The sequence below is a fragment of the Staurois parvus genome, unplaced genomic scaffold, assembly GCF_062004578.1.
Source record: "Staurois parvus isolate SC_StPar_1 unplaced genomic scaffold, SC_StPar_1.0 ptg000696l, whole genome shotgun sequence".
In the NCBI taxonomy this organism is placed as follows: domain Eukaryota; kingdom Metazoa; phylum Chordata; class Amphibia; order Anura; family Ranidae; genus Staurois; species Staurois parvus.
In genome coordinates, this window is record NW_028318492.1 from 1,010,308 (window position 1) to 1,082,396 (window position 72,089).

The 72,089-nt window shown below is 41.9% G+C and overlaps 3 protein-coding genes across 7 annotated transcripts in view; 1 reads left to right on the forward strand and 2 right to left on the reverse strand.

Annotated features, from left to right (window-relative positions):
* Window positions 1–2,035: 2,035 nt before the first annotated feature.
* RPP21 (ribonuclease P subunit p21) lies at window positions 2,036–12,259 on the reverse strand. 4 transcript variants are annotated; one of them, XM_089652911.1, is made up of 6 exons: window positions 11,823–12,259; window positions 8,823–8,882; window positions 7,123–7,223; window positions 4,614–4,696; window positions 2,373–2,504; window positions 2,036–2,293 (listed from the first exon to the last, which is right to left on the reverse strand). In XM_089652911.1, the coding sequence occupies exons 2-6, from the start codon at window positions 8,877–8,879 to the stop codon at window positions 2,208–2,210; spliced, it is 459 nt and encodes a 152-aa protein (XP_089509037.1). In that variant the 5' UTR covers window positions 8,880–8,882; window positions 11,823–12,259; the 3' UTR covers window positions 2,036–2,207. The 4 variants fall into 4 exon arrangements, with proteins under 4 accessions (XP_089509037.1, XP_089509036.1, XP_089509038.1 ...); XM_089652910.1 differs by lacking the exon at window positions 11,823–12,259 and adding an exon at window positions 11,661–11,805; XM_089652912.1 differs by lacking the exon at window positions 11,823–12,259 and adding an exon at window positions 11,684–11,707.
* ZBTB11 (zinc finger and BTB domain containing 11) lies at window positions 11,978–59,992 on the forward strand. Its single transcript, XM_089652908.1, has 11 exons — window positions 11,978–12,454; window positions 18,371–18,594; window positions 18,876–19,107; window positions 24,010–25,091; window positions 28,781–28,951; window positions 38,622–38,843; window positions 44,190–44,334; window positions 47,269–47,386; window positions 54,150–54,308; window positions 56,480–56,655; window positions 59,211–59,992. The coding sequence occupies exons 1-11, from the start codon at window positions 12,145–12,147 to the stop codon at window positions 59,726–59,728; spliced, it is 3,357 nt and encodes a 1,118-aa protein (XP_089509034.1). The 5' UTR covers window positions 11,978–12,144; the 3' UTR covers window positions 59,729–59,992.
* A 9,402-nt stretch (window positions 59,993–69,394) lies between these two features.
* The window catches only part of PCNP (PEST proteolytic signal containing nuclear protein), a 19,582-nt gene continuing 16,887 nt past the window's right edge, over window positions 69,395–72,089 (reverse strand). Inside the window, exons 5-6 of one of the 2 annotated variants that reach the window (XM_089652913.1) lie at window positions 69,794–69,889; window positions 69,395–69,691 (exon numbers count right to left, since the gene is read on the reverse strand). In XM_089652913.1, coding sequence (XP_089509039.1) covers window positions 69,637–69,691; window positions 69,794–69,889 — 151 coding nt within the window. In that variant the 3' untranslated portion in view covers window positions 69,395–69,636. Of the gene's footprint in view, window positions 69,890–72,089 lie in introns of both variants that reach the window. The other variant, XM_089652914.1, reaches the window with a different exon arrangement.

The following is a 72,089-nucleotide window of genomic DNA, read 5'->3' on the forward strand; positions in this document are numbered from 1 at the left end:
GTGACTGTGGGTGTTGGTGGGGACCTCGGCAGCAGGCTCAGGGGCCCGGATGGCAGCGGTAGGGGCGCCGAAGCTGACCATCCAGTGGCTGCTCCGGGCGGTCTGGTACCCGGTGGTCGGGGATGGACCCAGAGTCGGTGAGGGGGGCCCTGGGGAGGCTGGCTGATCGGCGGGGACCGAGGAAAGGAGCGACAGTAGTCCGGGCTGATGTCCGGCGATCCTGGTCGGCCGCGCCAAAAATTGAGGCCGCGGCTTCAGGTGCCGGGTAGCCCGCAAGTCCCGGAGCTCCGGGAGAAAGGTCCAGTGGCCTTCCCTGGCTGGCGAACAGGGACCGGAGGGTCGTGGGGCCCCCGTCAGGGTCCGCTGCCGCCCAGATGGCAGCGGATTGGGGCCGGGGGAGCAGGAGCTCGCCGAGACACGTCCGTCGCGCCGGACGTCCTGAGATGAAAAAAAAAAAAAAAAAAAATCTTCAATCTCTCCCTCTCTAGTTGCGCCTTCCCCACCCCTCTAAAGCATGCAGACATCACTCCCATACTTAAAAAGCCCTCACTGGACCCCACCAACCTGAACAACTTAAAACCCATCTCCCTGCTCCCATGACCAGAGACTGCAGACACAGTACAGGAGATGGACCAGAGACTGCGGACACAGTACAGGAGATGGACCAGAGACTGCGGACACAGTACAGGAGATGACCAGAGACTGCGGACACAGTACAGGAGATGACCAGAGACTGCGGACAGTACAGGGGATGACCAGAGACTGCGGAGGTAGTACAGGAGATGACCAGAGACTGCGGAGGTAGTACAGGAGATGACCAGAGACTGCAGACAGTACAGATGACCAGAGACTGCAGACAGTACAGATGACCAGAGACTGCAGACAGTACAGATGACCAGAGACTGCAGACAGTACAGATGACCAGAGACTGCAGACAGTACAGATGACCAGAGACTGCAGACAGTACAGATGACCAGAGACTGCAGACAGTACAGATGACCAGAGACTGCAGACAGTACAGATGACCAGAGACTGCAGACAGTACAGATGACCAGAGACTGCAGACAGTACAGATGACCAGAGACTGCAGACAGTACAGATGACCAGAGACTGCAGACAGTACAGATGACCAGAGACTGCAGACAGTACAGATGACCAGAGACTGCAGACAGTACAGATGACCAGACACTGCAGACAGTACAGATGACCAGACACTGCAGACAGTACAGGGGATGACCAGAGACTGCAGACAGTACAGGGGATGACCAGAGACTGCAGACAGTACAGGGGATGACCAGAGACTGCAGACAGTACAGGGGATGACCAGAGACTGCAGACAGTACAGGGGATGACCAGAGACTGCAGACAGTACAGGGGATGACCAGAGACTGCAGACAGTACAGGGGATGACCAGACACTGTGGACCTTTAGGGAGGGAGGGGGAGCGGGTTTAATGTTTGTGGTGGTCTGGGGGTCCAAAGTAATACAGATGTATAGTTTCTGATGAAACATACAAAGCAATAACTTGATAGAACGAGGTCAGCCTCATCCTGATTTTTTTTTTTTTTTAATAGGTCTGGTCTTCAGGGCTAATAGGAAGTTGAATTCTGATCTGGATATTTCACACAGACTAGGTAGTTTGTGTCAGTGATCTAGGACAGTGATCTTCAAACTGCGGCATGCGGCCCTTTGGACACCATTTCTTCCACGGATACCAACAATGAGCCATTATTCCCCCCACTGACACCAATGAAGGGGCACAATTTCTCCCAAAATGCCAACAATGGGCCATTATTCCCCTCCACTGACACCAATGATGGGGCACAATTCCTTCCAATTACAAAAAAACGGTAGGGCACTGTTCTTTCCACTGACATCAAAGAAAGGGCATTTTTTTCCCAATGACATTGGGAACTTATTGACTGCCAATGGCCACAGTCCAGCCCCTCTAAAGTCTGAAGGACAGTTAACTGGCCCTTTGTTTAGAAAGTTTGGAGACCCCTGATCTAGGAGATACACAAGTCAAACAAGGATATCTAATAAACACATCAGGTAACATTTTTATTTAAACTTTAAACTGGGAGATGCTTGTAACATCACAGCATATTTACTGGGAAAAAAAAAAATTAGGAGTAACACATGTAACATCTTAAATACAGAAAATGCAGTGTACATCTGCAGCAATTCCACACTTAACAGCTGGGACGTTAAGCAGTCTTTTTCTTTCCACAATCTGGTTGGGTAGGTGGTCTTCTCTCTTTTGTTGGGTCTTGCTGAGAACCAGGATTTAGGTCTGGATAACAAAAATAAAAATCAATTTATAGAATAAAAATAAAAAATAAATAAATATGGCACCTGACGAGGTATCCTACCTGGTTTTGGCTGATTTTCTAACTGTGCCTCTGGCTGCTCACACCACAGTTTGTAGTTTGGGTTACTGAGGAAACGTTTGGTAAGACCACAACTCAGGCATCTAATGATGGTTAGTCGTTGCCCTCGGCGTTCTGTGTGAAGAATAATATTTTTAAAAGTTAGTATTTCTTTTATAACAAGCCGACACCACGCTGTGGAGATATATGATCCTCAAAGTGCACTCAATTAAAAATTTCTAAAGTAGTAAAGGTGAATTAACCAGTGAAGGAAAAAAACAAAACAAAATAAAAATACAAAATATCTCTTCACTGCTGCTACCTTCCAAATCATAAGTACACATCTTACATTGAACGTGAGGCAGTGCTGTGATATATCAACATACAATATATATATATAAAAAAAAAATATATTGCAAATAGTGTTGTGCTGGCTTTAGTAAAACACCAGCTGTGTTGGGCAGTGGTGTGCACTACACAGCTGGTGTTATATTAAATCCAACAAGCTATTTGCATTATATACACTGTAGACTGTCACTTTTTTTCACTAGTCAAGTCAAGTCTAGTCAAAGGATATGTAATCACATGACAGTGCCTAGAGTTGTGTAATCTTTTTGCCAAGTTTGAGATTTATGGAGTCAGTTTACACAACACAGATTTAATCAATGGATTGTATTTTTAATACTTCTTTATATTGAGAAAAAAATTGATACCAAGCATAAGGTCGCTGTGGCTGTTGCAAAAAGCCATTCACGTTTGGGGCTACCTACCATGTTAATACCAATACCAAATTGGTGTTTCAGGAGCTAAAAACCACAAGGCATTATGCACATGGGCAGAAAAAATGCCACTGTTAAGAATCATTTGGCTTTATTTTTCTGCCTCTAAAATACCGGAAAAAAAGGGATGCACCAAAGCTGCATTCAAGAGCTTATGAGTATAATTTACACCCATGTGCACATATACGAGTAAATGTATGCCAATGGCCAGAATAAATTAATATTCCAGCCAGTAGAGTGCATTTAGGATCAATGCCATACATGTGTACATACGCAACAAAAGAGGCATTTCTACCAAGTTCTGGCAGGAAAAATCCAGCATATTCAGACCATAAATTCATACATCCCTAAACAGGAGACCGAACCCCCCCCCCCCCCCCCAAAAAAAACAAAAAACCTCACATTCAAACATCGTCCACTCCTGATGCATAGTTGGCTTTTCTACACCACCAGTACATGGGAGGCAGTGCAAAAAAGGCACCGGTATGGGTTATGTGCTGTTGTATAGTATTCTTAACAACTGTAACAGCTTCAAAGGATTTTAATGGTCTGAGCAGGGGAATTATTCTTTAGCAATCTCTCAGGATCTCATAGTCTGATTAGCACCATCAAATTCCTACATCCTCCCAGGTTTACTTTTTCACCCTTAGATCTATGTCACACTAGCAACTTTGTAGCAGCTACAAATCTCTCTGCCTAAATTCTCTGATGGTTTGCAGTAGCTACAGAGCTACAATAGTCATCTATGTAGCTACAAATTGCTAGTGTGCTATGATCATCAACAGCTGCATTGGATGCACTGGTAGGTACTGAAGATGGTGATTCTGTTGCTAGTTCGAAATGTTGCAAAAAATCTTAGTTACAAATTTCTTAGAATTTCAGCAACATTGACTGCTTTGATTATTTTTCTAGAAACAAAAGCAAGAACAGTGATTCTTTAGATGCAACAAATCTCAGCTACAAAATCACCCGATTGGCATTAGTTGTATGCACTAGGAAAAGAAAAAAAAAAAGAAATATTTTAAGAGAGAACTGGTAACAAATCTAGGCAAATCATGATAAACATATGATGAAAATGGCTGGCCAGATTATATATCCAGACCAATAAGCAGCTGAGAGTTTATGGAAATCTTACCTATTCCTATTAAAAAAATCTAGTATACCAGTGCATTCTTTCACCACCCTATCGATCCTTTGCTGCTGAGTTAGCTCAACCACCATATTAGAATGTCTGTCTATGAATATCATCATCACAGGTTTAGTTTGAATTGCCCTGGTTTGTGATAGAATTACCCAAAAACAGGTCAAAACTTGCATTCAAATAATACATTAGTCAGCAAAAATCTACTTAATCAGAAATGCATAAGCTTTCAGAGTTAGCAGAGCCTCATTCAAACCACTGTGATAAGAATATGGTTACCCATCAAAACCTGGCATTGCGTTGACTTGAGTAGTTTTAGCTTACTTCTTTGACGCACGGTACACGTGATTCCAGAAAGAAGGAGGGAGCTGCATCGCTTACAAATTGTTCTTTTGACAGATGGATCCCTAAAAAAAGCAATTTCAAAAGGGAGTTTTTACAAATGGTGCTGTTACTTAAAACATATAATGTGTGGAAGAGATTATAGAGCAATTACTTATAGTCACACTATATAGTGGCTAAAGTGTAATCTTTGGAAAGCACCGACTGTCAAAATATTTTCTAAATATTCTTGAGTATCATGGTCAAAGGTCTGTGCATTTGGATTCTGCTTATGAATAAACATGTGTTCTGTTTTTTAGATATTAAAGGTATAAACTATGACACACACACACACACACACACACACACACACACACCTTGAAATTTTCCACATTTTTGCATGTTACAACCAAAAACGTAAATGTATTTTATTGGGATTTTATGTGATAGAACACCACAAAGTAGCACATCATTGTAAAGTGGAAGGAAAATGACAAATGGTATTCAAATATTTTTTTTTAAATAAATATCTGAAAAGTGTGGCGTGCATTTGTATTCGGCCCCCTTTATTCTGATAACCCTAAAGTCTAGTGGAACCAATTGCCTTCAGAAGTCACCTAATTAGCAAATAGAGCTCCCCTGTGTCTCATTTAATCTCAGTAGTAAATACAGCTTTTCTGTGAAGCCCTCAGGGGTTCGTTAGAGAACATTAATGAACAAACCGCATCATGAAGGCCAAGGAACACACCAGACAGGTCAGGGATAAAGTTGTGGATAAATTTAAGCAGGGTTAGGTTATAAAAAAAAATATCCCAAGCTTTAAACATCTCCCAGAGCACTGTTCAATCCATCATTCAAACATGGAAAGAGTATGGTACAACTGAAAACCTACCAAGACATGGCTGTCCACCTAAACTGACATGCCGGGCAAGGAGAGCATTATCAGATTAAGCAGCCAAGAGGCCCATGGTAACTCTGGAAGAGCTGCAAAGGTCCACAGCTCAGGTGGAAGGATCCGTCCACAGGACAACTCTTAGTCATGCACTCTACAAATCTGGCCTTTATGGAAGAGTGGCAAGAAGAAAGCGGTTCTTGAAAGAAAGCCATAAGTCCTGTTTGCAAGAAGCCATGTGGGGGACACAGCAAACATGTGGAAGAAGGTGCTCTGGTCAGATGAGACTAAACTTCAACTTTTAACCCTGAACACACCATCTCCACTGTGAAACATGGTGGTGGCAGCATCATGTTGTGGGGATGCTTTTCTTCAGCAGGGACAGGGAAGCTGGCCAAAGTTCATGGAAAGATGGATGAAGCCAAATACAGAACAATCTTAGATGAAAACCTGTTAGAATATGCAAAAGACTTGAGACTGGGGCGGAGGTTCACCTTCCAGCAGGACAACGACCCTAAACATACAGCCAGAGCTACAATGGAGTGGTTTAGATCAAAACACATTCACGTGTTAGAATGGCCCAATCAAAGTCCAGACCTAAATCCAATGGAGAATCTGAGCAAGACTTTAAAATTGCAGTTCACAGATGCTCTCCATCCAATCTGACAGAGCTTGAGCAAAGAAGAATGGGCAAAACTTTCACTCTCTAGATGTGAAAAGCTGGTAGAGACATACCCAAAAAGACTTGCAGCTGTAATTGCAGCAAGAGGTGGTTCTATCTTGACTTGGGGGGGCTGAATACAAATGCACGCCACACCTTTCAGATATTTATTTGTAAAAAAATTTTGAAAACCATCTAAAAAATGTATAATTCTGTTTTTCAATGTTAAATAGGTTACTGCTTTAGTAATAGTCACTTGTAAGAAACTAGTTTGCTTTATTTTACAGCTTCATTATAATCAGATACAATATATAAATGAAAGGTGAGCATTGACCAAATGGGTCGCAGCCCTGCAATTTTCCGGTTGTACTGTTCTATCAACTTAAAGGCATACATTGTTCTCATCTTTTTCATGCAACAGCATATACTGCTTTCATCCACATTACCAAAACAGCATAAAGCCTCGTGCAGACAGGACGTTTTTACAGCTGCGTTCAGGCGTTTTTTTTTCCCCTGCATCCAATTGCCCTTTCATATTAGCCAATGCGCCCATGTGCACATAGAATTTTAGCAGTCTTTAGTGATAAGAGAGTTTAGAGGCAGAAAAAAAAAAAAAAAAAACCCACTGCCGCTGCGTCTAAGAGCAGCAGCGTTTTGGCAGAAAAAACGCTTGTAAACTCATCTAAATGCGAACGCTAGGCGTGCTTAGTGCTTGACCATTAATTTCAATGGCCAGAATAAATTATTATTCTGCTTAATGACATGAACGCCCAAGCTGTGATGCCTGTAAACATGCCTAATTGCTTCTAAAAGCGTTAGACACTTTTACAAGTGTCAGTCTTTTTTTGCAAAACCACTGCTGCCAGGGGGAAAAGCTTCTAGGAGAGTTTTCAAAACGTCCAGTGTGCATGAGGCCTAAACGTACCGACAACATAAAACCGCTGTTCATTAAAACTTACTGTCTCAGGACTAATCGCTTGCTAATTGTTCTTTGTGTATGGCAATAAAACCGGGCTAGTTCTACGTTCTCGGGGTTTTGAGCCAAAACGCAATGTGCAGCCTAGGGAAAAAAAAAACAAAAAAACACACAAAAAAAAAAAAAAAGGAAGAAGATTGTAATAAAAAAAAAAATGTTGCTGAAAAGAAAAATAAAGTTGCCAATAACGTGAACACTTTGAAACTACATGGATCTCTACAAGAGAGAACGCCAAAATGAGCTACAATGTTTATCTAAGCCATAAAGAATAACAACATTGTAAAAACACAGGCCTTTTATAATGTCATAGTTTTATGCAACAAGACAACAGCATCAAACTTCATATATGGAATATAGAAATGCATTCTGCAAGAGCCAATTCAGAGTTCTGAATTTAACTGATATGCCTTGGCATAGCAAGTATTCGTGCAAGGTATCTTAGAATTGTTAACAATTTGTAATAAGCAATGGTTTAAAAATCTTCCTAAGCATCTGCAGGTTTGTTTAGCGACTATGGGAAATATCTGTTGGAGGTTATTTCTGAAGGGGTCCAACAGTTTAACACCAGAGTTCACTTTTTTTCCCCAGACATAAAGCTGGACTCCCAGGACAAAAAACATTTACCCTTACAGTGTGTCCCCCTGTTCAGAGCAAGGGTTAACCTCTTGTTTTTTTTGTAGGAGATAATAAATAGGGTGATATACTTAATTTCCCACTCCTGCAGGCTTCCTCTGCTTTGCGTGGCTAGTCACCCAAAGCCTCTTCTCTTTACTGTCCAAACCATCACAAGTCCTTGACATCAGTATGTACCACGCAGGAACAGCATCACGCATTGTATGCAGGGACACAATCCAGAGCGTCAGACAGCAGATGAGAGTGGCAGTAGTCAGTATCAGTATGTCACCTTATTCATCATCCCCTACACAAAATGAACCCTTAAATCTTGCAGTAGAAAGAGGGACCCACTGCAAGGGTAAATGTTTTTTTGTCCCTGAAGTTCAGCTTTAACTATGAATGTTTAAATAGTTGATAAACAAAGAGTAGAAGTGTTTGATTTTGCCAGTTTAAACAGATTGTGTTTATCCATTATAACATCTGTTAAACCGATCCAATCTTCTGGCTTCATTTTAGGAACTAATTATAGATAACATTTTAGAAAAGAATAATTGCAATATCATCTATACGGAGCATCCCATACAATACATTCATATTTATTTATATTCAGGTAGTTACAAGTGGGTTTTGCTTGGTTGTTTACAAATGATGTGGTGATGTAACACACTCATATGCTGTGCATCTAAATACTGTCACTTTTTTCAGCTAGAAATGCTCTCCTTTCTTCTGTAGTCACAAAAATAAATTTGATGTGATGAATGCCTTAGTAATATAATACACAAACAAATAGGATAACATGACTGGATGCACTATGGAGAAAGGGGCTGCACTCTGGTGACATAAAAAAAAGTTATAATTTTTCTGACGTCATCGGAATGCAGCCTTTATCTTCACAGTGCCGTATATTGCATGGTGTGTGGGCATGCTCCTTGGGATTTAGTACCTAGCTGGCTACATCATGGGAGGACAACCGGGGCAGCTTCATGCAATGAGGATTCTAAATTCTAACAGCATGACTAGAGTAGTTGAAACTTTAGCAAGATAAAAAAAAAAAAAAAAAAAATGTACCTGGTAAAGGAAGTTAAGCCGCTGAAAAGCCTCTTTGTCCTTAATTTGGCCGGCCATGTTCTGGAAGGATACAACAGATAAACATACATAAAATGTGTTTGGAATTTTTACAGTTATATAAACTATAACGACATACTAGATGATGCAAAAACTGACATAACTCTCAAACAAAGTTGCAAATCAGTTTGTAAAATATTTTTGGGTTCACTGCTGCATGTGTTGGCAGCTCACATGTAACAAATGGGCTTCCCTACTAACACAACATGACACAACAGGCCATTAAAGCCTGAACTGATAAAAGTGCATTAGTAAGTTTCTAAACAAAGCGCATGAGCAGGCAATCTACTGTCATGTTTTCCAACATCTTTGCAATATATAGAACTTGCATAGATCAAGTATGGAAACAGGCAGGTTAGAATGCCAACCAGGCACCTAGTATTTTCATAAAGCAAGATCAGCACTGGCATTCTCTATTATAATAGGGCAAGGCTACTTTCACACTGATCCGCGGCATGTGCGGTGCGTTTTTAACATGACTTGGGATTCAAAAACTGCACCAAAAACACACCAGACCCACAACAGATCAGTGTGAAGAGTTCCATAGGAATACATGGTCACACGTTTTTCTTCAGATTTTTTTAAACTCAAAAAGGGAGAAAAACGGCTCCTCTTTTCTTCCGCTTTTGAGTTAAACAAAAGCAGAAGAAAACCATTTGACCATGTATTCCTATGGAACTCTTCACACTGATCTGTTGCGGGTCTGGTGTGTTTATCAAAGTCCTGCTTGCTGTACCCACTTTGATTTCATATTGGGAGCAGCGAATGTGTCCCTGCAGCTGCTGCGTCCCAATACACTGCTATCATGGGGATACACGCAACAACTGTATAAAAGAATCTTGCATGGGGCCCGGTTCAAATCACCACCCCACTCCCTTGTGAATAGGGTCTAAATCTTCTTCAGCCAAACTCTTAAACTTTTTTCAATCCATTGACCTGTGGGCTGTGTCATTCCCCAACTCTTTGTTTACAAGAGCTATGGAGCTGGTATGACCAAGTCTCAATGGATTAAAAAAAAAAAAAAAAGACTGCATGTGCAGAATTTGGAGCACACCAGAGCTTCAAGTATTACTAAACCCAGGACCCTGAATTCACTATATCCAGTCTCCCACAGTACACAAAACATGGAAATGCAGTTATTTTAGTAAATATAAACTGCTAAATACCTTTTCTCATCAGCCATATAAAGCAGTCTTGTGACTTCTATCAGTATCTGGCTGAGCACTGGTTAAAGCTTGTAGGAGGAGTTTTCATTCTCCTCTAACGGTACTATGAGGCTGCATGACCCTTGACCCTCTGTAAGGACATTGCCGATTGGCCCTGTTCTGATCACATGCACCCTCCCCCCCCAACATTTTTTTTAAAAATCCTCTTTTGCAATACACACCAAACTAAGCATGTGCAGAGTGCTTCCTTGGGCTCTGTACTATCAGCAGATTGATTGGGGACTGTAAAGGAAGGGGAGGCTCAGAGAAGACGTGATCAAACCACCTTTTTACACAGTGTGAAGGAGTAACCCCTGAGGTCCCACAGTGAGTATAACAAGCATGCTGTACTGCATATACAGACTGATTTTACAGTTGTGGGTTTAGTAACACTTTCATGTGCGTTGACTAGAAGAGCTCAGCCTGCCTCACCACGCATGCTCAGTCTGCTCTCCTGCTCTTAATCACAAAGTAAAGTGAGAAAAGGCAGACTGTGCACATATGGTTAAACAAGCTGATTTTTTGTAGCCCAGCACTTGTTGGTGAGGTGTTGAAATTACATGTCCAACAGTTGGATGCCCTTCCATCTAGACAGGATGCAGAAGAAGCATTCAAGGATCATTTAAAAAAAAACAGAGCGCACTATTTTAATACAAAACTGTACTGCATAGGGACTTATTTCATGTAATTACAGCAGAGCTCCACCTTTTGTAGTACCCTGCTCCCCATTAAAGCGGAGATCCCACCAAAAGGGGAAGTTCCGCTGTAAGGACTGCTCCCCATTAAGGATTGGCACCTTTGGAGAGCGGGTACCCGAATTTGACAGGTACCCGCTCCCACTCCCGGTCTGATCGCCTAGGCGATTGGAAGGTGTCCTCCCTCCCTGTAGTGTTTTGGGACACGTGACAGGTCCCAAAAGACTACAGGACCATTCATGAAGCGCAGCGCTACTCGCGCATGCACAGTGGGTACCAGGCTGTGAAGCCACAAGCCATCACAGCCGGGTGCCCACACTGAAGATGCCAGCCTCCTGGAATACAGGACGGCCGGTGAAGCGAGCTGCAAGGGACACAGCACGGGACCGAGGGACAGGTGAGTGGCTGTTTTTTAAAAATCAGCAGCTACAGTTTTTGTAGCTGCTGACTTTTATTTTTTAATAGGTTGAGTGGAACTCCACTTTAAGGATTGGCACCCTTGGGGAGCAGGTATCCAATTTTGACTGGTACCCGCTCCCACTTCCGTTTTGACACCTACCTGATTGAAAGCAGAAGATCTCCTCCCTCTGCCCACCCCCGCAGTCTTCTGGGACACGTGACAGGTTCCAGAAGACTGCAGGACCATTCACAATGTGCAGCGCTCGCAGATGCGCAGTGATCAGCTGACCGTGAAGCCGCAAGTTGTCATAGCCAGATGCCCACACTGAAGATGCCTGGAACAGAGGAAGACCTGTGAATGTGCCTGGGGTGAGGACATTGCTGGATCCTAGGACAGGTAAGGGGCTGTTTTTAAAAAGTCAGCAGCTACAGTTTTTGTGGCTGCCGATTTTTTTGAATTAGTAAAAAAATGTGCTCTATACCTCACTGCAATGTGGACAATCACCTAGGACCTCTCAGACCGCCAAGCAACCCCTAACTTCTTCCTTGTAGAATGTTTTATCATAGATGTCTACACTAGAGCACAGAGAGAATGCCAGGCTGGGACCTAAGAGAGCACATATATTAATGCCGCATGCATTGACCTAAAGGGAGCTTGGTCTCCTTCAAAATGGCGGCTCCCATTCACTCATGTTCTGGTATCTGGAGACAGTTTAATGCAGCTGAGTTCTAGTAGGAAGCCTTGACCATGGAAGTCCTGCCTCTAGGATGTGAAGTCACTTCCTGTGGTGCAGCAGCCATTTTGACTTTCCGTGCGAAGTGACTTGGCCAGACGTTCCGATATTTGCAGTTCCTTGTGGTGCTGTCAGTGGTGGTGGCGCACAGAAGAGCTGGAAGTCGGGCTGTGCTGAACAGAGCCATTGCCTGGAAGGTCAGGAGCGGCTGCGGTGCCGCCATTCTGCGAGGATGTCCAATGAGGAGAGCTACCTGGCCATTCTGCGCTACCTGACCAACGAGCGGGAGCCCTATGCCCCGGGCACCGAGGGGAATGTCAAGCGCAAGATCCGGAAGGCGGCCGCCTGCTATGTAGTGAGAGATGGCACCCTATACTACCAGCGCCGGCACCGGGACAAGGAGCGCTTCACTGAGCTGGAGGTGGTACTGCAGGCCGACCGCAGGAAGGGGCTCATAGAGGAGGCGCACATCGGGGAGGGGGGGCTGCACCTCACCCGGCTCCAGACATGGCACCTCCTGTCCAAGCGCTACTGGTGGAGAGGTGAGCCAATGTCAACTTCATATTTCCTCCCCACACTCTCTGAGAACACACACCTGGTCCACCGACTTCTCCTTCCCTCACTCTCTGATCACACACACACCTGGTCCACCGACTTCTCCTTCCCTCACTCTCTGATCACACACACACCTGGTCCACCGACTTCTCCTTCCCTCACTCTCTGATCACACACACACCTGGTCCACCGACTTCTCCTTCCCTCACTCTCTGATCACACACACACACCTGGTCCACCGACTTCTCCTTCCCTCACTCTCTGATCACACACACACACACACACCTGGTCCACCGACTTCTCCTTCCCTCACTCTCTGATCACACACACACCTGGTCCACCGACTTCTCCTTCTCTCACTCTCTGATCACACACACACTTGGTCCACCGACTTCTCCTTCCCTCACTCTCTGATCACACACACACCTGGTCCACCGACTTCTCCTTCCCTCACTCTCTGATCACACACACACACACACACCTGGTCCACCGACATCTCCTTCCCTCACTCTCTGATCACACACAGACACCTGGTCCACCGACATCTCCTTCCCTCACTCTCTGATCACACACACACACCTGGTCCACCGACATCTCCTTCCCTCACTCTCTGATCACACACACACCTGGTCCACCGACATCTCCTTCCCTCACTCTCTGATCACACACACACACCTGGTCCACCGACTTCTCCTTCCCTCACTCTCTGATCACACACACACTTGGTCCACCGACATCTCCTTCCCTCACTCTCTGATCACATACACACCTGGTCCATCCACATCTCCTTCGCTCACTCTCTGATCACACACACCTGGTCCACCGACATCTCCTTCCTTCACTCTCTGATCACACACACACTTGGTCCACCGACATCTCCTTCCCTCACTCTCTGATCACACACACCTGGTCCACCGACTTCTCCTTCTCTCACTCTCTGATCACACACACACTTGGTCCACCGACTTCTCCTTCCCTCACTCTCTGATCACACGCACACACCTGGTCCACCGACTTCTCCTTCCCTCACTCTCTGATCACACACACACACACACACACACACACACACACACACACACCTGGTCCACCGACATCTCCTTCCCTCACTCTCTGATCACACACACACGCCTGGTCCACCGACATCTCCTTCCCTCACTCTCTGATCACACACACACACCTGGTCCACCGACATCTCCTTCCCTCACTCTCTGATCACACACACACCTGGTCCACCGACATCTCCTTCCCTCACTCTCTGATCACACACACACACCTGGTCCACCGACTTCTCCTTCCCTCACTCTCTGATCACACACACACTTGGTCCACCGACATCTCCTTCCCTCACTCTCTGATCACATACACACCTGGTCCATCCACATCTCCTTCCCTCACTCTCTGATCACATACACACCTGGTCCATCCACATCTCCTTCGCTCACTCTCTGATCACACACACCTGGTCCACCGACATCTCCTTCCTTCACTCTCTGATCACACACACACTTGGTCCACCGACATCTCCTTCCCTCACTCTCTGATCACACACATCTGGTCCATCCACATCTCCTTCCCTCACTCTCTGATCACACACCTGGTCCACCGACTTCTCCTTCCCTCACTCTCTGATCACACACACACCTGGTCCATCCACATCTCCTTCCCTCACTCTCTGATCACACACACACCTGGTCCACCGACTTCTCCTTCCCTCACTCTCTGATCACACACACACCTGGTCCACCGACTTCTCCTTCCCTCACTCTCTGATCACACACACACCTGGTCTACCGACATCTCCTTCCCTCACTCTCTGATCACACACACACCTGGTCCACCGACTTCTCCTTCCCTCACTCTCTGATCTCACACACACACTTGGTCCATCCACATCTCCTTCGCTCACTCTCTGATCATACACACCTGGTCCATCCACATCTCCTTCGCTCACTCTCTGATCACACACACCTGGTCCACCGACATCTCCTTCCCTCACTCTCTGATCACAAACACCTGGTCCACCGACATCTCCTTCCCTCACTCTCTGATCACACACACACCTGGTCCACCGACTTCTCCTTCCCTCACTCTCTGATCACATACACACCTGGTCCATCCACATCTCCTTCGCTCACTCTCTGATCATACACACCTGGTCCATCCACATCTCCTTCGCTCACTCTCTGATCACACACACCTGGTCCACCGACATCTCCTTCCCTCACTCTCTGATCACAAACACCTGGTCCACCGACATCTCCTTCCCTCACTCTCGGATCACACACACACACACACACACACACACACACCTGGTCCACCGACATCTCCTTCCCTCACTCTCTGATCACACACACACCTGGTCCACCGACTTCTCCTTCCCTCACTCTCTGATCACACACACACCTGGTCCACCGACTTCTCCTTCCCTCACTCTCTGATCACACACACACCTGGTCCACCGACTTCTCCTTCCCTCACTCTCTGATCACACACACACCTGGTCTACCGACTTCTCCTTCCCTCACTCTCTGATCACACACACACCTGGTCCACCGACATCTCCTTCCCTCACTCTCTGATCACACACACACCTGGTCCACCGACTTCTCCTTCCCTCACTCTCTGATCACACACACACCTGGTCCACCGACTTCTCCTTCCCTCACTCTCTGATCACACACACACCTGGTCCACCGACTTCTCCTTCCCTCACTCTCTGATCACACACACACCTGGTCCACCGACATCTCCTTCCCTCACTCTCTGATCACACACACACCTGGTCCACCGACATCTCCTTCCCTCACTCTCTGATCACACACACACCTGGTCCACCGACTTCTCCTTCCCTCACTCTCTGATCACACACGCCCCCGGTCCACGGACGTCTCCTTCCCGCGCTCTCTGATCACACGCCCCCGGTCCACGGACGTCTCCTTCCCGCGCTCTCTGAGCACATGCACCCGGTCCACGGACGTCTCCTTCCCGCGCTCTCTGATCACACGCACCCGGTCCACGGACGTCTCCTTCCCGCGCTCTCTGATCACACGCACCCGGTCCACGGACGTTTCCTTCCCGCGCTCTCTGATCACACGCACCCGGTCCACGGACGTCTCCTTCCCTCACTCTCTGATCACACACACACACACACACCTGGTCCACCGACATCTCCTTCCCTCACTCTCTGATCACACACACACCTGGTCCACCGACTTCTCCTTCCCTCACTCTCTGATCACACACACACCTGGTCCACCGACTTCTCCTTCCCTCACTCTCTGATCACACACACACCTGGTCCACCAACATCTCCTTCCCTCACTCTCTGATCACACACACACCTGGTCCACCGACTTCTCCTTCCCTCACTCTCTGATCACACACACACCTGGTCCACCGACTTCTCCTTCCCTCACTCTCTGATCACACACACACCTGGTCCACCGACATCTCCTTCCCTCACTCTCTGATCACACACACACCTGGTCCACCGACTTCTCCTTCCCTCACTCTCTGATCACACACACACCTGGTCCACCGACTTCTCCTTCCCTCACTCTCTGATCACACACACACCTGGTCCACCGACTTCTCCTTCCCTCACTCTCTGATCACACACACACCTGGTCCACCGACATCTCCTTCCCTCACTCTCTGATCACACACACACCTGGTCCACCGACTTCTCCTTCCCTCACTCTCTGATCACACACACCCGGTCCACGGACGTCCCCTTCCCGCGCTCTCTGATCACACGCACCCGGTCCACGGACGTCCCCTTCCCGCGCTCTCTGATCACACGCACCCGGTCCACGGACGTCCCCTTCCCGCGCTCTCTGATCACACGCACCCGGTCCACGGACGTCCCCTTCCCGCGCTCTCTGATCACACGCACCCGGTCCACGGACGTCCCCTTCCCGCGCTCTCTGATCACACGCACCCGGTCCACGGACGTCCCCTTCCCGCGCTCTCTGATCACACGCACCCGGTCCACGGACGTCTCCTTCCAGCACTCTCTGACCTTACACCTGGTTGCAATGATTGAGAAATGCCATTGCTGCCCACTGTTTACGTTTTTAGTGGAAGATAATTCTGACCATTTCCTTTAGTCAAAAATAGTTGGCACCCCAAAATAGTTTGAGTGTATAATGCAGCAGATGTGAGTGTGAATTCCCACATGTGCATTATAGACTGAAGCTCAGGTTTCTCAGATAATTGACACAGTAGTTGTTCAGGTCAGGTTTACATCAGGTTCAGGTCAGGAGTATCCTGTTCACAACTGATGACGTGCGGTTTAGGAATGGTTCCCATAGAAGTCAATAGCCTGCGATCTGATCCTGAACCGGACTGCACTGCTCAGAACTCGGACATGACTCTTTTTTTTTTTTTTTCCATCCACACTGCCAGTGCACCGGACATATGTGAACAGGCATCATTGAAAGCAATGTTATTTCACATGTCATGCAGATTGGGTGTGGTTCAAACTGCATCCAATCCGCATATATGTGAACCGGCACTAAACTGATGTCAGAAATCATAAGCCTTTTTTAGGATTTTGGAGCCTGCAACGTTAAAGGAACCCTTTCAAGTAAATTAAATTGCCCACAAAGCTGTTCTACAAAAGAAAAGAGTACGTATCTCTCCCACTGCCCAACACTGCTTAGGTTAAGAGAGATTTTCGTCTGACATCTACTGAGAAAGAAACACTTTTTTCTCATCCAGATGAACAGGATGATATTACATGTGTTTGCAGTCTTGATCACACTGCTCAGATACTGCTCAGATACCAACCAGGGGTGGACTGACAACTCATGGGGCCCCCTGGGCAATAGGGGATCATGGGGCCCCTGTGTCCTTGCCCTCACTCAAAAAAGCCTATAAAAAAGGTGCCAGGGGCCTTTCATGGGGCCCTCTACTGACCTCGGGTCCTCGGGCAGTGCCTGAGTGCTCGAATGGTCAGTCCGCCCCTGATACCAACTGATACAGAGGAATTCAGCGTGCAGGCTTTGTGGCTAGCGTTCTCATCCAGATGAAACTGGCTGTATGGAAGTTGTGTGCTCAACATAGGAAACAACAGCTGTGATTGACACCCCCTTTAGTGTAATGGTATATTTTTGACAGACATTGAGTCTTTTGGGAGCTCAGTTGCTGTCCTAGACCTATGCAGTGGGTACTCTCATGTGTACTTACTGCATATGTTTATGATAACCTTTGAATTTTGTATCTCATCTCACAATTGTCTGCAATTAAAATAAGGGAATGGAGAATTTAATAGCAGCACAGTTTTCCAGCAAACATCAGATGCAGAAGCTGATGGGTTATAGAAAGTTGTAACTGAATTTCTGCTTTAAAGTGTTTGTAAACCCTTATCTATATCCAGTGACGTGACTGGCCTCAGGCGATACAAAGAAATGAAACAAATCCTCCTACATATGTTGCACCTGTTTATCTACAGCTGTTTTTCCCTTACTCCCGTTCAAAGTGTAGAATTTACATAGTATCTCTAAGCTCTGAAAAGCAGGTGGGTGAGAGCTGCAGTTACTCGCTGTTGAAGAGCTCTGATAGCTGATTGGAGGAAAGGGACACCCCCCACACACAGAACTTAGGAACATATTTCAGGCTGTCTCTCACAGGCTGTGTGCTGGAGGCCCCTTCTCTGTTACTTTTTTTCACTTGGTGTCAGTAAAAGTTGTCAAAATTGACTCATACAGATAGCAGAGGAACAAGACAGCAGACAGAAATGACTCTCAGTACTCTGGATTCAAACAAGTGCACACTATAGTGGGATATGCTTTGTTCATATTTGATGCCTGAGGTTTACAACCACTTTAACTTTTCACACAGTATTCTAATGAAAAGTACAAAAATCTACTTTTTATCCTTTTTTGATTTTGTTCAATCAGGAATTTTGAAAGAAATGAAAGATTACATCAAAAAATGCAACAAATGCCAGGAGAAAATGGACCGATCTCGCTTGACATATGACCCCTCGGAAATGCTGGAGGAGTTTGGGCTTGAAATGCAATTGGATGAAACGGATGATGAAGGCAGCACCCCAGTGTCCAGTACCTGCACGGATCCAAAACCTGCAAAGAAGAAACCTGTGGCTAAGCATGAACTGGTCTTTGTAAGTGTTTTGTTCAACTGAACATAGCCATAATCCCTTGCTAATAAATGTCGAATTATTGACAGAGGTGAAAATACTGTAGATAATTCAAACTCTTTTAGTATAATTATGTTTGTAAGTTTCTATTTTCTCACTTATTTCAGGATGCTCTGGCAGTGGGTTAAGGTGATGGAAGTACAGCATACTTTACTGTACTGCTATAAAGTGAATCTGTAATCTTTCCTTATGCAAAGTAAACGCTCATTTGTAATGCATTTTTTCATTTGTGTTTTTTATTGTAGGTTGATAGTAAAGGCATAGTTAAACAGACATCTTCTAAACATAGCCAGGCTGTGCTTGAACAGTTAAACCAGCAGAGAATTGCTAATCAGTTCTGTGACGTGACACTGCTCATTGAAGGAGAGGAATACAAGGCTCACAAATCCGTCCTAGCAGCCAGCAGTGAGTACTTCAGAGAGCTGTTTATTGAAAAAGGAGCCGTCTCCAGCCATGAAGCCTTTATTGATTTATCAGGTAAACGCATTTTTGGTATTGATTTAAAGTTGAATTTAAGTCTTGAAATAAGTTACATCATCTGTGATTGAAGTGGGTTAGAAGATGGTGACAGCAGGGGAAAGCAAGACGATAGTAAACCTGGATTTGTAGGGCAATCTAGGAGGTAAGTGTTCTTTAATGTGCAAATATGCTGTTCATCAGCTACATACAGTATACAGCGCTGTGTTCCAGCAGCAGGGTGGGTACTTCCCATCCTGCTTTCCGAACAAAATAGAGGTGGGCTGGACGCTGCTTAGTCATTCACAGGAAGCTTTGTTTTTTTCTGAATGAATACCAGGCTTCCTTTGGCTGATGCGCCTCAGAAAATACAAAGCTTCCTGTGAAGCGCTCAGCCCGACTCGCTTTTGTTCCAGAACTGGAAGTTTCTTGTCCTGCTGCTGGAACAATGTGCTGCATACAGTTCATACAGCGCTGGTAGTTGTCGTATGTGTTAGTGAAGGAAATAGTTTGTTTGGACCAGCTTGGTTGAAAACTTTTTAAAGTTCACCAAAACATGGAATCAGGCCTAAAGTGCAACTTTTGCCAGAAATATAAGTATTGACAGTTTGTTTCCTGCTGACCCCTTTGTATCTATGGCTATCAGGGGCGGACTGACAACTCATGGGGCCCCCGGGCAATAGGGGATCATGGGGCCCCTGTGTCCTTGCCCAAACTCAACAAAGCCTCTGAAAAAGGTACCAGGGGCATCTCATGTGGCCTCCTACTGACCCCGGGCCCTCAGGCGGTGCCTGAGTGTCCAAATGGTCAGTCTGCCCCTGATGGGTATAAAGCATTTTGAAAAGGGATCTATGCTGTTTTAAATGCAGTAAGTCACTCTCTCATCCTGTTCTGCGCAGCCTCAGTTGTCTTCAATTCTGGGTACTTAGCCAAGAATCCTAGAAATGAGGCAGTCACTAGAGGCGATCTGCTGACAACATAACATATGCTGCTGTTGAAGGAGGGATGGAACCACAGGAACAAGACAGTTTATGTGGAGAAAGGACTGATTAGGGAGAGAGAATAGGAAAGCAGGAGAGCTGACCGGACAAACTGCTGCTGGGGAGACAAAAAAACAAAGCGTTAAATTTACAAAGAGTGTCTTATCTTCCTGATTTTCTTCTTGGGCAGCACTGTGAGTCTGAGCACTCAACAGCTCCAGCACCTCCCCCTCTCGCTGAGCCAAGCCAGGCAGTACTACACACAGAATTAACTGCACACAGAGTTGCAAAGTGTTGCAAATAATTTTTGAGACTTAAAGAAGAACTCTGGATTAGGCAAAAAATCACCCATTAGTACACCCTCTACACAAAACACTAAACGGGTAATAAAATAGTGAAACTCCTTACCATTTATAAGAAGAGTTTTATTTAATTTTCATGACCTCATTTCTGTAATTCAAAAGATAACAGCATCTGCTTTGCCAAGGAGGAGGTGTACCAGCAGGGATTACTTCACAATCTCTCCTCTTTCTCTGCAGTAAAAGGAAACTACAGGGAACACACAGAAATTGTAGTGAATGTGGGCAAGAACACTAGGCCTGTACATGTTGAATGTGTCTGAGAGTCCCGGTCCGCCCACCACTGCAAGTAGGGCTGAATTACATCACTGCTTCCTGGAGAACGAACTGCAGAAGGGATGTGCCAAGAAGACCAGTGGCTGGGGGAATAGGAGGCATAGCAGCCACCGGTCTTACAAACCAGAAACCAAAGAGAATTAACCGTTTGATTTGAAAATGAATAGGCTATTTCAGAGCAACTACTGATTCAACCAGAAGGTAGGAAATCGGCAACAAGGACATGTAAAGAAGTTTTTGCCTGGAGTTTAGCTTTAAGGTAGCTGATACATTTTATTCTTTTCTTTTTTTTTTTCCTTGCAATCAGTGGGTTGAATGGAAAAAAAAAAAATAAATTCATTTCCTTAGAACCACACATTTTGATGTAAATAGAGGAATCCTCGAGCTGTGCTATTGCATTCTGCTGAGCCTTCACTTCCTTCAGAATACAATGATCACTGATCGTTCTGGAAAACCGAACAGGCTGGTTGTCTATTTGGAAACAAGTTAATCTATCAACTAGCCCGTACATGGATTGCAATTCCACTGATCCCTGCTGAACCAGCTGAATTTCAATGTATGTATGGCTGGTTAAAGGAGAGGGGAGAGTTCTCAACAAAAAAGTGACTGCTCTTGGCTCCAGCAAAATGGCAGTCTCAGGCAAAAAGAAACAGAAGCTATGATGGAGGCACATTATAGCACACCCTAATTTTGCTGGAATAATTATTAATGTAGAATGCACGTTCCTTGCTAAAGAACATTTAATTTTTTTCAAGGTGTTATGCATAAACCTTCACCTTAAGTTCTGCTCTAAAGGACAGGTTCACCTTTTATGAAAAATCAACAATAAATGCACATTTTTTTTTTTTTTTTTTTTTTACAAAACAAATGTCCATTTAATTTATTTTACACTGGAGCCTCTAAAGCATTCCACTCACAATCAGCAGAATGCAGGTACAATATCAGCATAGTTGTCTGCCAGTATCTTGTACAGGCAGGCAGTTAACTGAGAGAAGAAGAATTAATGGACTACTGGAGCTCTCACTGTGACGATCGCGACGTCAGACCCCAGACCTTCTCACCAAACTCGTGACCGAAGGACTTGCCACTCTAAAACCGCGATGTCACGTGCATAACAATGTCACGCCCAGCTGCACCCTGCACAAACGATTTTCCAGCTCACTGGACCACAAATCGACGTACCGGCAGCCTGAGCGCGATTGTTACTGGGTCAGGTTAATTACGCAATTAACCCTTCACACTGCCACCACCTCCTTTTTGTACAGAGAAAGAAGAAACTCGGCAATATCAGCAATAACACTATGATGGTTAGATAATCGTCTGTATACCACTGTCACCGCAGACAGGTTATACAGGGGGTTAAACACACACAGTAGCGTTCTTCAGCGGCATGAATTTGTAAGTTGCATTAAAGAGCTATAGAAACAGTTCAACACTTTCAGCAAGAAAGATTTATTACTAAAAGGTCAAAAGGGTGCAATTAAAATATTTACAGAAAAAGATGTAACCGATATAAATATACAGAGAACAATAACACAGCAAAGAGGTAACAGAAGTTTAGAGAGGTAGAGTACTTGCCAAAAGTCCTGGGTTAAGCAGATCAAGTTTCATAGCAAAAAGGTACCATCTCCCAAGTTTGGTTCTGATGTTAAAAGGGAGAATTCTTCAACTTCCGCTTTTAGGCCTGACAGCCTATTTTGTAGTCCCCCAGCAGGGGGTGTCTCTGAAGCCAAGGACCAATGCCTCATTTGGGGAGGGAGTGTCTAGGCGGAGACCCAAGCTAGAACCAAAATCTCTCATAGCTTTTATTTTGGCTCATAACTTTTCTAGGCACAAGTAACATTCCACCCGTGGGTAGATTAATATGCAGACACATCTGCGGAACGGTTAGATATGAAATGCATACTTGAATGGTTCAAGAGATGTAATTTTCTGCTTTCCTATATATTCCAGCTAAGGAGTGTGACATATCAAACAGTTTGTCTTCTAGTGACCAATCTGAAGATATGCCTGGTTTTTATGTAAGTCTCTCATATTCCAAGATATGAGACATGGGGGGAAAATGGATTTTAAAAGTGGTATCTAGTTTATGACTCCTCTGGAATGTCTTTGAACTCAGGGGAAGGCTTGGGTTATACTTTTACGAGGTGCCAGATTGCACAGTTTCTTAGAAAGCCCGGCACCCAGCTCAGAGAGGTTTTATAGCTCGGAGCTGCCTGCTGTGCTCTGGCCTGCCTGTGACACTTCCAACACACACCGACCACATGTCACTGTGGATCTCAGAGAGGGAGGGGGATGAGGAAAGATATATTTGTACAAGATGGATGATCCTTTGCAAAGATGGAGGTTGGAGCAAAATGGTCGAACCGCGTCCATCTCTGTGGGAACGATTGCTACACTCATCACCACCCTTGTAATTCATTGAGGAACTACATACCATCAGTCTCGTCGGTACTTCTTTCATTCATGGAATTAATGACACACTGTTTAAATTTTGGCAGCCTGTACCCACTGTCACAGGGTGGGCAGGATTGGGGGGAGGCAGGAGCTGGAACATGTTGCATGTACCACCTTAAATAAGGGTGGAACATTTAACCTGTTTCAAAGGAGAACTTAACCTTTAACTGTTATTTTAAAGTGGTTCTAAAAGCTGAAGTTTTTTTTATCAATGCATGAAGGTAAAAAACCTTCAGCATGCAGCGCCCCCACCCCCTTCAATTACTAGCTGCGCCCGATCATGATCGAGCAGCGTTTTTCCTGGGTCTCCCCCCCTCGTCATTGGCTGAGACACAGCAGCGGGAGCTATTGGCTCTTCTGTCAATCACAGCCAGTGAGGTAGGAACAGGGGGATGAGGCCAAGCCATGCATGTAGACATACAGAGGCGGCTCTGGAGCAAGCACATACGAGTGTACCCAGAGCAAGCAGCTTGCTCTGGGGGCACTCGGGGAGAGTGGCAGGGGACTCGAGAAGAGGAGCATTGGGGCTGCTCTGTTCAAAACCATTACACAGAGCAGGTAAGTATGACGTGTGTTATTTCTTTAAAAAAAACTGAACCTTTAGTATCACTTTAAGTGTCTCTTTATTTAGTTATCTGAAAAAATGAAGGTGACTCATGCGTAATCCATTTTTCTGAGGGTTCAACTTGTATGCAAGTGTTATTATGAACATCCACATTTCAATCTTTATGTTCTAAAACCTGTTAACTATTGTGATGTGTTTTTTGTTAAAAAAAAATCGTAACAAATCTTTAAAAATCTGTATTTTCTGCACTGATATTTATACATTTTTTTAATTGCTTGATTTGTAGGTTTTTGTAAGTCCAGCTTCCTGCCGTTGCTAGAATTTGCATACACCTCAGAACTAATCTTTGACTTCTGCAGTATGGCTGACCTAGCCATGCTTGCCCGCCACCTCTACATGCAGGAAGTGTTGGAAATCTGTGAATCTATTCATAAACAGATGGAGGAAAAGCAGCTTACTTTGTATCAACAGGGAGATGTCCAGACTGTAGCTTCAGAAAAGAATATTCTTAATGTCAATATACAAGGACCTACACATAAGACAACCTCCCCAGTGATGATAGAAGTGACAGATGGTCAACAAATATTAAATGAAAATAACATGGAATGTCAGACTACAGCACAAACACATTCAGGGAATGATATAATTGCCATTGCTTCACAAGAGCAAACTGCTATTTCAACACAAATGTCTGTTCCGCTCTCTGATGACAATGTTGCAGCCACCTCTGTTGATGGTGCTACAGCATTATATATTTCCAGTATTTCAAATGCCTCATCAGAGCTGCAGTCTACAGTTTTTGTTCCTGCTGTCATTGAGGTTTCTGCTGTTCAGCCAGAATCTCATCAGATAGTAGTTGAATGTCTCAATGCTCAGCCTTCATCTCTTATTAAAGAACAAGCTTCTGAGGTGACAGAAAATGCAGCTAAAGACTCTGAAGTTGTTTTAAAAGAAAATGCACTGCAGTCAGACATGGCAAGCTCAGGTTCACCATGTGTGGAGGATATAGAAGTTAATATGGACATTGTTGTAGAAGAGGACACAATAAAAAATAAAGAGAGTTTGAACAGAAAACAAAGTACTTCTCCTGCAGATGAAATGATGTCTGCAGCTGGAATTCCAGATAGCGGAGCAAGCACATCTTTTGAAGGAGCAGCTGATGCTGGAGAAGACACATCAGCTCAAAACACTGCCTTGACAGAATCAAGTGATTCTATTCAGGATGATCCCTCTTCTTCAGATGGGGGCCCATATAAAGGCAAGCTGAGAGAGCGCTCTATTGAAGAAGGTGGATACATTCAGATGCACAGAGGAAAAGAAAGAAAGCATGCAAGTAGAAAGATGAACCATAAATCTGCAGTTCAACAGGTACCTGACTTTTTTTTTTTTCTCTTTTGTAAAAGCAGTTTTAGCCAATTTTTTCTTTAGGTGTTGGGCTGTAAATATACTTGCCAATTTTTGGCTTTTCTGGCCTTCCTGAAATGCTGTAATCACAGCTAAAAGAATAATGGCATACAATATTTTAGCTTTGTACAAATACACAATTACTTAACATGCACACAATTACTTAACATGTGCACACATTAGGGAAATTTGTATTCTGTATGTTCACTGAGGGCTGTAGGATTTAGAATTTAAGAACATTTGGGTTATACTACTACTTGTTACCAGATGTTTGAGTTGGAAATCTAAATTTCCTCTGTGAACTCTCATCGAATTTATGGTGATTACAGAAATCCTGTTTTTCTCCACCCCTTCTGCTGTAATCGTTAGGTCAGTAGTTACTCCTTAAAGTTACTCTTCAGTACAGGCACTGCCATTGCTGGTCTCCTGAAGAAAACGCTAGTATTTTTTGATGTGTCCTTCTACAGCACATCTAATGCAGGCCATACATGGTTCGAATTCCTAACGATTTTTGTACGAAAATCGGACCTAAGAATAATCGGCCAATTTTCGCTCTGTTAGTGGGGCATAGGCATCGGCCGATTTTCATGGTTCCTCCCCATTTCGTTTATCGGACATGCTGGAAAATTCGTGAAAAACGATCGAGTTTCGAAATCGGTGGAACCAGCGGATTACAGAATGAACGACGTTTTGATTTTCAGATGAAAAATCGTTCGGAATTCGAACCATGTATGGCTTGCATTAGACAGACTGGAGGGAGATGTATTCCCAATACCATGGATCATGTCACAACACATCGGAATGCCTAGTACACACGATGAGAAAATCAGACTGGGAAAGCAGATCATGACAGTTCATGCAATATTATCCGAAGGGACAAGCACGATTATGTTTTTTATAAGATAAGAGAACAAATGATTTTTCCATTTAATCAGTACGGTACATGTCCATACAAAATTGAGTAACCAAGACTGCACATGCTCTGAAACAAAAGAATATACTATAATACAATACGTTACATGATCGCAGAAGGTTGTATTCTCTTACAATAATTTTTCATAACTCTAGTAACTTCATTTTCAATATGAAACTAACAAAAAAAAAAAAGACCATTCATTTAATATTCTCATTGTGTGTACCAGGCTTTAGTCCCTAGAAATTTCTAAATGGTTTTTAGAGCCACCTCATGTCTTACTTTAATACCCAAGATTTTATCAATCATATTCTGTCTGCTGCCCCTAAAACCTGTTGCACTTGGTAGTAAAACATGCTGAGTTTTTTATTGATCTGAAATGAGGAGCATTGTTGTCTATGGGACATTGCACCCAGCTGAGTAAAGATTAGTAATAAAGTGTTGAGTACAGAGCAGTAAAACAAAAGTAGAACATTTTCAGTTGAGTACAGTAATTTACTCGCGTGTTTACTTGTTTAGGCCCTGTTTAGGTAAAATTATTAGTTCTTTTAAGGCATACAGTATAGCAAAGAAATGAAATACAGCATTCTTAGGTCCTTTGCACACAAGCATCATAAGTTGCTTTTTACTCAGGAACTTGTGATGCCAATGTGCAAGGGTCCACAAATATGGCAATGAAGATGAATTTTACTCCTCTATACGCTTACACACCTCTTACTGGCCTATAAAATTACTCTGGTCTTTACACAGTTTTTGGCCACTTACACATAGGCGTAACAAGTTCCTGAGTAAACCTCAGTAAATTATGATGCTCACGTGCAAGGAGGCGTATGAATGCTGTATTACATTTCTTTGCTATACTGCATGCCTTAGACTAAGTGTAATAATTGTCCCAACACAATTCATAAAATCCTTAAAATAAAACAATAGTCTAGTCTCTCTTGGCCAATATATTTTCCTCAAAAGGACCCTCTTGTGAGAACATCATGGAGGCTTCTGCTGCTGAGTTCCTCTTTTGAGAATGTTGGTTCCCTGGCTGTCATGGTGATGATTTGGCTACAATTCTGTCTAAGTCCTAATTAACCTAGAGCAGGAATAGAAATAATGAAATTTACTATCACTTAATTCCTACTTGTTCTGTGATTTTAAAATTACTGAAAGCAGAACTTCATATAAAAGGGAAGTTCCGCTTTTCCACTTACTCTACCCAAACCCAATCACTGTTGGAGTTTTGTTTTTTGCATGTAGCAGTTATCTAGTTTTGACAGGTACCTGCTCTCACTTCTACTAATGATGCCGGAGACCTGAAGACTGGCAAGAAAACAACTCGGTTGAATATAGTGCTAAACTCCTGGGCCGCTAAGTGCATGTTTTTAAAAGTCAGCAGCTAAATAATTGTAGTTGTTGACTTCTAATTACCCCCTTCCCACCGACATACACATATATATGGCCCCACTGGACTGGCCATTTTTCCATGGGGCCACATATATGCATATCTGTGTTAACTGCCGTTCCCAGCACAGAGACCGGAGTCTCACTGGGAGCCCCGGGTCTTGTACTAACGATCGGGACCCGGAACTCCTGTTCCGGGTCACCTGAACGCTGTGATAGCCTCTGATTTGCTATCACCGTGATCTGTCACTGTGAAGCCTGCCCCTGTGTTTTTTTTGTCTATAGAGAATAGAATAGAGAGAAGAGATGTGGTGTCGCTGTGATTGTCAGGAGCAGGAGAATTTTATTTTGGGTTGTTCTTTGGTGGTCGGTTACTATTTAGGGACAGGTTTTGCTTTTGCTAATAAAAAAAAAAAAAAATAATCAGGAGATATCCATTACCATTTACCACCAAGCGAAAGCCCAATTTGTCCGGAAATCACAAGGCATATTCCACTTGGATGCACAAAGTAATTGTGATTACATGTTCAGTTTTACTAATGCATGTCAAAGTTGCAAAAATGTGATCAGCTGTGTCCGTAGGACACAGCGATCACGGACAGCGCAGGGTGTGCACCGCTGGGGGCGCAGCGGGAGGGTGCATTCTGGGAGGCTGTCTTTCGGCTATAGTGCGGTTGTGAGGTGGTTTAAAGAGTTTCTAAACCTACAACAGTAAAATCAGTCTGTATATGGAGTAAAGCATGCTTGTTATACTCACACTGTGGAACCTAAGGGGTTAATCCTCCACATTGTATAAATAGGCTGTTTGATCCTGTTTTCTCTGATTCTCCACTGATTCTACTGTCCCAATCCATCTGCTAACAGTACAGAACTCTAGGAGTCACTCTGCACATGCTCAGTTTAATGTATGGCTAGAGAGGTTTTTTTTCTTTTTTTGTTTGCTTTAGCTCTGTGCTGATCACATGCACTGTCCAGACTTGGGGTCAGGGGTTTTGCAGCCTTATCAGACAGTCCAAGCAGAATTAAAACTCCTTCTATAAGCTTTAACTAGTGTTAAGCTGGACACTGATAGAAGTCACAAGACTGCTATGTACTACCAATGCGAAAAGGTATTTAGCAGTTTATATTTGCTAAAATAATTGTATTTCCATCTTCCGCGTACTGTGGGAGACCAGATAAAGTGAATGCAGGGTCCTGGGTTTAGTAACACTTTAACATTTGTTTTACCCTTACGCGGGAAGAGATATAAAATATAATATTTTTTTTTTCCTAGAGTGAAGTTCCTCACTTTGACCAAGATTTTTTTTTTTCTTTGATCCAAATGAAATTGTTTTCTCTTGACTACTAGGCTGCCAGAAAACTGGTGGAGAGGGGCAAGAAAAGGATGTTGCCACCCAAAAATGAGGTTGTAAAAGATGAAGAGGAACACTCGTGTAAGGATTGTGGAATGGTGTTTGGACGCAAATATGCCTTAATTATGCATGGCATAAAGCACAATCACAAAGAATTCAAATGTCCGGTGAGCCTGAATTTTTCTGAAATATGCCTAATAAATGTTAAATATTGATTTATCAATTTACTTAAATACCTTTTTATGTAAAAATATATTCTTTAATATGAATAATTAGGAACATTAGTTAGAAATGTATAGTGTAAGGAAAATTGACCCACAGTTAAAAGATGTTACAGACCTTTATATGGTTTTGCTATAAAATGTGGCCATTGCAGAACTGTGAAAACAGCCCATTAAAGCTCCAGCCAGGAGGAAAAAAAATATCATTAAAGTGTCATTAGATTATTTTTGCATTATAGGCTCCCTATGTAAGTGGTCTTTTTATGTGTGCTGTTTTGTTTTATATAAAAGTGCTCCAGCACAAAGAAAATACCCTGTGATCATGCCAGTTAGTCTCATTTCCTTATGCAGCGCTGCTACCTAAGTGTCCATGCTCCTGTTCTCTTTCCCAAATATTACAGTGTGCTCTGTACCTTGTAACTACGAGCTGCCTGCATCACAAAAAGGAATGCCTCCAGTTTGATGATGGACTGTGGGTATTTCCCAGAAACTGGCTGTTATCATTGGGCAAAACAAACCAGCAGCACACTCCATGGGCCATGTGATGCATTTTGGATTAGTCCCATCCACAGATCGGGCCATACCTTCCGGAGAAGATTTGATCAAGTGACATTGATGAAATGGATTTAAGAAGTGAATTTCTGCTGCATAGATTCCTACAATGTATGGGTGGATTATTTACCATTTGTGTTCTCAACGTTTATGCTGACATGGATATAGGAAGGTTTACTTACACTGTAACGGTGCTTCCTTGCCAAAGCACTGTCAATTTGTTCTTAAAATGCATTCGATCATTCTTCTTTTTTTTTTTCCAAATAGAAACCCTAACTAGAAAAAGCTAATGGGGTTTTAAAGGTACCATACCATACAATGAAAAAATCAAACAATTGTATAACAATTGCCACTTTATTAATAAAGAGGAGCCACCAGAACTGTGGAACATAACATATAGACCTATTCCTTTTAAAAAGTATACCATGCTTGAGATCGACTTAGCAGACAATGCTACAAAAATTTGCCTACTGGCACATACAGCAAATAGCCTTATATAGATTAATACTTTGTTGGTTACTCCGATGCATTTCACGGGACGCAGCCCGCTTCTTCAGGAAGACAAAGTATGTATTTCTGAAGTTAAACAAAAGTAGGCCTAAGACATACCATAAGTGCATAACACATTATAATAATATTACATAGATATGATATAAACACTATTATCATTTTACTGGTTGGTGATATTAGTGGCTTCACATAAGGCCAATGAAACAACATGAGCATCTGATTTAGACATAGATGGAGTAGACCCCTCAACCAAAGATATCCGTATCCTTCAGTCCTCTCCAGTATAGTCACCACATACATCTACATTCTCAGACCTTAAGCAGCGGTACTGACCGCCAATTAGCGGCGTTTTCACCCTATTGCGCATGTGCGATAACGTCACTGACATACGTCGATGAAGTCTGACATCGATATGTCACATGTCGTGACGTCAGGAGATCACAAGATCGCAGCCATCTTTAAGAAGTCCACAAACTAGGACAAAAAGCACCAGATATATATTAATCATCACCAAATGGAGAGAACTGGAAACACACAGGGGAAAGGCACTCCGAACAGAACCACTATCCAGATCCAATAACTAGCTATCCATTTAGAGCCGCACACATTAGAGAAGCACACAAAAGAAAGGTTCTCAGACCAAGCCCGCTGTCCAAGTCCAATGTCTATACATCCATTTAAAGCCACAAATAGAGAAACATACTCCGTATTCGAAAGCCCTATAGAGTCAATTTCATCACCAACAGGTATTACATTGTGCTATTTGGATGATCTCATACATATAGATCACCATAATCAACTATATCTCCAAATTACTCAATATATCAAAGAGAAAAATAACCAAATACATAACTGATGTAGAACATATGAAGGTATACATAGATATCAATTAAATCGACTCAAAATATATACAGAAATACTGATCTTAACAGCAGGGTTATATGATGGCTGCGAAAAAGAAATAAAAATAATAGATCAAAAGAAATAATAACAATAATAACTACATTTACTCAAAATTCAGGGCAAAAAAGGTTTGAAGCTCAATGAGTCATTCAAACCCGGAGGCTGTGTCACCGCCAAATTATGTATCCATCTCCCTTCTTTATGAAGAATACGGCAGTCCCAATCACCACCTCTAGGGTCTAAATTAACTCTTTCAAGAGCAAAGAACTTCACATGTTGTGCATTCTTCGAATAATACCAGGTACCATGTCCACCTATGGGGGATGAAATATCTCCTGTTAGGCTGAAACGTGATCATAAATCCTTTTCCAGAATCTACGCTTGGGTTTGCCAATATAGAAGCTACCACAATTGTATATCATCATATAAACCACGCCTACTGTTTGACAGTTCACATAATGTCGAGCTTTGTGTATTTCCTCATTAGGCAGAACATGATTGCTGCTTGGGAGATATATTGGCAATATGCACAGCCCCCACAGACAAAAGTACCCCTATGATGACAAGGGTCTGTCCTTCCTAAATTCGTAAAGTGGCTATGTATTAACTCATCTCTAATTTACCTATTTCTATGATAGGTAATTTCAGGTTTCTCATTCACAAATGTAGCTACGCCTGGTTCAGCCCTTAACAGATACCAGTATTTGCTCACAATATGACGGATTTGTTGTTGTTTATTGTACCGCATAATCAATTTCGTAGTGGTTACCATCCCCGAACCATGGTCTGGTGCCCGAAAAATTAGATCTGTGCGTGATTGTTGGTTTAATTGAAAATTTGCTTTTTTTCAGCTTTTTTTTTTTTTTTTCTTTTTTATAGAGTAGCCACATGCTAGAAGTCTTGTTTTTAATGTGTCAGCCTCTCACTTATAATCTTCTTGGTTGGAACAATTACCTTTTAAGACATAAGTATTGGCTATATGGTATAGACCTAATCAAGCTGCGTGGATGGCCACTATTGGCTCTTAAAATGGTATTACCAGCCGTGGCCTTGGTTCCAGCAAATACTCTACTAGTGGCCTTGGATGTGGAAGCTTTATACAGCAGTATACCACACAGCAAGGGATTGGAGATTGTTAGTATGTTCCTACAGGAAAGAAGTAGGGACCAATTTGAATATAATTCTTTTGTTCTGCAGATTCTCCCCTATATTTTGAACAACTATTTTTCTTTTGATGGTTCCCATTTCCTCCAGGTACAGGGCGTGGCTGTAGGGACTTGCTTTGCCCCATCCTACGCCAATCTGTACCTGGGGGGATGGGAACGTCAGCTCTTTGGTAATGAGTCACTCTCAATGTACCTGTGCCACATTCTTTCTTGGCATAGGTACATTGATGACATTCTCATCTTCTGGGATGGGACTAAGGAACTACTGGACACTTTTATCACACAATTGGGCAATAATGACTTCAACCTGTCTTTTACAATGACTTGTAACTGCAAACGTATCTCCTTTTTGGATGTGAAGATCTTCATATGAGATGACCATACTCTTGGGTCTTCTCTATATCGCAAGGCCACAGCTGGTAATACCATTTTAAGAGCCAATAGTGGCCATCCACGCAGCTTGATTTAGGTCTGCAACATATAGCCAATACTTACATCTTAAACGTACTTGTTCCAACCAAGAAGATTATAAGTGAGAGGCTGACGTATTAACAACAAGACTTCTAGCACGTGGCCACTCTTTTTAAAAAAAAAAAAAAAAAAACCTGAAAAAAGCATATTTTCGAGTAAACCAATAATCACACACACATCTAATTTTTCAGGCACCAGACCATGGTTCGGGGACGGTAACCACTACGAAACTGATTATGCGGTAGAATAAACAACAACAAATCTCTCATATGTGAACAAATACTGGTATCTGTTAAAGGCTGAACCAGGCGTAGCTACATTTGTGAATGAGAAACCTGACATTACGTAACGTAGAAATAGGTAAATTAGAGATGAGTTAGTACGAAGCCACTTTACGAGGTCAGAAAGGACAGACCCTTGTAGTCATAGGGGTACTTCTGTCTGTGGGGGCTGTGCATATTGCCAATATATCTCCCAAGCAGCAATCATGTTCTGCCTAATGAGGAAATACATAAAGCACGACATTATGTCAACTGTCAAACGGTAGGCGTGGTTTATATGATGATATACAATTGTGGTAGCTTCCATATTGGCAAAACCAAGCATAGATTCTGGAAAAGGATTTATGATCACGTTTCAGCCAAACAGGAGATATTTCATCCCCCATAGGTAGACATGGTACCTGGCATCATTCGAAGAATGCACAATGTGTTAAGTTCTTTGCTCTTGAAAGAGTTCATTTAGACCCTAGCGGTGGTGATTGGGACCACTGTATTCTTGAGAAAGAAGCGAGATGGATACATAATTTGGCGGCGACACAGCCTCCGGGTTTGAATGACTCATTGAGCTTCAAACCTTTTTTGCCCTGAATTTTGAGTAAATGTAGTTATTTTTTTTTTTTTTATATGTATTTCTTTTGATCTATTATTTTTATTTCTTTTTTTGCAGCCATCATATAGCCCTGCTGTTAAGATCAGTATTTCTGTATATATTTTGAGTCGATTTAATTGATGTCTGTGTATAACTTTTGAATGTTCTACATCAGTTATGTATTTGGTTATTTTTCTCTTTGATATATTGAGTAAGTTGGAGATATAGTTGATTATGGTGATCTATATGTATGGCATCATCCAAATAGCAAACCTGTTGGTGGTGAAATTGACTCTAGGGCTTTCGAATCCTGAGTATCTGTTTTTCTATTTGTGGCTTTAAATGGATGTATAGACATTGGACTTGGACAGCGGGCTTGGTCTGAGAACCTTTCTTTTGTGTGCCTCTCTAATTCCAGCTTTAAATGGATGTAAAGTTTTTTATTGGATCTGGATAGTGGTTCTGTTCTGAGTGCCTTTCCCCTGTGTGTATCTAGTTCTCTCCATTTGGTGATGATTAATATATATCTGGCGCTTTTTGTCCTGGTTTGTGGACTTCTTAAAGATGGCTGCAATCATGTGATCTCCTGACGTCACCGGCGTACATCAGTGACGTCGTCGCAAATGCGCAATAGGGTGAAAACTCCACTAATTGGCGGTCAGTACCGCTGCTTAAGGACTGAGAATGTAGATGTATGTGATGACTATATTGGAGAGGACTGACTGGACTTGTAGATTGAGTGCTTTCTCCCCTCCTGTGATTTGAGGTTCTCAGACACATATATAACCATTCATCTGGAGGTCACAGACTGTCCATTGGGACACATAAATATCCTGTCCGCTGTGGTATGTATCTAAATGGATTCAGTTTGCCACAACCAATTCTAATGTCTAATGTGATTTTTTTGCCATAATTAATTGATCTGGTACCATAAGGCTGCTGTTTTTGTAGGGGACATGGTGTTATACCTGTTCCCCCATTTGTTATTGTTGCCCCCCCTTCTTTAGGGCTTGGATGTATAACTAGTTTGGGGAGTAGGGGTAGTTTGGAATGCCCTGGGACGCCTTAAATTCTTTGATTCTTTGATGATGTTTCAGCTTCTCATTATGGATCGATGATTTTACCTGGCTGGCGGATACTGATATCTTTGGTTGAGGGGTCTCCTCCATCTATGTCTGAATCAGATGCTCGTGTTGTTTCATTGGCCTTATATGAAGTCACTAATATCTCCAACCGGTAAATGCTGATAGTGTTTATGTCATATCTATGTAATATTATTATAATGTGTTATGCACTTATGGTATGTCTTAGGCCTATTTTTATTTAATTTCAGAAATACATACTTTTGTCTCCCTGAAGAAGTGGGCTGCGTCCCGTGAAATCCCCAGTAGCCAACAAAGTATTAATCCTGTATAAGGCTATGTCAATTTGCTGTATGTGCCAGTAGGCCATTTTTGTAGCATTGTCTGTTAATTCGGTCTCAAGCATGGTATACTTTTTAAGAGAATATGTCTGTGTTATGTTCCACCATTCTGGTGGCTCCTTTTTATTGATAAAGTGGCATTGTATGGTATGGTACCTTTTTAAAACCCCATTAGTGCTTTCCAGTTAGGGTTTCTGTTTGCAGTGTCTTATCAATAAGGGGTGTGATACCAGTAAATCCTTCTAGCATGGGTCTGGAGACCTCTTAAGTTTCCCCCTCCCACCTTATCCCCATTAATTTATTCTTTTTTTTTTTTTTCTTTAAGCATATCCTGCTTTTTTTTTAAAGTAATTTTGTGCGCCTGGGCAGCACTGTTTTCTCCCTGTGGAGAAATGGCTTCCGGACTTCCTAGTAGCTTACAGAAAGCCAGCGATGTAGTTCCTTCTGTAGATGGGTGTGATCTCAACAGCAATCGGTCTTGTTCCTTTCGCAATTTATAATCAGCGCTGAGTGCCATTCGCATTCCCGTTTGACATGAATTTTCATTGCATCGTGGGAAATGGGTTTCTAATTCCCCCTTGCATTGCAGAGTGGATGTGATGGGTGCCGCCTAATTAGGTCATCTCCATGACACCTGGGCATAGCAGACTTAAGGGAAGAAGCTGATGATGTCTCACACAATAAAATCATTGATTACTCAAAAAATAAAGCATTTATTAAAAACATTCAAAAGTTTTTTTGTTTTTTTTTGTTTTTTTTTATTGTGGATGGGGGAAGGGAGCTAAGGGTGAAATTTCTCAAAGATCCTGGAGTTCAGCTTTAAATTTATTTGCACATGTGGTTGCAGATGCATAAATATAAAATGCCCATAAAAAGATATTTATTGGTAGATTGCAATTAATATGTGCTATTTATTATTACAGGTACTTATACAGCACCGTCAATTTACACAGCGTGTTACATATATAGCACAAAAAATTAAAACCGCAGAGGTGATCAAATACCACCAAAATAAAGCTCTATTTGTGTGGAAAAAAAGAACATAACTTTCGTTTGGGTACAGCATTGCACAACCGCGCAGTTACCAGCTGAAATAGCGTAGTGCCGAACAGCAAAAAAAATGGCCTGGTCAGGAAAGGGGGTAAATCCTCAGGAGGGCAAGTGGTTAAAATTGCACACACTCGTGGAATGGTGTCAAACTGTGGTACTTAAAATCTCCATGGATAATGCTTTTAAAAATTTATACAGGTTACCATTTTAAAGTTAGAGAAAGTCTAGTGCTAGAATTATTGCTCCTGCTCTGACGTTCGTGGCGATCCCTCACGTGTTGTTTGAACACTGTTTACATATGTGGGTGTGACCTATGTATGTGTTCACTACTACGTGCAAGCACGAGGGCACTTTAAACTTTTTTTTTTTTTTTACACTGTCACTTTAAATAAATAATAATTTTATTTTTTATCACTTTTATTCTGATCACAAAGAATGCATGCATCTTTGCATAAGCAGTGACCGGTCCTCTTTATGGAGAGATATGGAGTCAATAAGAGCCCACATCTCTCCTCTACAATGTAAAGCATTAGATCAAAAAAAAATTGATCTAGTGCTTAAAAAATGGCCGCAACGGGAAGTGACATAGTGACGTCACTTCAAGGGGATAGAGATTAGTGGAGGCCATCTTTCCAGCACTTATCTCTATGCCCAGCACTGGGATCGTGCAATGATTTCTCAGGTAAGGCTGAGAACCATCGAGTGGCATCAGGTGGGGTAATTTTCGGCACCTGTATCTGTGCTTATTTTCGTATCGGCCAAAACATTTCGGCAACCGAAATTTCAGTGCATCCCTAATACATACACATACTAGGGTCAGTTTAGATAGGGGCCAGTTAACCTACCAATATGTCTTTGGCATGTGGGAAGAAACCGAAGTACCTGGAGGAAACCCACGCTGCCACAGGGAGACCATGCAAACTCCAGGCAGGAGGTGCCGTGGCTGGGATTCAAACCATCGACCCTAGTACTACCTATTTAAAAGAAGTGGAACTTGGTGAAAGGGGAATGTCTAATGTGAGGAGATCATCAAGCCCTCTTATGTATGGTATAGTCACAGGGGTTTATTTACTAAAACTAGGAAGTGCAAAATCTGGTGCAACTGTGCATAGTCGGCTTCCAGGTTTTATTGCCAAATCACACTTTTTGACTTTTTTGGCAGGTAAATTTATGTGTTTTTTGTTTTTTGTTTTTTTTTTTTTTGGAAGGCATTACATGAGCGATTAGCAAATTGCTGGTGCCGTGCAGGGCTCCTGTCGACTGTGAGAGTTAGCTGTCTGCCTATACATCGTATGGGCAGGCAGTTTCACACTGACAGGAAGAATCTATGAACTACTAGAGCGCTCAACAGCAGCGCCATGGTAGTTCATTGAGAACTACAACCTGACAGCTGCGAAGGATGTTGGTACTTGTAGTTTATTAATTCACAGAACTCTGTGAATGAGTAAAGCGGCCTTGTGGCTGGAGCCCCTCAGCACGCTCTTTTCAAAAAGAGACATTTGGTACGGGGACTTCTCCCTGTACTGCTCTCACACAGAGGCAACGGATCGCCGAGCCGCTGCAGGAGCAGAAACATATTACATGTTCCATCCTAAAAAAAAATGGTAGAACATGTAACATGTTTCCAAAAGTGAACTTATCCTTTAACCACTTGCATACTAGCACTTATACCCCCTTCCTGCCCAGGCCAATTTTCAGCTTTCAGCGCTGTCGCACTTTGAATGACAATTGTGTGGGCATGCAACATTGTACTCATATGCAATTTTTATCATTTTTTTCTCACAAATAGAGCTTTCTTTTGGTGGAATTTACTCACCGCTGGGTCTTTTTATTTTGTGCACTATAAACAAAAAAAGAACAAAAAATTTGGAAAAAAAATGTTTCTTTGTTTCTATTATAAAATTTTGCAAACAGGTAATTTTTCTCCTTCTGCTGGGCACTGATCATCAGTGCCGATCCCTGCTCTGACAACTGCCGGTTCTCGCCAGTACTTTCCTCACGCTCTGACAGTGTGTAGAAAGTGCAGCCGAGAACCGGCAATTGCATTTCCCAGTGATCAGCGTGTCATTGGACACTGCTGGTCACGTGGTAAAAGGCCGCTATGATTGGCCTTTTACCACATCATGTGACCAACTGTGTCCGTAGGATACAACGATCACGGAGATCTGATCCTGGGGGCACGCAGGAGAGCGCATTCTGGGAGGACGTCATATGACGGCCTCCCAGAACTGGCCGACCGCAGTGCAGCCATCATTTGGCTACTTGCGGTCGGCAACTAGTTAATTGAACAAGCTGAAGTTAGAAGCTGATTGACTGCGATGCACAGCTGCACCAGATTGTGAGTGCTCCAGTTTTTTTTTTTTTTCTCAAAGCTGTATCAAGTTCAGCAGATGAAAAGTCCACATTTAAGACTGTAACATAAATGAATTGCATTCTAGAGTTTTAAAGAAGATCATTGGAATTGGCCATGGTAGGCGGGGGAGGGGGACTAGTCAGTACTCATAACTAGGGTTAGAAAGCACATAGAAATATGGGACAAAGTACATCTAGTACTTTGTGGCATAGGGAACAGAACTGAAAAATAAAAGTTCTATGGATAAATCTTCTTTCTCTAATAAGCACATCGTCTAAATGATATTGTATTAAACATCTTGTTTGTTTTACTTTGCAGCTGTGCAAGAAAGAGTTTCAGTACAGAGCATCCTTACGTGCTCATCTTATAAGACACGCACGTAGAACAGAACCATCTATTGTAGAGACCGACAGAGCAGTGGTCAAAGGAGCAATCAAGAGACAATACATTTGTGATATTTGTGGAAGAACGCTTCCTAAAATGTGCTCTCTGAGAATGCACATGTTGAAACATACTGGTGTCAAGCCACATGCATGTCAGGTAAGTGTGTGCTGTTTTAGGAACCCTAACTGTAACAGTAGCACTGACCTCTCCATATGAGTACTTTTTCAGTCAACACTCGCAAATAGAAAAGTGGAAATGAGCATATCCTACATGGTCTTGTTCTATTAACAAAAGATGAGGTTTTACTTGAAAAGTACAAGCACTTGTACATCTTTTGAAAATGCAAAGATCAATTCTTGTCCCAGTGTGTCTTATTATTGAAACTTTTAGTGATATGTCATTGGTGGTCCTGTTGCATAACATTGTTTTCCAGTTTAAAAAAAATAAAAATGAATTAAATGTCCTGTTAATGATCATACTTACATACTGTAACTTTTGATATGGCATACATCCTGTGGCCTTGGAATGCCACGCCTTGGGGTTGCTTAGGGTGAGATTAAGGCAAGCAAATTGAGAAAATGTGATGCCTGTGTAATTGTGTAAGGCCATTCAGGATCTTTTCGGTTTTAAAACCTTTTTGCTTTTTACTTTTTTTTTTTTATTTTATTTATTTTTGCTGATAAAAAGAAAATATTTATAGAGTAGAAATATGAAAATGTAATACTAGGAATAATATATATATTAGATAGATATATAGATATATATAGATATATATTTATTAGAGCGATATATCTATATATTTTAATTCAGGCAGTATTTTGTTTTGTTTTCTGTTTATCTCTATTGGAGATGCTTCTTAAATGTCAGCTGATCATGGTATATTCAAGTAACTTTCAGAAAGCAGCTATTAATATTGGCCTCTTCTTCTTCTTTTTTTTTTTTTTTTTTTTTTTTTCAGTGTGTAACTGAAGTAGATAGATTCCTTTTGAATGTGTCCCAATGCATGTAGTTACATTTACTTCAAGTAGAAACTAACCTCATTTAAATATGAGACTTCTATATCTGGCCTCCTTTAGCTAGTTTCTTGGCAGTAATACTGACCCATTGGTTCTAATACTTCTTGAGGCACTGACTTAGTTGTTTCAAACATGCAAACCAGAAAAAAAGAGAGTAAAGTCAGAAATTCTTATCTACATACTTTTCAGTCAGTGATTGAAGAGTAAGAAGCCAGCAATGGCTTGCTCTGTTTCTTTCAACAATTTTCTTATAAAGTGAAGCCCTACTTTGCCTATGCAGGACAGACCTGCTTATAATGCTGGTTTTACTAGCTGCTCATATTTGGCTTACCTTCAATTCCCTGCCTTTCTATTTGGCCACTTAGTGATGAAATGGAAGCCGTGTGTAGCCTCCAAGATGCAATTTGGAGCTTACAGTATCTCACAGAAGTGAGTACACTGCTCACATTTTTGTAAATATTTTATTCTATCTTTTCATGTGACAACACTGAAGAAATTACACTTTGCTACAATGTAAAGTAGTAAGTGTACAGCTTTAATAACAGTTGCTGTCCCCTCAAAATAACTCAACACACAGCCATTAATGTCTAATGTCCATTTTCCCTCCCCCATGTCATGTGACTCGTTAGTGTTACAAGGTCTTAGCTGTGAATGGGGAGCAGGTGTGTTAAATTTAGTGTTATTGCTCTCACTATCATACTGGTCACTGGAAGTTCAACATGGCACCTCATGGGCGGCACAGTGGCTTAGTGGTTAGCACTTCCGCCTGGCAGTACTAGGGTCGTTAGTCTGTATCCTAACCACGGCACTACCTGCCTGGAGTTTGCATGTTCTCCCTGTGCCTGCGTGGGTTTCCTCCGGGTACTCCGGTTTCCTGCCACACTCCAAAGACATGCAGGTAGGTTAATTGGATCCTCTCTAAATTGTCCATAGTATATGTATGAATGTGAGTTAGGGACCTTAGATTGTACGCCGCTTGAGGGTTAGGGACTGATGTGAATGTACAATATATATGTAAAGCGCTGCGTAAATTGACGGCGCTATATAAATACCATAAATAAATAATGGCAAAGAACTCTCTGAGGATCTGAAAAAAAGAATTGTTGCTCTACATAAAGATGGCCTAGGCTATAAGAAGATTGCCAAGACCCTAAACTGAGCTGCAGCACGGTGGCCAAGACCATACAGCGGTTTAACAGGACAGGTTCCGCTCAGAACAGGCCTCGCCATGGTCGCCCAAAGAAGTTGAGTGCACGTGCTCAGCGTCATATCCAGAGCTTGTCTTTGGGAAATAGACGTATCAGTGAACAGAAAGAACTCAGCGAGCGCTTAACAGTGATAGCAGCTAAATGCACCAAACAAAAGGTACCACAAATCCTTTCAATAAACAAATAAACCAGGAAGTAGTGCAGCGCTTAAGTATATAAACCAGTCATATTAGAATTATAGATAATAAAAACTCTGACGTGATCAGAAGGAAAATTTACTTATAAATTGGTGTCAATATGCTTTACATCAGAAAACGATATCATGGAAATGTCCCATAAATTCATACGAAGTATGATGGTAATATATTGAGTGTGATCTCTATGTAGAACATGCAAACAGTTCCTAGAATCAGGTACACATTAAAATGATCCCAGCATAAGGTAATAATAATACGGTGGTGTGCGGTGAAAATAGTAGGATTGCAAACTCACCAGAAACGCAATCTTAATGCGCGTTAGGTATATAAGTCAGCCTGGGGATCTCCCCTCTCGTGGAGTACCTCCTGGAATGGGGATCTCCTCCTCTGTCAGATTGGACGTAAATGCTGTCACTCAGAGGACCTTTATCTGGGCTGTGTGGTAATTGGGTCTGGTCACAGGAAAAAATCCCTCCGCTGGGTTGGAGAATCACATAAGGGGTCCTAGGGGGTTAAAATGCTTGTGGGGGAGCAAAAAGATAGGAACCCATATTGTGATAGTTTTGGCATTTACTGGGAAATATATCCAGATAAAAATTAAAGGTAATGGTGTACACACATAAAGTGAATTGCAGGTTACATTCCGATTCAAGCCTAAAATAGGGTAATGCGGAGATGTATTTATAGGACTGTTAGTGACTAACCAGTCAATGGAAAAGATGGGTGCCGGACCTCCGTCATCCGGCGGCGTGACGTCACGGCGTAGCGAGGCTCCTCCTTGACGCGTTTTGTAATCACATACGTTGTCAGAAGGATTTCCAAGACCCTAAACTGAGCTGCAGCACGGTGGCCAAGACCATATAGTGGTTTAACAGGACAGGGTCCACTCAGAACAGACCTCGCCATGGTCGACCAAAGAAGTTGAGTGCATGTGCTCAGCATCATATCCAGAGGTTGTCTTTGGGAAATAGACATATGAGTGCTGCCAGCATTGCTGCAGAAGTTGAAGGGGTGGGGGGTCAGCCTGTCAGTGCTCAGACCATATGCCGCACACTGCATCAAATTGGTCTGCATGGCTGTCATCCCAGAAGGAAGCCTCTTCTAAAGATGATGCACAAGAAAGCCCACAAACAGTTTGCTGACAAGCAGACTAAGGACATGGATTACTGGAACCATGTCCTGTGGTCTGATAATAAACTGATTTGGTTCAGATGGTGTCAAGCGTGTGTGGCGGCAACCAGGTGAGGAGTACAAAGACAAGTGTGTCTTTCCTACAGTCAAGCATGGTGGTGGGAGTGTCATGGTCTGGGGCTGCATGAGTGCTGCCGGCACTGAGGAGCTACAGCTCATTGAGCTAACCATGAATGCCAACATGTACTGTGACATACTGAAGCAGAGCGTGATCCCAACCCCAAGCACACCTCCAAGACCACCACTGCCTTGCTAAAGAAGCTGAGGGTAAAGATGATGGACTGACCAAGCATGTCTCCAGACCTAAACCCTATTGAGCATCTGTGGGGCATCCTCAAATGGAAGGTGGTGGAGTGCAAGGTCTCTAACATCTACCAGCTCTGTGATGTCATCATGGAGGAGTGGAAGAGGACTCCAGTGGCAACCTGTGGAGCTCTGGTGAAGTCCATGACCAACAGGTTTAAGGCAGTGCTGGAAAATAATGGTGGCCACACAAAATATTGACACTTTGAGCCCAATTTGGACATTCTCACTTAGAGGTGTACTCACGTTTGTTGCCAGCAGTTTAGACATTAATGGCTGTGTGTTGAGTTATTTTGAGGGGACGGCAAATTTACACTTACAAGCTGTATAATCACTACTTTACATTGTAGCAAAGTGTCATTTCTTCAGTGTTGTCACTTGAAAAGATAAATCCGCAATAAATCGCCATGCATCGGCTTTCACATAAGAGAAGACATAATCACATGCTTCCTCATTTCTAAAGATAATGGGTATTTTTCTTTGATTCCAGCAGCCAAGCAGAAGGAACTCAAAGGGAACCCAAGTATGTGCTTCTGGTGGGACTGTCAGTAAAGAGAATCTATTGCTTGGCAAAGCAAAAGTTCTCTTTTTAGGTATATAGTTTGTCCCTTTTTCACCTGGCTGTGCAGAATATGCTAAATGTTTTTTTTTTTCTGGTGTGTTTCTGGTTTAACATAAGCCTCCAAATTTTGGTGAGAATCTCCACTTTCAGTTTACTATCTTTTGTAATTCCAAATTACAAGATACCAAAAGAGTGAAATCTTTAATTCTATAGGATCCTTAAAAGTGACTTCTGGGCCAAATTGGGAGTTGTGCCCACTGATTCTGGTAATAGGGAGTCCCTTTTCTGAGGTTTCTGCTGAATTAGTGTGTTGAGACTGTAAGTGCCCAGTCATACTGCTGCGATTTGGGAATTTAAATCACACCTGAAATTGCATCTAATGGATGTGAATGTCAGTGTCTTAACATTTGCGATTTGCTGCAGCATGATTTATTAAGCAGTTTTTGCAATTCTTTTTCTGCATTTTTGTTGTGATTTCACATAGAATATAATGGAAATCGCACTGCAAATTGCAAGAAATCATTGAAAATCTTCACAAGTACCAATAAAGTCTTCAGAAATTTCCCTTGAAATTGCGCTGAAATTGTGCACAAATTGTGCAATTTTAAATTGAATTATACCGCAGTCACACTGATCGCAACTTTGAAATTGTGTGACTTACAGTGAAGTCAGATGAAATGCCGATTTGAGGTGCGATTTGCAAGACATCTGACACAGATGTCTATGCAAATTAGACCAAAAGTAGTGCATGCACTACTTTATAAATCGGTGTGGCTCTGACCAAGTTGGAACCGCACCGATATGACCGCTGTAAATGCAGACAATAGGGTGCAACTTGCCATACGATTTTGAAAGTCGTATGGCATGCAAATCACATGCCAAGTCGCACCCAGTGTGACAGGGGACTTAATGTCAGTGGTTGTGTACAGCTTAAGAATCCGACTCTCTAGTCTTTCACAGAATGTTGTCCTCTTTACAGTTATTTGCCAATAAAATGTTCTGTGTTGTCTTATGTTCATTTATAGATATGTGATAAGACATTTACTCACAAACATGGCCTAAAGATGCACAAAGCTTTGCATGAAACAGAGAAACAGTACAAGTGCCATATGTGTGACAAGTCTTTTGTGACCAACCGCAGTCTGCAAGAGCATGTGAGCACACATACAGGTAATGTGTTGTTGACTTGATGTATCTTGTCAGTTGGGGCTCATTCGTACCATGGTGCAGAGACATCCGTTTTTGTTTTCTGCACTCATTCTCCAACAGCACAACAAAGTCAATTGTTTTCTATGTGCCCTGTTCACACCGCAACACTAGAAACATACAGATTTTTTTTCTGCACAAGAATCTGCAACGTGTATTAAACCCATTGGGGCACGCATGAAAACTGATGTCTCTGCAAGTGAAATATGCATGGCGCGTTTCAAAGCTTTTCTGCACGTATGGTGTGAACGAAGCCTTATTGTTTCTTCATTTTATATTTGAATGTGGTACTTCAAATAAATAGCCAAATACTCAGTTGAAATATATTTGAGGACTGTTTTATGTAGAGCATTTGTAATTCTGTTTATTCACTCCTGACATAATTTGATAGTCAAGAAGATTACTCTACAATTACTGTGTGACCTGCCTGAACCTTGAATACAGTATATTAGCAGGGTGCTGATGCTGTTTAATTGCTCACTGCCCATGCTGGAAAGGCATGGGAGACACAATAACTAAGCCCAGTGGTGTTACCTGCCTGGCTATGCAGTGTAGCAGGTATGTCGCAGGAATTCTGAATCTTTTGAGGTCATATGTATATTTCGAAAGTGGAAATTTCTTCAAAAGAATGATGATTTGTACATGTAGGACAATGTCAGAATTGGCCTGAGCTGGAAGTGATTAAACGCCTCTGCAGGTCATTAGTTTTAGATTAAATATAAATATTGGGATTAGAATGATTGCTCTGATTTCAGTGTGCGTGACAATATGTAAGCTGTAGCAAAATCAACATTTTTGTGGGAAGGCACCCCCTATATGTTTGTAGGTGGGCTCAAAAAAATGTTTTGGAGGGGGTTTTAAGTGCTTTGGTGTAACTTTAAAATTTTTCTCCTTTTTTTCTTTTTGTTAAACTAAACTGTCATTTGAAATGATGCAAATGGAGGAACCATATCTGCTCAATACATGTTGACTCTGTGCTCCCTGCTTTTCAGTACTACACAGTGGTTTTACTTTACTGCTTCTGTACAAGTTAGCCAACTTGCTGAAAATAAAACACTTCCTGTCAAGATATTTTATCTCAACAGTTGCTAAGAAACGGTAATTGCACTATTTTTTCAGAAATCTCTTAAGCATCCTAAAGTGGAACTAAACTTCATTTGTCTTCAACGGGACCCATCCTTTGCTGATGCGTACCAGTCTTCAGCTATCTTCATTGGCTGACACAGGATGCATATGAGTCCGTTATCCTGGCACATGGGCACTGTCTGCCTGCTTGCAGTTTGCAACAGCAGAACATTAGTTTCACTTTAATATTAGAGCGGACATGTTTAATGTGAGAATCATTTAAAACAATACTTTAAAGCAGCATTAAACTAAAAAACAAAAATGTATTTTATAGCAGTTTACCGATTCTTTGTAGTTTCTTTTTTTTAAAGATTTTTTTTTAGGGCTTTTTTTCGCTTTTTACCTGTTAATCTGGCCATTAAGTCTGTAATTTTTCAACAGAACAAGTTGTCCAGCAGAAGTGGCTTACAGTGATCCACTTTTATGTTATTATTATTATTTTTTTTAATTCTTTATAATCGCTCAAGAGCAAGTACATACGAGTAGAGAAGGTCATATCTACAAAGATGAGGCACAGTATGGGATTGAAAAATTTAAAAACCCAATTTCACAAAGAATGTAATGATCACTACACGCTGTAGGGGAGAGCAGAAACCTCCCTATTCATTGGTGAGATGAGCAAGATCTATAACAGGTCTGACATTGTGCAAGGCCTGAGTGTTTGTTTTTAATTGAATATAGGGGGAAATAAGGAAAAGGAAGAGGCGGAAAAAAAAATCAGATTGTTTGAGTGTTGAATCTCCTGCTGGTTTACGGAGTTCCTCAGCTAGCTGGGCCTTCCCTTTTGTCAGAGAAAATGTAGTCATTCCAGTGGACAGTGGTCTGCTTTTATTCGTCTATGTAAAACATTTGTGCATCAAACACAACCCACCCACTTCCCAGACAATGCTGTCCAAGGGTGTCTGTTGTTCCTCCATCCAAAGTGGAGATGCCTTAAGGCGATTCTAAAAATTCTTTGTTTCATTTTTTATTTTTTTGTAATATAATAAACATGTCTACACTTACCTACTGTGTGCAGTGGTTTTGCACAAAGCAGCCTGGATTTTCCTCTTCTTTTGTCCCCCTACTGGTGTTTCTGGCCCCTCCCTCCTGTCGGGTGCCCCCACAGCAGGCAGCTTTCTGCTCTGTGTGTCCATTCACACAAGGAACTGCGGCTTGGCACCGCTCCCTATCTCTCCTCATTGGCTGACTGGCTGTGATTGACAGCAGTGGGAGCCAATGGCTGCCGCTTGCTGTCTCTGCTAATGAGGCAGAGACTCGGGACAGCCGAGGCTGTCGTTCACATCGCTGGATTGCAATGAAGCTCAGGTAAGTGTTGAAGGGGCTGAAGGCTCTCCTGCACACAGAAGGTTTTTTACCTTTGTGGATAGAATGCATGAAGGTAAAAAACCTTCAGCCTTTACAACCACTTTAAGACAGGAAGTGTGTCACCACATTTAATGATTGACCAGCTACAGTGTGTGTGTGTGTGTGTGTGTGTGTGTGTGTGTGTGTATGAAAAAAAAAAATATATGTGTGTGTGTGTGTGTGTGTGTATGTATATGTGTATATGTGTGTATAGATATATATGGATGGATATATATGGATGTATATGGATGGATATATATATATGTATGTATATGGATGGATAGTTAGATATAGAAATGTGTGCTTAATGAAGATGCATGACTTTAATTACCCAACCTGATATTGTATCAAAGATTTTTAATCGATATCAGTACTCTAAGCTATATTGCTTTAAATTTTTCTTTGGGTTTTTTTTTTTTTTTTTAGGGGAAACAAAGTATGTCTGCACAGTGTGCGGTAAAACATACCACAGAGCATCTGGACTTAGTAAGCACCTCAAGAAGCACAGGCCTAAAGCTGATGTTCAAGATTATCATTGCACACAGTGAGTGTACTTTTGAATTTACTTCCAGGTTTTAGATTGTGATTTCACAGGTAAAACATGATGTTAGCCATAACATACCAGCTGTTCAGTATGTTATGACTAACATGTATGTTCTTCGTTCCTCCAAGACCTCCTGCTCTCTAGCTACCTTATCACTTCCTCCCATGCTTGCTTGCAGGACTTTTCCCAATTCTCTCCCATTTTATGGAATCCCCTACTCCAATCTGTCTATCTCCTGCTCTGTCTACTTTTAGACAGTCCTTGAAAACCCATCTCTTCAGAAAAGCCTACCCTGTCCTCACTCAATAATTGTGTTTTATTTTCTCTATCAGCTCATCCTCAACAGTTATTGCCTTGTGTATAACTTGACCCTCCCTCTTAGCCACCCCTGTCTAAGTTGCAAAAGCAGTTGTATGGGGGTGTATATATGCCATGTCCATGATGCTTTGCATTGTGATGTGGCAAAAATTATTCTCTTATCACATTCTGCAGGTAGTACCGTTGCCAAATGTGATCTATTCAAATGCTAGGCTCACGGTTGTGGCGCGGTATCCCCATCTAAAAAAAACAATTAAGCTCTCAAAAAAATGGCATGCAGGAGGCGGCAATATTGACTCCTGAATGTTTGCAAACCAACACACTGCGAAACGCAATCATCAGTATATTGTTTGTTTGTTTTTTGCAGACAACCACTGGATTAAAGCTGGATTTGCTGCATTGGAAATGTGTAGCCAGTTCTCTGATTCTGTTGCTCAAAACAAAGCTAGAGTGCTGCTGTTTGTTTATGCAAGTTGGTAAAAAAATGTTTTACTAAACATGGAAATTTAAATCACCGAATATATTTATTTGCATTGCTTTTTCTGGATGCAGCGATGTTGGTTTCCTATCGGCCAACACCCGGAACATGTAGTTCCGGGCGCTGGGCAGGTAGTTTCTATCTACCTTTAGCCCTGCTGCGGGCAAGTAGCAGAGCTCACCTGTCAGGTGAAGTTATTGGAGGCAGCGCTGTTGCTTATTGCTTCACACCGTGCCAACCTCTCCGCATTCCCCGGCGTGAGGTCTCCCGGGCTCTGCTTGCCCATCTACAGGCCTGGCTCGCCATCAGCTAGAGGGGAGGGAGAAGAGCAGACAAGTCCGCTCCCCTTCTTGTGTTGACCCGGAAGTGATGTTATGATGTCACTTCCGAGTCCCCATTGAGAGATTGTAATGCAATCCCCAGTGGAGCAGAGGGGAGACATCCAGGGACCTTGGATGTCTCAAAGAGAACCTGTCATCAAAAATCATCACATAGGGGACTTTGAAAAAAAAAAAAAAAATTTTTTACTTGTAAATATGAAAGTTTCGCTCAAGCACATACATTCCCCCCCTTCAAAAAATATTGAGGCCCCCACATATACGCACGTACAAACATAAAGGCACACGTGGGGCGCCTACACATGAAACCGTCAATTGCAATACACATGTTCCATATTGCCGTGCACGCCAGAATGAGAGCAATAATTCTAGCACCAGACCTCCTCTGTAATGCTAAACTGGTGACCTATAAGGAGCTTTAAAAGTGTCGATCTATAGAAAATATATGGTACTAAAGTTTGTCACCATTTAACGAGCGTGCACCAATTTAAGGTTTGATAAGTTGGATATCTATTTATTCGCTGCAACCTCATCTTTTATATTTTACAAAAAAAATAGGGTAATTTATTGATTTTTTTTTTGTTCCCTAAAATTATTTTTTACTGAAATTTTGCGGTAATATCATGCAACATAAAAAATGTAAACTACCACTATTCTATTCTCTAGGGTCTCTGCTTTTAGAAAATATATCATATTTGGGGGTTTTATGTAATCTTCAGGCCTAAAATAATTTTTTTAAACGTGTGCAAAAAACGCAAAAATGGCTCTGGCAGCAAAAGGGATAAAGTATAAACCCTGACCCACCCTTTCCTGACGAGCAGCCAATCGGTGCTCATTACACTGCAAGGTCTCTCTCCTCCCTGCTAGCCCCTGGGTGCGGTGCTGGAGACAGGCAGGGAGGGGAGGAGGAGATAAACAGCGCAATGTTAAAAATATTACACGTTGAAATTGCCATAAAGCCTCCAGACATTCCTAAAATCACCTCTGCTTTAAATATGGTTTTGGTTAATTATTTTTTTTTATCTGCACAAGTAGATTGTTATGAGGGACAATTAGATTGGGGCCCCGATTTTAGTCCCTGGACAAGTAGTTTTTTAAAAAAATTTCACGCCCCCTGGGATGTAATGTTTGGATTGAGATCTCTAGCCAAAATCTAACTCCATGTTTTCTTTCTCTGTATTATTAATTGCTGCACCTGCTGTCCGCACTATTATAAACTGTATGCAGCATCAGCTATAATGACTGAGATTTAAAGTCTGGTAACTGGTTCCATCTTTCCCTTTTTTAAATGGTTCATTTGGGCCAAGCTGGCCAAAAGAACTATTTTCTTTACTAATTGCTGTTCCTGCTGTCAATGCTGTATAAACTGTTTGTAGCATCAGCTAAATTCTGTATACAGTGTATAGTGCTGTGATCCAGCAGTGGTACAAAGAATTCCTGTCTGCTATAGGAAACTAATTGAGCAGTGCTGAGAGCTTCAGTTATTTACAAAAAGCCTAGTATTTTTATCAATGAAATACAAGGCTTTCTCGGATTGGCTGAGGTGGAGATCATGATGTAATCTGCCCACCTCCTCACTCAAGCCAATCCGAGGAAGCCTTGTATTCATTGATAAAAATACAAGGCTTCTTGTAAATGGCTAAGAAGCTCTCAGCTGTGGTGGTTTTAGAGATAATTAATTCTAAATAAATTGGGCGGTGTCCGACTCCCTTAAACAGCATATTGCAGTGCCTCCAGCCGTTAAATACGGAAAATAATTAATAATCCAATAATATGGACACCTTAATAGTTTGATCACCACACTATAATTTTCCTTGAGTTCTTTTCACCAATGTGATTTCTTATCATATACACAAAATTTCTGGATTTGATAAATAAATAATTTATTTGTGTAAAAAATATTTATATATATATTAATACAAACGAAACTACTGGTGATGAGTATTTCCTTACACACAGTCAAAGATATATCACACTACCCTCTATGGTATAAAAACACAATATATGTATCTCCCCACAATCTTAAAACAATTCTTAGAGGGATCAGTATTAAATGATTAGTGCTCCAGATATAATTTCCAATTTCCCACAGCCGTTGGGAAGGTGGAAACTATTCCTGATAAAATGCACAGCAAAACACTTCAAATATGTTGGTACACAGTATATCAGTACCCAAAAAGTTAGATCAATTATTACCCAGTTAATCTCCGTATACCATGCAAAATATATAGATATGCGCAATATGACTAACCAACACAATGAAATATGATTAAACCTCTAGTAAGTTTTAAATGTATATAAAAGTTACGATGTTTTTATACAGTTCTCACCACTCCCAGAATTGCGTTTTCTGAGGTTTTCCGGTGGGATTCATTTGGTAATAGCAAAATATTGTCTCTCGTCAGTGAGGAACAAAAATTGGGATCAGCAGCAAGAAGTCTCTTCTTTGGCGAAAGGCTTCTTCTAAAAAAAATTAGTTCTTCAAAAAGAGCAGCAGGAAGTTCTCAGCAGCTGGAAGTCTCTTCTTCTTTTTATATTTTTCAGTATTATGCAGAGGGTATTAGGCAGAGTGTAGAGTGTTAGAATCTCGAGGGTCTAGAATATATATATATATATATATATATATATATAATTTATTTATGGTACAGGTCCATTGTTCTGAAAGACCTCCCAGGGGGCTTGATGATTGGACGGTTAGAATTCTGTGTAATTTGGAAGTTCTTTACCTGTCCGCCGAGGGCAGTCAAGTACCATGGATGAAATGGTGACCTTAATGATGACTCATCTTTTAGCTGAAGTATCTCTATTGATAAAATGAGTGTGTTGATGAGGTATGAAATTGGCTTTACCCAATATCTTTTTAATAAGGTCCATATAGAGTGAAGGAAATAAGTATTTGATACCCTGCTGATTTTCAATGTTTGACCACTCACAAAGAAATGATCAGTCTAAAAATCAAATGGTAGGTGTATTGTAACACTGAGAGAATAGCAACAAAAAATACAAAAGAAATGCATGTCTAACAAATTATGCACTGATTTGCATGTTCATGAGGGAAATAAGTATTTGATCCCCTATCATTCAGCAGGATTTCTGGCTATCAGGTGTCTTTCATACAGGTAACAAGCTGAGATTAGAAGCAGTCTCTTAAAGGGAGTGCTGCTAATTTCTTTTTGTTATCTGTATAAAAGACACCTGTCCACAGGGGCAATCAAACAATCAGATTCCAAACTCTCCACCATGGCAAAGAGCTGTCCAAGGATGTCAAGGACAAGATTGTAGACCTATACAAGGCTGGAATGGGCTACCAAACTATTGCCAAGCAGCTTGGTGAGAAGGTGACAACAGTGCAATCATTCCCAAATGGAAGAAACACAAAACAACTGTCAGTCTCCCTAGGTCTGGTGCACCCTGCAAGATCTCACCTCGTGGAGTGTGACTGATCATGAGAACAGTGAGGAATCATCCCAGAACTACACGTCTTGTCAATGATCTCCAGGCAGCTGGGACCACAGTCATCAAGAAAACAATTGGTAACACACTACGCCGACAAGGATTGAAATCCTGCAATGCCCGCAAGGTCCCTCTGCTCAAGAAAGCACATGTCCAGACCCGTCTGAAGTTTGCCACTGAATATCTGAATGATGCAGAGGAGGACTGATTGAAAGTGTTGTGGTCAGATGAGACCAAAATCGAGCTCTTTGGCATCAACTCAACTCTCCGTGTTTGGAGAAGGAGGAATGTTGCCTATGACCCCAAGAACACCACCATAACTGTCAAACATGGTGGTGGAAATATTCTGCTTTGGGGGTGTTTTTCTGCTACGGGGACCGGACAACTGCACTGCATCAAAGGGACGATGGATGGGGCAATGTACCATCAAATCTTAAGTGAGAACCTTCTTCCCTCAGCCAGGGCATTGAAAATGGGTCGTAGATGGGTGTTCTAGCATGACAATGACCCAAAACACACAGCCAAGGCAACAAAGGAGTGGCTCAAGAAGAAGCACATTAAGGTCCTGGAGTGGCCTAGCCAGTCTCCAGACCTTAATCCAATTGCACATCTGTGGGCGGAGCTGAAAGTTCAAGTTGCCAAATGTCAGCCACCAAACCTTAATGACTTGGAGAGGATCTGCCAAGAGGAGTGGGCCAACATCCCTCCTGAGATGTGTACAAACCTGGTGGCCAAGTACAGAAAATGTCTGACCTGTGATTGCCAACAAAGGATTTGTCACCAAGTACTAAGTCATGTTTTGTGAAGGGGATCAAATACTTATTTCCCTCATGAACATGCAAATCAGTGCACAATTTGTTAGACATGCATTTCTTTTGAATTTTTTGTTGCTATTTTGTCTCTCAGTATTACAATACATCTACCATTCGATTTTTTTAGACTGATCATTTCTTTGTGAGTGAGCAAACATTCAAAATCAGCAGGGGATCAAATTCTTATTTCCTTCACTGTATATATTAGTAGATTTAGCGGCTCATCTTCGTGGTATGAGAGCTGTGTTTTGATGTCTGATCTTTGTCCTGAAATGGCGGATCTCCGTATAATAATTCCATAATTTGTTATGGTATTAAGTTTGATCTTGTATGCTTAATTCAAGTCCATCATGTGATATATGCCACTTCTCTCTACATCTTGATGTAGACACATGTGTTGCTGCATCTTTATTTTGATATATATTTTACCCAAATCACAAACCATCTCATATATCCTTATGACTGAATGATCTTCAGTTGAGTGTTATGCAGTAGCCAACTTTAATAAATGGACCTTGGTGTGTTAATATATACCCATGACTTTAATAATATTTAAGTTTAGATATATGCCAGACTTTTGTAATCTATTCACTGAAATCTTTCCTCATGAGCTGAGTGCAAAGTTCAGGGAGATATGGCTTTAGGAAGTCTCCAGTTAACAAGCCCTATTGTTTGGTAATTACAGTAAACATTCAGTTGGGTTTCCCTAATATGTCTGATTCACTATAATTGAGGCTGACCTTCTTGTTTTGAATAGTCAATTCGTGACATCCTGGTGAGCTTGTTTGGCAAATAAATTTCCTGCAAGGTCTCCTAAAGCTGTAGGTAAATAGAGTCCCACAATTGTGATTTTATGGTCCTTTTTGGTTGAGAATCTGCAGTTCTCAAGGCAGTGTATTTGGTTTACATTGTATGTCAAACAGGTCTCTTTCCATTCAATACTCATTGTTTAGAATGGCTTCATGGACATGTCATCTGAGGTTTCACCAACTGGTTGACACATAACAGTCAGCTTTATGATTTTCTTTTGGGGAATATTGTTTTCTTTAATAAAGAGTCCAAAAATCACTACACAGCCCAATTCGATTTTTTGTTCTGATAGCAGATGGGAAGTCCCTGTACCGCTGTCGGAACCAATGTTGCATACAGTGCCATCAGAGGCTGCAGCAGTTGGTAAAGGAAATGGTTCATGTAGGCCAGTTTGGTCCAAGCAAACTAAAGTGAAGGGAACAATGGAGTCAGGCTTTTAAATTGCATTCGTTATGAAGGAGAATACTGTCTGTTTTCAGCTTCCAACAGAGAATATGAAATATGTCCAACCTTCTTAGTTTCTGCATTAAGTTATTGTTACTGATTGTATACAGGTGTGAGAGACGTTTTTCTGAAGCTCGGGATCTGCAGCAGCACATGAATAAACACCTTGGTGTGAAGCCGTTTGAATGTGAGATTTGTGGAAAGTGCTACAGCTGGAAGAAAGATTGGTATTCCCATGTAAAATCTCATTCTGTTACAGAGCCCTACAGGTGAGGACCGTTTTTAAATTTGACATACACCTGTATTGTTCTTTCATAGTCTTATAAATTTCAGTTAGAGATTGAAATAATTATTAGTTGTGTTGCTTATTAACTGTACAGTGTATAAAATAGTATTTAAAGTCTGACTTTAGTCAATTTTTTTTTTTCTTTTTCAATCTCAAGGAACAGTACTAACAGTCAGTGTGAAGTGTTGAAATCTGAAGTCCTTTGATTTCCCACCCTGCATAATCTTCTTGTGCTGCAGGGCTTAATAAGAGGACCTGTCAGAAATGCTTGTCCAGAGTGCCAACTATGCCTGCCCTTTCCCCACTCCTCCTAAATTCACAGAAGCTGTACTTACATCTTACATGAATGAAAAGAGCTCTACATATGGAGGAGGCAGACCTTTCATTCGTTCACCAGTCCTCCATTCATACATTGTGTTACATTGATAGATGTTATAAAACAGCTTCTATGAACAGAGGAAGCATTCTTGAAGAGTGCTTAAACAGGTCCCTTAGTGGGGGGATCAGAGCACTTAAAATGTTGTCCTAAACCACAGCCAGCAGCACATGGAACACTTTTCATTGCCTGTAAGTCTTTGCGGATTTTTTTTTTTTTTTTACTAAAATTCAGCCTTTAAGGGTCTAACGCCCATACTAAAGCTCATTAACCTCCCTGGCGGTATTCCCGAGTGTAGCTCGGGGTAAAGTTTCAGCACCACAAGCGGTAACCCCGAGCTACACTTGGGATTACCCTGCAGCATTGCTTAGGGATTCCCTCCAGCACTTACCTTGTCCTGCGCTCCCGTGATGTGTCCCCTGCAGCGTCCCCGGCCATCTCCTCCAGCCGATGCCAGCATCCGTCTTCCGGGTTCTGGTCCCTGCGAGCGTTGGGACATATGGGGACGGAACCGGCGGGAGATTTGAAAATTTTAAAAAGTGACATTCACAAAATACACTAAAATCACATAGTAAAACATTACTGTATCAAACCATTTCACATACATTTTGTCCCTAGTGCTTTGTCCTGTGCCCTGCCTGCTATTTTACTGTTCTTTCTACCTGGAAAATTGGCATCCAAAAAATGTCCCTTTTAGGTCAAAAGCGGTTTTAGACCAGCTAGAGAACAGCGATAGTAAATTAGAACCACTTGCTGAATTGAGTGATAATGATTCGTGGGGAAATTCGTCATCAGACACTGAAAACGATTCTGCAACTGAACTCAGCGAACTTGGCGCTCTATTTCAAATTTCAGTGTTTTGGTTTGATTATATTATTGAATTAAATGTAATATTATGTTTTGATTATTTATTATATTATAATTTATGATTTTGTGTTTCAAGTTTTATCCTACCCGGGATGTTTACTAGACTCTTGTTCGGACAGATTTCAGTGAGTTATTCCTAAGAATTACAGGCCTACAATAAAAAAAACGACATATTTCCATGCAAAAAAAGTACCGCTTTCAGCACAGAAATATGGACATAATCAGACTGCTAGGGAAAGTACGAAAGCTCATTAACGCCTGTCTAATGTCCATACTAAAGCTCATTAATGCCTGTCTAATGCCCATACTAAAGCTATAGGAGCGTTTGGTAAGAGTTAGACATTTAGTCAAGTGTGAACAAGCCCTAAGAGTGGAGAGGGATTAGAACAGTTGTCAGGTTTTTATTGCGGTCTGTGTCCCTGTTTGGGAGATTCACTCTCTCTATTTGTCCTGTTTACTGTTATCATCGAAAGTTAAAGAAAAGCTTGTATTTTGGGTTGACATTGGACACTAATAAAGACACACCGGGATGCTATCACTTTGGAGGGATTTCCTTTCACGTACTGTTTGGCAATGTGACAAAAAATGAAGGGAAATCTCCATGGGACATCTATTGTGTAAAATAAAAGACTTATGGAAATAAGAACCCTCCCTTATTCCATCCAAAATGGGGGGAAAAAAAGTTTTGCTTTTAGTTACACTTTAACTGCTACCTTTTCCACCTTTGACTTATGATGATATGACCACTATGTTAGAGGGGTAACTCAAAACAAAGACAGCTGTGTTAATGCTAGGGACAGACTGAATCATATACTGTATGTCATGCATTTTAAGGAAATTACTTCATATTTAGCATGGGCCAATCTGAGGTGTAAATCATGTTTTGTTAAACTCCTTTTTAATTATTTTAGATGTAATATTTGTGGCAAGGAATTCTTTGAGAAATCACTATACAGAAGGCACGTGAATAAGGCTACCCATGGCAAGAAAGGAAGAATAAAGAGAAACATTGAACGTGTTTGTACCCACTGCGGTAAAGTTTTTTCACAGCTTAGAGAGTTCAGAAGACATGTGAACAACCATGAAGGTAAGCATGCAATTTTTGCACCTAAAAGTCTTTAAATGAGAAAAAAAGACTTCTCCATACAGGTTTTTTTTTTATTCTAAACACTATACTAGGCAATCATTCTGGAAATTATTTGCTGTTCTTGAGATCCTGCTGCCTCTCCATGACCTACTCTCTGATTTCTCTTTCCCACTCTAGCCTTGATCAGTTTAACCTTTTTCCTCCTGTACATGATTAAAGTAGAAGTTCACTTAAAACCTAACTAAAAAAGAAATTGCTATACATACCTTTAATGAAGCCGATCCAGTCCGGTCTCCAGCAGCGTATGCTATGTGCAGGAGAGAACCGACAAAAGCTGTGATATCCCTGGGATGTGACGTCACCCATAGACTTACTATGGAACTTCCATTGTCGGCTGCCTCTCCTACACACACCTACACACTGAAGATGCCGCTGACATCTCAGCATGGGACCGGAACAGCTGCAGAACAGGTAAGTATAACGATTTATTCTTTACAGGGCTAGATGGATTAGTTGTAGAATGTGGCTGCAAGTAGGTTTAGCGTTGGTTAGGTTTTCAGTGAACGTCTACTTTAACTGTTTTCTGCTTTCTCTGTCTCCCCAGTACTTGATCAGCTCATTCTCTCCCTCCTCTGCTTTCCTCCCTTGTTAGTTTCTACACTGCCTGCTGTAAATTCCAGTTTTTCATGATCAGCTTTTACCCCTCTCTCCGTTGCAATGCTTTGCAATTAACTTCCACTAGGGATGCAAATTTCGGTGGCCAAAATGTTTTGGCCGGTATGAAAATAAGCACTGATACAGGTGCTGAAAATAACCCCGCCGCTTGCCACCCGCCGCTGCTCGGTGGTTCTTAGCCTTACCTGAGAAACCAACAAACGATCCCAGCGCTGGGCATGAGTGAAGGAAAGATGGCCTCCACTCATCTCTATGCTCTTGGAGGACCAGAGCGATGTCCCTTTCGGTTCCGGTGCCTTGTAAACAAGGCCTTTTTTTTTTTTTAAAGCACTAGATCAGTGCTTTACATTGTAGAGGAGAGATGTGGGGTCTTATTGACCCCATATCTCTCCATAAAGAGGACCTGTTGCTACTTATTTCTATCACAAGGGATGCATGCATTCCTTGTGATAGGAATAAAAGTGAATACAATTTTTTTTAAAGAGACAGTGTAAAAAAAAAAAGAAAATTTAAATAAATAAAAAAAGTAGTGGTGAACACATATGTAGGCCACGCCCACATATGTAAACTGTTCAAACCACACATTTGAGGTATCGCCACAAATGTCAGAGCAAGAGCAAAATTCTAGTACTAGACCTCCTCTGTAACATTACACTGGTAACCTATAGACATTTTTAAAGCGTCACCCATGGAGATTATTAAGTACCGTAGTTTGACACCATTCCACGAGCATGTGCAATTTTAAAGCATGGCATGTTGGGTATCTATTTACTCGTAACATCTTTCAGAATTTTGTTTTCTTTAAATGGAGTATATATTGTTTTATTTTAATTCATTAAAGTGTATTTTTTTCCCCAAAAATTGAATTTGAAAAATATATTCATTTTTAAAAACTGTCCATTTTGGTTTGGTTTTTGGCCAAATGCATCCAGAATTTTCATTTTGGTGCACCACTAGCTTTCACCTATGATCAGTTCTTGTAAAGTGACTCACAAGACCTATAACTTATATGTGCAATAAACTATATAACCTAAAGAAATACGGGTGCCCATGCATCCCCTCAGATATGTCACTAGGCCTTATGAATAAAATGCCCTATATATAAGGCATTTTATTGCACACACATTCTGACACTCCTCTGCACCCCTGCACTTTATTTGTCTATAAAGACATCCATTGCTGTGGTAGGCCAATAGCAGGCCTTGGTGCCATGGAGCCAGCCTAGAATTAAACCAGGAAATGTCAGAAATCTGGGTAAATGTGAGGTAATAACATGCACTTTGAATGTTTGTTTTTGTTCCACTAATCATTCCTTACATTTAATTTTAGAGGCTGGAGATTACCTTCCAAATGTATTGCATGATTTAAAATGCATTTGTTGATTATAGTGGAACTTAAGTCAAAAAATGAAGTCCTGCTAGGTCACTTCATACTGGCCACTTCTGCAGGTATAACTATGTAAAACATTAAAAATATTGCCTATACAGTTTAAAATCCAATAATACACTAATTCAACCTATTCTGCATATGCTCAGTTGCTGTCTATTTTCGGCACTGTACCAAATGTGTAGAGGCTGATCTGCTGACAGCCTAAATATTTACTGCTGTTTTAGAGGTTCTGGGCTTCAGTAAAATGGCAGCCTCCAGCAAGAAGAAACAGGAGCAATGCTGAAGGCAATTTACAGCACACACTAATTTTGGTGGCGTAATTATTATGGAGTGTGTGTTCCTTCCTAAAGAATGTTTTTTTTTTTAATTAAGCTGTTATGGGTAAAGTTCTGCTTTATAGGCAAGCATGACTTACTGTAGTGCATAGATGCTAATGCATCATTTTATTTGTTTGTTAAATGGAGCCCTTTTTTTTTTTTTTTTCTTTTAAGGTGTGAAGCCGTTTGAATGCCTAACATGTGGAGTGGCATGGGCAGATGCCCGCTCTTTAAAGCGTCATGTAAGAACACACACAGGGGAACGGCCCTATGTTTGTCCTGTTTGCAATGAAGCCTACATTGATGCCCGCAATCTACGCAAGCACATGACAAAGTACCATAGCAACTATATACCCTGCAAAATTATGCTGGAGAAAGACAGTCTACAGTTTCACCACCAAGGAACTCAAGTGGAACATGCGGTCAGCTTTGTACCAAATGAAATAGTAGAGGCACAGTCAGAGATAACAAGTGAAGATAATGAAACTGTATTAATAGCTGGGGATGTAGTGGATTCAGTAGAAGCAGGTACTACAGCCCAGGATTGTTCTGCTGTGTCTTCACTTTCTGACCAAAGCATCATGCAGGTGGTCAACTATGTGCTGTCTCAACAACAGGGGCCTAAACTTGAAGTGAATGATCAACTAGAGACTGTGGAAGTAGAGGTTGACCATGTTTCTGAGGTCCTATGACACCGCAATGTATAGTAAGAGTTTGCTGTATATGCTGTAGCACTTAATATTCTCTCCATGCAATGAAGTATGCGACCCATAAGTGTATTCAAGACTTTAATGGTTTGCTTGCTTATGTTGTGTACTTGCATATATTCCAGTTTACAAAGTTATTCTTACAGTTCACAATTCCAGTACAAGTTGTAATATTTCTTTGGGTAGTTTAGAATTAGAGCCTCTGTTTGTCAGACTCGATAAAATAAATGTCATTTCCATTTCTTTTCATTTCGGTTTGTGAAATTGTCTTTTAACACCTTCTGGTCCTTCAGTTCTTTTGTGAAACTCCAGAAAGAAATATACTAGCTTGGTAAAGACGGGAAAGGAAGGTTGGGTCAATTTTCAGTAAATGAGTAATAGGATTTTTGTACTCCCTGTAAAAGCCTGTTCTTGAAGTCCATTGAGAGGCACAGGAATTTAGATATTGTCTATTTGTACTGTTGTCTGTAGGAGAATCGAACAATGGCTAACCTAAAGCGACTGTAACTTTTTTTTTTTTTTTTTATTATTTTAAATAACAAACCGGTTATACTTACCTGCTCTGTGCAAGGATTTTGCACAGAGCAGCCCCGATTCCCCTCTTCTGGGGTCCCCTGCCTGCACTACTAGTTATTGTTAGAGTACAGACTCTTTATTGGCTGGTCCGCAATGATACGTTTTGGATTCACATTATCATGACACAGTCATGCCATAAATGTACGCTGAGTGTACATAAATAATGACTGGCAAGGGGGGCTGTGTTTGTTGGGGTTTTTTTTTTTTTTTTTTTTTAACTTCTGAATTAAAAATTGTAGGCTAGTCCCAAGATATTCTCGCTTCTTTATCCAGCATGTCTCAGTTTGTAGCAAGTAGCACCAAGAGGGTGAACATAAACCGGGGATTGGGGATTGTACCCCTCAAGAAAAGGATTTGACCGTGAATACAAAATTAAATTTTCCCTTTTCATGTGCTATCCTGGAAGATGAAGGCTCCACCCACCTAAAACAGGAAACACATTATCCACAATCAAATAAAAACAGCCCGGTCACCTAGTGTTCTCAGTATTTGTGGTTCCTTCAGCCTAGCAGGAACATCAGAATGGTTTGTTATTTTTTTCCTCAGGCCTACGTGCTAGTTGCAGGAGCCTCCTAGTATATGCTTACCCGTGATTCCAGAAACAGTGGACTTGGAGGGGCTGCATATCTGGGGTTTTCTAGACTATGTTTGTAAGTATCCTAGTTGTAGGACCTTCCCTCCCCAATACCTTCTTGAGTTTTCCCCAAGGTTCCTTCTCCGCTAGAGGAGAAGCAGCTATCCCCATGGGTGCCAATGCTCCAGTGGAGCCCTCTCTTACTCGCTTTTGGTCAAGCTCCAAGTCCTTGGTTTCTGGCTCAGCTCCTGATGTTTGCTGCTGATTGGTATGGATGGATCATGGCTGCTGGTTTCCTCAAAGCTTTTGGAGGGAAAACCGCATGGTTGGGGCAGGCCCATACTTCACCCCCCATGTATCAGTGAGGCTGGAGTAGAGGCATCAAGAGTCCCTGACTATGTCCAGTTGGGGGATGCAGATCTGCTGAGCCAGGTGAACTATGGTGCATAGGTCAGCACAGTTTTTGTGATGTAGTTTTTTACTGCCTGCAGTGACCCAGGAATCCCTATGGGGGGAAAATATAAGCGTTTTTCCTTACAGCCCTTGATAACCAAAGACTGTCCTGGTGCTATTATGCTACACAGACAGTGCAAGACTCCCAATCAACAATAATCTACTGCTTCAGGGCCCTATCCTACACCCCTAAGGCCACTGCATGGCTTAGTGGTTATTCAGTAATTCATGTCTTTCTTTTGTACACGGTTGGACAAGGACAGTATTCTTAGGACCGTGTTGCAAGTAGATATTTAGGCTTCACGAAATCCCATTATATGTTTACCCCTGACTGGTTACTTGTTATAATAGATCTGAAGATCTGAATGCCTAAGCTACAGGCTTAGTATTTGTTTGAAAACATATAAGGAGTCACCAATACCTAAGACCGGAACTAAAGCCATACTATTGTATCTTAAGCAATCCAAATGATAGGGAAAAAGTAAAATAGCCTTTTGGTACTATTCACAGGACCCAAGTCAGTTGCTTGGTTGTCTAAAAACATCAAATGCAGGTGGATCACATTCACCACTTCAGGGCACACTGTACATCATTTTAAAAGTAGCACCTCCCACTGGATTTGGGTCAGTTCATAGGTCTTTGGCCTCCGCATTGACAAGAGAATAAGGGGTTTTGCCTCAACAACTCTACAGAGTTTCCACCTTGTCCAATTTTCATACGGTGTTCTGACACATTCTGATTGCCCTGCTGTCCTTTCAGGACTAAGCCTTGTGGAATAGTTTCTGAAAGCAATAGCCTCTCATGTGCTCTCTGGAAGATGAAATGGGAAAACAAGAGTTAGTTACCTGGTAACTCCATTTGCATGAATCTTCTAGGACAGCATGGATTCCCACCCTTTTTTCTGGGTTGTATTGCGTTATAATGTTATTTGATTAGTTACCTTCTGTTCTACCTTACTACTGCGGACACTATGTGACTGGGTGCTTTTTATTTGTTTGTGGATGATGTATTTCCTGTTTTAGGTGGAGGGAGCGTCTCTCTCATGTGCTGTCCTGGAAGATTCATGGAAATGGAGTTACCAGGTAACTAACTTGTTTTTTTTTCTTCTTGGTCATTAAAGTAGAAACTTTTTTTTCACTTTGGATAGCGTAAGGGAGGGTTTTAAGTCCTGTAAGTTTTTTTTTGTTTTTTTGGCCAACTGTGCCCCATTGGGGAGATTTCCCTTCACTTCCTGTCCCATAGCCAAAATAAAAAGCAAGAAGAAATCCCTCTAAAATGAAGGAATCCCAGGGTGTCACCGAGGTCACCAGAACTAGTTTCCCCAGATATCCCCTCTATTACTTTTCTAGAGTCAACCTAATTTTGGGATTTTCTTTTACGTTTAACTTTCAATGCTAGTAGTAAACATGACAAATAGGGTGAATCTCCCCAATGGGAGCACAGACGGCAATAACAACTTATAGGTATTCTAATCCCCCTCCTCTCTACCCAAAACTAAACAAAACATTTTTTTCTTTAAATTGGTTGATAGTTACACTTTAAGGGGCACAGGAATTCAGATATTGTTGGGATATCCAAATGCAGTCCAACAGAGGGGTGAACAACATATCGTATCAATCACTAACATGCACAGAACTGTCTGAGAGCTGCCCAATAACCCCGATATGATGAGACCAAGCTCTATAGGGTAAACCTGCCAAACATCATCAGAGGGAAGACATGGAAAAATCAACCTAATACTCAGACCTAAAAGAAGGTTACCACCAGAGAAAACCACACCACATGGAAAACAACAAACAAACCACAAATAACTAGAAAGTGATTAACCAAAAACCTACCTAACAAAAAAGGTGACCCAGAACCAGTTCCTGAAGGGCATAGAAGACCCACACCATGCTGTGGTCAACAGAAAAAAGGAGGGAATCCCTGGGAAAAAAAAAAACAGGTCCCAGGAAGGGACCTAGGATCACACAGATCCAGATGAGAAAGACCATCTGGTCTAGGCAGAAGGTCCCAAGGCTCTTTCATTCCTGACCCCCTAGGATAAAGGGGAGGAGGACTAATCACACTAGGCAAGATTTAATGGGGGGAAATACTGTATCAGCAAATGCACCACAGCTCTCATAAGTTGTGAAGTGACTCTTGAAAGCCCCAGAGAAATCAGGAGTTTGATCTCTCAAGGTCAATGTGACTGAAGTGGTCAGGTGCATTGGAAGCGCCCCCCAAAGGTAGGCAGGAAAAAAGGTGAGACATTTCCTTCAGACTGGTAAGATTGAAATCACCAAATAGAAGTGAGGATGAAGTTAAGACATTTACTGAAACTGGAGAACCAATCTGCTTCTGTTTTATAGAGTGATTAAGTGATTAGGCTCTGTTCATACTAGTGCGACTCCAAAGTTATGTGACATTGATGCGAGTTTTTTTTTACATTGTCTAGCACTCAAGTCGCATCAAAGTAGTGCAGTAACCTTTTCAAAGTCACTGCGACTTTAATTTGCATAGATTTGAATAAGCTCCTTTGAAATCAATGGGCTGTGACTTGTCATGCGACTTTGTGTACAAAGTCACATGACAAGTTGCACAAGTGTAAGCGGAGCTTTATTGTCAAAGCTTAATTGAACAAGCTGAAGTTAGAAGCTGTTTGGCTGAATGGATTGGATATGCACAGCTGCACCAGATTCTGTGTGCTCCAGTTTTAGTAAATCTCCCCCAAAGAGAATTCTGCTGGAGGACCACCCTACCTAACCCTGACCACAAGCGTTGGGTCTAGGAAAGCTCCATATCATTGAAGCATCAGTAGCCATGGAGCAAGAGCCAGAAACTTTAACAAAATTATTAAGGGCTTTTGTGATCAGGGACGAACAGCATAAGGCATACAAAGAACTCTCCTCAAGAGGCTGTGGGTTTGCCAATGAAGGAGGATCGAATCCTAAGTGGACAGGTCCCATAAAGTAAACAAGACCTATTCCCTGGAATTCACATAGTCTCTTTAGAATTCTGTCTGTGCCTCCACACAACAAATGTCGGTGCCTGCAACAAATACATGTACCCATCTGATACAGGCACATGAATTTGCTGCATAGGGGTATGGTGAGTGGCTGCACTGAGATCATACTGAGTTTCCATACTGAGCTGGCTTCAAAGCAACCTAGGAACCTTTTGTGGGAAGCTATCATATGTCTGGATCTTGGAGTACCATGTGTGGACCTCCCTAGACTGCATGTTATGGTCTTTGGGCACTTGGTGCCACATAGTGTGCTTTGTAGTCTCTGTTCTGGTAAACGGTAGCTGAAGCACTCTTTCCTGGTCCAGGGCCCATGACATTGCCTCAGTGCTTGCCCTGTCTCTCTTAAAATTGACGAAGTGCATTGGTCAGCCAGGGAAAGCATTGGCTTCTACTTCATTTACTTAGGTTGCTGTGTGCTATTATTCCCTGTTACAGTTGTTTTGTCATGAAAGAGGTTAATGCTGTTGCACTAAGCACTAATGTGACCCACTGGATGGAGTGTTGCATGCTTCCTTTCCTGCCATACAGCATCTTGCTGCTACTCTTGAGTGCAGAACCATGTGGAACTTTTGATCTTAAAGACTTTCCTACTGCCCACCCTGATCACCTTCAGCCATATGACTCTCAAATGCTACTAGCTGTCCAGGTTTTCTTAGTACCTGAGGTATTTCCTTTTTCTGTATATTTTGCCTTCCTGCCAAGCAGTCACAATATATCTGATTCCAGACACAGGAGGACACTCCTGCTGTACTGGGTGCCCAAACACATTCTAATATCTGAGGCTGTTTATAGTGGTGCTGACAACTGAAGCCTGGAATCCTGTTTTTCTCTGCTCTTAGTCTGTTCCATCCTCCGAGTTCTCTCTGGCTCTTTTGGTTGTGGCTGAACTCTCACTTTTTTGCAGGTTTTATCAGGATCAGGCAAGACTTTGACTCAAGTCACCAAGTTATTTGCTGACTCTGATTGCAGAGGCCACAAGCATGCTCCTGTGTCCTCTCCTACAAATCCTATATCTGAATTGCCTGTGGCCTTAGCAACTAGCAGGCTATAAGAGGCAGAAATTTTTTCTGATTTTGAGTCACTCCAGCCACTGACTGATAAGTATACTCCTTGAGAAGTTGCAGTATTCTGGTATTACTCCCAAATTAAAGTAAACTTTTTGGCTCTTATGGATGAAGTGTGCACCACTCTGAAACTAGAGGATCGTCCTGTTACTTCTGCCAGGGCTGTATCCAGTCTTGGGTTGTTTAAAACTCCTTAGGCCGCCAAGACCTTCCTTTGCACCCGCGTTTCCATTCATTTCGCTGTGCAGATTGGAAATATCCAGATAAACTGCTTGCTCCCCCTAAGCACTTTTTAGCCTTGTATTAGTTTAGGGAGGAATAAACATGTGCAATTTTGTTTTGTTTGGAATTGAAATTCAGATGAAATTTTCATTATTTGGGGATTCAGATTACTGAAACACAATAGTAACGAATTTCAATGAATCCAAAATAGGTTATAAGGAGACGAATTACCTAAATTTGAAATGGAAACCTATTGCAATAAATATAAGGCATAAAAGTGAAATAGGATGACTCCTACTTGGGCTGCCTTATAGTATAAAACTGAAGAGAATAGAATAGAAGAGAAAACTAAATAGAATAATATAGCAGGCCTCAAAATTTCCAAAATGAGGGGCGGGGGGGGGGGGGTTGGGGCGGGGGGGGGGGGGGTTGGGGTGGGCATGAGCAAGCGTGGCCCAGGCAGGGTCCCCATCAGGGGGAGACAGAGGAGGAGAAGGAGGCAGAGTCTGTGTGTGCAGATGTTGGAGGACCTTTTTCTCCCCCAGACACCATAACCCACTCAGACAGTGTGGAGAGCGGCTATACCCCTCTAGCTTCTGTTCTCTACAGCCACTGGCAGCCTGACATAATGAGTGAGATGGTGGAAAGCAACTTGTACGGGAGTCGGGCTGTATCTGCTCCGCCTCCTGTCCTGTCTTCATTGTCCTCCTAGCCCCTCCCTCACTCTGCTTCTTGTCCTATTCAAGACTCTGCCTCCCATTTGCGTCCACCCAATCCCACCCACACTCCAGCCACCTGTATGTAATGCGGTGTGAGAGGAGTTCTATGGGAAGGTGGGCTACAGTTTTGAAACAATATGGGCTAGTTGCCACAGCCCTGGGGGAGACCAGCCTGTAGGGCGGGAGGCATAATTGGCGTGTGAACCTTTCTGCACTCAGAACAGCACCCCTCTACCCACCAATAGGGCACTTTGGTTAAAGCCTGGACTGCAAAACCCTTGTGTTTGATCACTATGGCCTTTGAAGGACAGCGACACTAGTTCTACTGGTGGCAAGAACACCCATCTTCCTCTTCAGAAGAAGCCTATAGAACAGACTTCAAAGTCTTCTCCCACTTTATCTGTTTAACATCACTTTTGTTTCTGCACTCAACCTCCACATTGAAACTTGTGGATCCCCATGCAGTTGCAAGTTCTGGCATTCAGGCTGCCAAATACTAAGATATACGAAAGGAAAAGCACCTTTAAGTGCAGAAGCCAAAGGAATTTTATTGAGATACAGATTAAAAATGTCGGCAAGATGGTCAACCACTGAGAACGAGTGGTTTTATCATGCCGATAGGCACCTTTTACAAGATGCATACGTGTGACTGTTTTTTAATCTGAATCATAAAAAAATTAATTTGGCTGCTGCACTTAGAAGCACTTTTCCTTTCTTATATATTGCTGCCTTTTGATTAAAATATGGGATATTATCTCAAGAGTACATAAGAGGCCCTCCCTATCAGTGTGCCCTTTACATTTATTTTATATGTCAAATACTAAGGCACATCTTTCTCTGCATGAAGGTATTCCTACACTTTTCAGAGTGGGGAGATGTTTAACATTTGTGGAAGCTTGCATCATAGGAGTGAGCGGTAAGTTGCAATATATCTAATTTTTGTTCTAGGGTTTAGTTATCTTTTAGAGCAGGGGTTTCCAAGCATTCCAAACAAACGGCTAGTTTACTGTCCTAAAAACATTTGTGGGACCATTGTTTGGCCAGTGTCCAGGCCTGGTATGAGTGAAAGTAAACAATACCTCAGCTGTGGTGTTCAGTTGCATAGTGCATGTGGTCAGTAAGAGGAGGAAAAGTTTCCCGTCATTGGTATTACCAGGAGTTGTTGGTGTCAGTGTGTGAAATAGAGCACCATTATTGATATTAGTGGGAGGAATAGTGTCCCATTGTTGCTAGCAGTTGGGGAAATATGCCCCACTGTTAGTGTCCATGTTAGGAATAGTGACTCGAATCAGTGGGAGTATTTTTGCCCCAAGGGTTGGTTAAAGGCTAGGAAAGGGCCAAATCCGGCCCTTGGGCCACAAGTTGGAGACAGCTATTTTAGAGCATCATGTTTGTCTTAAAAGTGAATCTGTGACGATAGAAAAATATGAGAGATGCCATTGCCAATCTTTCCTTTTAAAAATATTAGTTCCCTGGCTATTATGCAGATACACTAGCTTTCTGATTCATTTTCTTGGGACAGACCTAGGAATAAGGAAGTCTGCAACTGGTTTCAAACATGTCTGTGAATCAAGAGTATTTAAGCCAGGCCACTAGCAATTTCAGAAGCAGATCGCCAATGGCAGTCCCATTTTTCTCTCAGGACAGATTTTCTTTGTGCCAATTCACACTGACCTGCTGCAGTAATGATCAGTAAAATGTGTGTTTTACTATACATTACACCAAAATACAATGCTGTGTGTTAGGCTATTTTCTCTCTAGGTCAAATGTTATTTTTCATACAGAATAGGTTGAATCAAGAGAATACTACAATATGGTCACTAGCTGGAGCTGACGATCATAGTAATTACTTATTGTAATGATTATCAGCTCTATTTAGTAGTCATAATGCAGTAATTTCCTGATTCATTCAGTATGAACAATGATATTTAACCTGGAGATAAAAAAAACTCCCCATAACATGCAAATGTCTTAACCCCAACAAAAAAATAAATAAAAAACACTGTTCTAGCCCTTATCCACTGTAGATTTTTCTTGTGTCTCTGTTGGAAAGCTTTTCTTCCCCTCCATAACCTGTCTAGGAAACACACAAAACCTGAGAGGATCTAACCATTCACTAGTTTAACCAAAACAAAAACGAAGTTTGGGTTAAACTGGGCTTCATGAGTACATAGGGCAAAGGCTAGAGGATGCTCTTTGACCAGACCTGGGCATTTTCTGGTCCCCAGGCAACAAGCCAACACTTTCGCTGTCCCTGTCCAGCCTGCCTTAGATCAATTGGAAATCAGAACCAAATGTAAATGCACACAACACAGCTGCATTGTTTTAATTTTAAAAGGTGACTTTTTTTTGTGTGCATGCCTACATACCTTCACAGTAATGTGTTGGAGAACAGGTCTACAAGAGATGGCAGCAGCTGAACTTCTGTCTCCCAGACCATGTGACACTGCCCCATGGCTCAGATAGGAGTGTGGGTTCCCTGGATCCAGGCCAGCCAGTCAAGAAATGTCAGCAGCTGTGCATTCGCCCCTTGCTGGTCCACCAGTCGCCAAGATGGTGTTGGTTATACTTTTGCCCTTTCCAAACAGCTCTGTCCCTTGAACGACTGGGGTGGATCAAGGGAGGTGGGCCACAAGGATATGATGGTGTTGCCAGGTCCTTCTCTTCATGCCACAACTTCCCTGCTCACAGCCTATGCCCCCACTAGTCGACCTTAAATGACATCACATGCCCAGGATGTGTAGAACAGTAGAAGGAATACTCTTTCTCTCGGGGTTCCCTGCTCTACTGACTATGTATGTTTGGGCCAAAGAGGTGCTAGCTTACCATTTTACATAGGGTTGATTCTCCTATATGGGTTTGTATTTTACGGGGGATATTATATCTAGTTATGTTCACCCATTAACCTAGGATATCTAATTAAGCAGAATTAAGTTCAGCCCTCCACAACAGTCCCAATTTCTTATGTGGTCCCTTGAGAGATGGCAGGTTCACCCCTGCACTAGACAAAACAAAGAAAGCAGAATTTCTCATTCATACCATGATTATATATTTTTAATTCTGAAACATTTTCATATTGATAACAATTCCCGATGATGTACAAAACAGGAAGAGCATGTCCCACTAAGGGCAAGATACAAAACATATATACACTCCTTAGACAAAACAAGCAAGTTTAATTCCACTGACAAATGAAAAAAAACTATAGACAACAAAACATCTGAAAACTGGATACAAGTTAAACCATCAATAGATATTTTTACAAATGTATTCCAGTATTAAAAAAAAAAGGGGGAAAAAAAACACTTGATCCAACTGTAAAGATTTCCATCCCTAAAAAATAAAAAAAAGGAAGATTCTGAATGCGAGAACACATTATCCTAAGGCTTTCTCACAAATATACACACATTTCAGTCATCTTTAACATGATCTAACCGCGATTTCAGATTCCGTTCCCATAGTTTCTGGGTATCTGTAAATCCATGCTTTCCTTTGTTGAATGAATTTGGCCCTGCTGATGTCGGTGTGTCCCTAAAAACAGTTTGCCAAATGAAAAAAATGTTAAATCAGGATAGGTACTGGAGGACATTTCACAAAATATACTACAAAGCTTATCTTTATTTCTACCTTAATGACATGCAATGAACAGCTCTTCCACCAGTAAAAACACTTTTTAATAACTAAAATTAATGATTGGAAGGTACTCGTAAACTGCTTATATTCTAGTACTTGTCAAAGTCATATTTAGATACAGGAAAAGTCTTTATATAACTATTTATAACAGATACGTATATAGCACTGTCAATTTATGCAGCACTTTACATATATATTGTACATTCACATCAGTCAATAACCCTCAAGGGGAGTACAATCTAAGGTCCCTAACTTAAATTTATACATATACAGCACAGTTTCTAAATGGTTAGCACTTCTGCCTGCCAGTACTAGGGTCACTGGTTCAAAACCCAGCCACGGCACCACCTGCCTGGAGTTTGCATGTTTTCCTTGTGCAGGTTTCCTCCAGGTACTCCGGTTTCCTCCCACACACCAAAGACATGCTGGTAGGTTGACCCCTGTCTAAATTGGCCTAAGTATGTTTATGTATGAATGTATGTTAGGGACCTTAGATTGTACACCTCGAGGGTTAGGGACTGATGTGAATGTACAATATATATGTATGTAAAGCGCTGCGTAAATTGACGGCGCTATATAAGTATTGATGGGTTAGGTTTGCTATGTTGATGAAGAAGCCAGTGTTAATAGTATGTTTTCTGTTAGCATGATATAGATTATATACACTCGCTCAAAAAAATTAAAGGAACACTTTGAAAACACATCAGATCTCAATGGGCAAAAATGAAATACTGGATATCTATACTGATATGGACTGGGTAATGTGTTAGGAACGTAAGGATGCGCCATCATTTGAATTCAGTTCTCTGTAGGTAATCTGTTTTTTTTTTTTTTCTATCGAAGACACCCCGATAAAGTGAAAAAATGATGCTGCAGGCTAGTCCATTTTGCTGAAATTTCATTGCATCAACTCAAAATGGTACAACGTCAGGAGATGGTATCCTGGGGTATTTCCTCCCAGATCTGGACCAGGGCATCACTGAGCTCCTGGACAGTCTGAGGTGCAACCTCATTGATGTGCCATCCTGGAGGAGTTGGACTGTCTGTGTAACCTCTGTAGGGTCCAGGTATCACCTCATGCTGCCAGTAGTGACACTGACCCTAGCCAAATGCAAGACTAGTGAAAAACTGTCAGAAAAGATGAGTAGGGAAAATAATGTCAGTGGTCTCCTCCTGTAAAACCATTCCTGTTTTGGGGATCGTCTCACTGTTGCCCATCTAGTGGACCTGTTGTTAATTTCATTAACACCAAAGCAGCTGAAACTGATTAACAACCCCCTCTGCTACTTAACTGACCAGATCAATATCCCAGGAGTTTAATTGACTTGATGCTATACTACACACACTCATTGGCCACGTTATAAGGTATACCTGTTCAATTGCTTGGTAACAAATTGCTAATCAGAAAATCACATGGCAGCAACTCAATGCATTTAGGCATCTGGATTGGTGAAGAGTTACACTCCCGTGCGCAAGCGCTGCATACTAGCACATAATATTACCTTGCAGGGGACTTTTTTTTGGTCTGCAGTTTACTACCACTTTAAGTAAATTTGAACGTGGCATGGTTGTTGCTGCCAGACAAGCTGATCTGAGTATTTTAAAAACTGCTGATCTACTGGGATTTTCACGCACAACCATCTCTAGGGTTTACAGAGAATGGTCCGAAAAAGAGAAAATATCCAGTGGCGGCAGTTGTGTGGCTGAAAATGCCTTGTTGATGTCAAAGGTCAGAGGAAAATGTCCATTCTCCTCTGACCTTTGACATCAACAAGGCATTTTCAGCCACACAACTGCCGCCACTGGATATTTTCTCTTTTTTGGACCATCTGGTTCGAGATGATAGACAGGCAACAGTAACTCAAATAACCACTAGTTATTTGCTTGGTAACAAATTGTTAATCAGCCAATCACATGACAATTCAATGCATTTAGGCATCTAGATGTGGTGAGACTTGCATATACCCATGCCGTTCCTTCAGAGCTGTGTGCCGTGGCCTGGGACTCCCACACGCATGCGCTGCATACTAGCACATTATGACTTACCTTGCACAGGACTTTTTTTTTTTTTTTTATGTCTGCAGTTTACTACTGCTTT

What these genes read in the sequence shown, in the direction of transcription:
- RPP21 (XM_089652909.1), bottom strand. Translation starts at nt 11,425, where the DNA reads ATGGTCCTGCAGTCTTCTGGAACCTGTCACGTGTCCCAGAAGACTGCG. An exon ending in GATCTTCTGCTTTCAATCAG is followed by an intron (nt 8,883 to 11,338) that starts GTAGGTGTCAAA and finishes GTATCCTTCCAG; the next exon opens with AACATGGCCGGCCAAATTAA. An exon ending in AAGCGATTAGTCCTGAGACA is followed by an intron (nt 4,697 to 7,122) that starts GTAAGTTTTAAT and finishes TGCTTTTTTTAG; the next exon opens with GGATCCATCTGTCAAAAGAA.
- ZBTB11 (XM_089652908.1), top strand. Translation starts at nt 12,145, where the DNA reads ATGTCCAATGAGGAGAGCTACCTGGCCATTCTGCGCTACCTGACCAAC. An exon ending in GCATGTGAGCACACATACAG is followed by an intron (nt 44,335 to 47,268) that starts GTAATGTGTTGT and finishes TTTTTTTTTTAG; the next exon opens with GGGAAACAAAGTATGTCTGC. An exon ending in ACATGTGAACAACCATGAAG is followed by an intron (nt 56,656 to 59,210) that starts GTAAGCATGCAA and finishes TTTTCTTTTAAG; the next exon opens with GTGTGAAGCCGTTTGAATGC.